The sequence below is a fragment of the Hevea brasiliensis genome, chromosome 1 (genome assembly GCF_030052815.1).
Source record: "Hevea brasiliensis isolate MT/VB/25A 57/8 chromosome 1, ASM3005281v1, whole genome shotgun sequence".
In the NCBI taxonomy this organism is placed as follows: Eukaryota; Viridiplantae; Streptophyta; class Magnoliopsida; order Malpighiales; family Euphorbiaceae; genus Hevea; species Hevea brasiliensis.
Window position 1 is genome coordinate 28383651 of NC_079493.1, and position 72089 is coordinate 28455739.

Consider the following 72089-nt stretch of genomic DNA (forward strand, 5'->3'; position numbering starts at 1 on the left):
CAGGAAAGAACCCGAGACATCGAGTCAAGGCCTAGAGGCGACTCGCACAAGGTTTGTACACAACATAGAATTTCTATAAATTTTCTTCTGTAAATTGTTTTGAATGAATTGAGATATTAAATTGTGACTCAATTATATTGAAATGTTTATTATGCTTTTGACTTAAATTGTTGAAAGTTTACTTGTATGTGTTTGAAATAGCAATAAATGTTTAGTAAATTGCTAAGATAGTTTTGAAACCACAGTGTCATGGCCATATATTTGAATGCCTCACTAGCATAACTAGTGGGGGAAATTAGTTTTGAATTTTGATTCTCTCTCTGGTTGAAGTGTTGAGGTGTGTGCCAATAGAGAAAGAAATTGAATGGGTACCTATATATTTGAGCTAGCTAGCCTTATGATTTCTCATAAGCCTTTGGCTATTGAGATGAGTATTGTTTCAAATGGCATGATATAACTATGTGTTTTTATGAAAATGATTTGAGACTTCCTAAATGAAATTGTTTGGACTAAAAGTTTATAAATCATATTTTACATATGTCTTTCATTGTTAGTAATGTGTTTGAATAAATGTGATTTTAATTATACATAAATATTATTTTAGTATGTTGTGCACTACTTAGTCATAGTACTCAGCAATGGCTGTTATTGCTGTCGCAGATATAAAGACAAGAGGAGCTGCTGAGGATATTAGAGCTACACCTGTGAAGTTTTATCGGGTATATTTTATACCCTATTTATAATATTTATTTTGATGTATGTAAATGTATATACATGTAATAACTGGTCATGAGCAGTTGTATAGAGTTTGTAATAATATTATTTTGGATTTGCTAATGTAAAGTTTGATTGATGAATGTAAATTATTTTTACTTTAATGAAAAATGAATAGAATTATTGAGTATTATTTTGATGACAATTGAATTGAGAAATGATATTGAATTGTGTTGAGGTAGTAGTGAGTTTGATGAAAAAAATTTATTGGAAGTGTTTTTACAGGTTTTTAAAGAACTGTTTTCTTAAAATACAGATGGCACTCTGCCGAAATTTTTTCAAAATTTGGGTAAAAATAAAAATCAACAAAAATTTTAACTAGTTTTCAAACTCTAATTAAATGTTTTTATTACCTATTAGAAAATTCTCATCACTTCCTAAAAGTAAGAAAATTATTTTAAAAACCCTTGTAGGATACTTAATGAGTTATCGGTAGGTGAAGTTTGGTCATTCATTAGGTATTCTACGGGATCATGTTATGCCTTATAGAGGAGTAAGGTGTGACAGTGTGAAGTGGAAGTAAAGTTGCTATACCTATGCAATAATATTTTTACAGTTTATCCATATTGGGCAAGTAGTAAATTTGATAATAATAACACAATTCAAGTTGCAAGTAGTTTGGTCAAGAATTTCCTAAAAAGAATAGCAAAATATTAATTTATACAATTTGTGATAGATAAGAAAATTGATGTTATAGGGAGGATTTGGGTTCTACAGATATTTTGACAGCATTTCCTCTATAATAGTGTTGCGTCAAAATTTTTTAAATACTGCAAAGGGTCAAAATAAGACACAAATCAGAAATCAAGATGCTGCTCAAGGTTTGCAAGTTTTTGGGTTATACAGTTCAATAATTCAACATGTGATCAAGGTTTTCTCAATATTTGGAGGTCCAGAAAAATTCATAAAAGTTCAATTTATAAGTATCATCCATCAATTATATAGTGCAAGCAATAATCATGTAGCAAAGTATCAGTTTTATCGAAGGTGTGTTACTCGAAAATATTCTGATACTCAAAATTCGTTAGTTTATCCAAAGGTATGCTACCTAAAATTTTTCTAATACTCAAATTTCATTTTTGCCATCAAATTTATTACTCAAAAAATTTCAGTATCCTAATTTGTCAATTTTTATCATTTTTTCGTTACCTGAAAAATTCTGATACCCACATTCATTAGTTGCATCAAGCTTATTCATTATTCGAAAAGTTCTGATACATAAAAAAATTCATCCAATCTCATCAAATTCATTAACAATTCATCAGTCATAAATTTTTTGGTGATCAAAATCATACAATTTTGCATCAATCTCATCAAATCAAGCAATTTCTTGTTACTCAAAAATTTTTGATACATCGAAATTATCAAAATTGCAAAGAAAACATACATTTTCTCCATGTTTTCTCTTTTTTCTTTTTTATCCTTCTTACTTTCTCTTGCTTTTCCTTCGTTTCTTTTCTTTTCTTTTTCTTTTCCTTCCCTTTCTTCCTTGCACCGCCCCACTCTTCCTCCCTTGCTTGCGTTGCGTTGCCTTGGGTCTTCCCTTGGCTGGCGATCTTTCCTTCTTCCTCTCTTGGTCAGTGGCAATAGATGTCCCTCCTCCTTGTTTGCCAGTTTTTGAGTGTTAAATGGCATGGGTTTGTTAAGTTTGAGAGGTTTTTATGGGAATTTGGAAGAAAAAGTGTGAGTGGTATGTAATTGGGAAAGGAAATTGAGAGAAAAATTGTGTGATTAGGGAAGAAATTAAGAGAATTGGGAGGTAGAGAGAGAGATGGCGTGAGATTGGGAGTGAGAGAGAAAGGTCGACGATAGAGAGAGAGAGAGAGAGAGAGAGAGTGTGTGTATGAGGGACTTGATCTTTTGTTAATTTGTGTTATCTGTGAAGTTTGGGTGTTTATGTAAGCTAATGCGCTTGTGTTTGGGTGAGCTTAAATGGTGATTTTAAACCCATTAGTGAGAGTGATGTGAGTTTGTGTCGAGTCCAATTGAAATTATTTGGGTCCAATATGTGTGGGTAACATGATTGAGAGAATGGGCTTAACATTGTTAAAGCGTTAATGGGTTTATAAGAGTTGTGAACCAAGCCCATCTTGAGAAAGCTAAAGTCCATTATGTTTGGATAAGCAAGTTGTGAGACTGAGTTATCATCCATGGGTAAGAGAGTTGATGGGACCATTGTAATTGGGTGAGAGAAAATAATTGTGAATGGGCCTTTGAAAATTAAAATACTATATTATTTTAGTTTTTAAGCTCTATTTGGGTTGTGAGAAAATTGATCCATGGGTTGTGAAATAACGAGAGAGAGAGAGAGAGAGAGAGAGAGAGAGAGAGAGAGAGAGAGAGTGGTGTATACAAAGGAAAAAAAAAAAGAAAAAGAAATAAAGAGCTGAGAGAAAAATGTGAGCTTAGTCATAGGAAAAATTTTATTACATAAATTTTGACTGGCACATCACTAGTTAAATTTTATTTAATCGAATTAAAATATTCTCTTATTTAATTTATTGGATAAAATTTTAGCTTTATCAATATTGCTAATTTTTATTTAATGGGTTAAATTTTTGAAGAATTTCTCCATGGAAGCAAGACAACAAGAGCAATACAGGAGCTACAGAATTCCAAGTCCAGTTCAAGATAGCCAAGTGATCGCCGATGTGACATTCAACTTCTTCTTTACATGTGTACAACCTAACTCCTCAAGCTATACATATGGGGAATTTGTTTACACTACAATTTAATTTTAATATTTTTGGGCCCTAGTTAATTAATGGGTCTGAAATATTAAATTAAATTTGTCAATTTAATGTGATTAAGCCCATAGTTCAAGTTGGCAGAAGACCAACCGTCAATGGATATTAATTATGTGAAACCAGACTAATTAAATAATTACCCATACAAGTAGATATTATTTATTTAGTGTCTAAAAATATCTACTGAAGATAAGCATGGAGTAGAGTAGTAAGCAAGTGGATAAGTGGTATAATGGGTGATTATGAGAGTTACTTGGTGGTTATAGAAGTTATACAAGTGGAGGTACTGGTGAGAGAAAGGTGCTAGTAGTGGAGAAAGTGACAATCACCTTGCTTGGTCACCAAGCAGAATTTTCCTATAAATAGACATGCTGGGCAGAAGCTAAACATACAGCCAATCAATCAACACGTAATAAACACAATGTCTTAGCTCAAATTATCTCTAGTTCAGCAATCTTTACTTTTTCAAGCAATCTTTTATTTTTTGAACCAAGCAATCAGCCTTTTATTTTCAGTTCAAGTGATTGATTTACATTTTCTCTGCACGTATTTCAATTTCTTTAAGTGATCTTTTCAATTTTCAATATAAATTGCAGCTTTCCTGTTTATATTTCCTTTTAAGCAATCAACCCATTTCATTTTCAATGTCTAATCTACCTTTGTAGCAATGATTTAATTTTTTGCTAAGTGATCATTCTTTTTATGTACAAATTTATTTTTTCAAGCAATCAATTTACTTTTTCTGTAAAGTAATCAATTTATATTTTCAATGCATAGATTTACTTTTCCTGCAAAGTGATCAATTTACTTTTTAAATGCATAGATTTAAAAATGCACAGATTTAACTTTTAATCAAGCACTCAATTTACTTTTTTAACGCAATTTTTACATTTTCTGTAATGATCAATTTACTTTTCAAGTACAATTTTACTTTTCAATGCACAAGCTCTCATTCAAGTTTTCTCAAGCGATCAAATCCTTTTCCAATTTCATAAAAACTGAATGAGTAGAAATGCTAACCAAACGTATCCAGTGGAGTTAGAGAACCCAATAGAATATTAGATCCTTTTTTTATCATCAATCGTTCAGTTCAGAAAGTCAAATCAGCGCACATTTATTTTACATTAAAATCATATGTGACATGTTTTTGACACGTGTAAATTAAATAAAATCAATTTTATGAATATATGTGTGTGTGTTAGAGTAGCAAAGGCTCAAATTTGAATTTGCGAATGATGCGCTTTCAGTCACGAAACTAAATTAGATAAGGCTATATAATTTTAAGTAAAAGAAATATCTATAATTAAGAGGTAAGTATGATTAAAAGATGATAATCATATAATTAAGAATTATAAACTAATTTAATATAATTATAATTAAAATTATTAAAAAATAAATTATATAAACACTTAACAAATTGGGTTATATTAATAAGTGATTAGCTTAGCCAAAATGGTTGCATTTTCAGTTAAATTTTATCTATAAAATTAGGAGTTCAAACGTTGGAGTCTCCTTGAATGTGGATTAGTTCCATTCACATAAGTGGGCAAAGACATTGTACAGTGCAAACTAAACCAAAAAAAAAGAATTATCTTACTTACATATAAATAGATATAATTTTATTAAATTATTAATATATTTAAATTTATATAATTAATTTATCAATTATTTCATATGATTTCGATTTAATTTTTAATAAAATATTGAAATTAAATTAAATTAAATTAATAAATATAAATTCCATTTTACATGATTTAATTTTTTATATATAAATAAATAATATTACATTTATGGGATTTCAAAAAAATTTGTTTAGAAAACTAATATTGTTCTAAAAAAAATAATATTACATTATGTACGAAATTTAGATAATTTTAGGGTAATCAATCACTGAGTCATCTCTTTTATTCCTTTTAAGTTATTATTCTCTTTTTCTCCGCCAGATTTCAGAAACTGATTCCATTTCTAAATCTGACAAGGTGGGATTTTTTACTTGAAGTTAGGGTTTTTACCTTAGGGCTTTTGTTTGCCTGAAAGGGCTTTTTCTTTGATTTTGCCATTTGAACTGATTGGTTAGTGATGATTAGATTTGTTGCAATTGGAATTTTATGGTTTTATTTTCTTCGATGGAAAACTAATTTTGAAGTGAATTCTTACTGTTACAGTGAACGATCCCTTGCTTTTAGTTTTATGTGGTATAGTAATTGTTTATTCTCTTTAATTTAGCTGAAATTGATCTTTGAAATTTGTCATACAGATGGAAAATTCGCTATCTGCACTTACATACAAAGGTTCTATATCTGAAGCCATTCTCGAATCCAAGAAGCAAAAGAAGCTTTTTGTTGTCTACATTTCTGGTAATTTCCCTTTCATTTAAGTTCATTTATTTATTTTTTTTGGGGGTTAATAGCTATTTTCATTTTTTTGATTGTTTGTCTTTGTTTTCCTGTTTTGGTTTTTCAGGTTCGGATGAAAACTCAGTTGAATTGGAAAAATCCACATGGACTGATTCAAAAGTACAGATATATATTTTCTGTTTTTCTAATCTGAAGTCAATTTTTCTGAATGCCCATGTATATGTGTGCCCTTAATGGCTGGTTATTATTTTGTGTGCTGCAATCAGGTGGGAGAGTCACTGTCAAAGTACTGCATTTTCTTGCATATCCCAGAAGCAAGCACTGACGCCTCAAATTTTTCTGCAATATGTATCCTCTGTTGAATTGTTCGTACTTTTTCAAATCCTAGTCATTCTTACTTTGATCATAATATGTTATATGGTGAGCTAAGATTGTGCTTTGCCCGGTTGTCTTGATACTACATTGTGTTGTACTTCTTTGTGCTATTCCTAATATTGTGTGAAGTATGCTCAAGTTAAATGAGTAATTTGACTTAGTAATTATGGACAAGACATCACTAATAGAAGAGAGGATATAGGCTAGGGCAACAGAGGTATGAGATTTGAGAAAACTCTTTAAAATGCCTTTTAAAGCACCAAGTTCAAATTCATTTTATCTTTGTTACCATTTTCAGAGGTAATTAGGGTGTAAATGAACCTAGCCAAGCCAAGTTTTAAGAGCTCAGGATTGGTTCGTCAAAATTTTTTCGAACTCGAGCCGAACTCATGTTGAGGTCAAGCCAAATATCAATAAACTCAAATTTAGTTTGTTTAGAAAATGAGCCGAGCTAAGTTGAGCTTTTATCGAATCAAGTTTCGACCAGCTTGCAAGTAGCTCAACTTATTTACAGCCCTAATGAGTTATAGGTTTAGGATTATGAAGTTCAAAGTACGTAATTTAGATTAGATGACATTAAATTTAAATTACAAATAACTATATTTTATAAATATATTGATTATATTATAGTTTTAAACTATATGTTATTTTTAGGACATTCATAAATAAAATAATAAATATTTATAATATAATAAAATACAATAATTAATATAAATGTTTTTATAAACTAGCCTGTTCAGAAGCTTTAATAAGCCGAATACTGCGAAGCTCAAACTCGCTTCGTTTATTAAACAAGCTTAAAAATCGAGTTCGAACTCGGCTCGTTTTTTAAACAAGCTGAATCGAGCCAGCCTTGAGCAGCTTGGTTCGTTTATAGCTCTAGAGATAATGGCTTCTTTGCATGCCATATTTCTTTTCCACTAGTAGGTTTGGCATGGCACTTCATGAATGCATTTGTTAGGCATGTCAATTTGCACTTGTGCTGTCATTCTTCTATTTTACTGGTCTAGACCATAGTTTTTTCAATCTTTTGAAAGCGAGAAGGTATCCTTTCATCAACTTGTTACAGATCCACAAAAATCTGCCCCTTCTATAACAGCTATTGGGTACAATGGAATTCAACTCTGGAAAAGTGGTATTATATCTATATTATAACCTATTGTTTTTGGTGAACATAGGATTTGGTACATGATAATGTCCCAGAAATTTAATTATTTTATTTTATTTTATTTTGTCATCCTTCAGAAGGAATTGTTGGTGCTGAAGCTTTGGCTTCCAGTTTAGAGAAGGCATGGTTGAGTCTTCATATCCAGGTATGCCAGTATTGGTTGTCTCTTTATTCATATGCACCTTCTGTGAACACCCTGTAATGCTTAAGGGGCCAAACCTCATTTGGATATTGTAGAAATGTCCAAATGTTAGGCAAAAGCTCTTTCACCTAAATCACTATTCCTGAGGTTTCAGGAAATTGCAAAGACATCCTGTGACTTTGCCACAGTGCGTTGCACTCACCATTAATGTAGTTTTTGTATATGATTGATCTTCATCTTCCCTTAGTTAAGTTTCCTTGCTTTGCATTTTTTCACCTTGTTGGATTTAATAAAATCCCAATCTGAAAATTATTGAAATGCACTGCCATTTGAGTGCTTTCACGGGCATGATTAAATGATTAAATCCATAGTGCATGTGTTCAGTAAAATATCACCAATACCATGTTAATATCCTTGGCTTCTTTCAATGTGTACAACAATACTGATCAGCATCATTATTATTGCACCTGGCAACTAGTTCATAGCAAATCCTGAAATTCTGCCACACTAAGTTGTAAAATTGTGGCTAACAACTACACCTCTGCCACCATCACCATCTCCAAACCAGTTAATAGAAATGGCTTTTCAGTAACATCTACTGTGTTTGAGGGAGGTGCTTATTAGTTATCTCTGTACAAGTCTTCATGGGAAGCTAGTGCAATCTAGCCTCTAGGCCTCTATATGCTGACATACAAATGCAAAGCATTCTATACCATAGTTATTTAAAGATTTGATGCTCTGATATCTCACATTCATTTTTCAATATGGTGGTTTTTCATTGAAATATCTGATTACTAATTGCAGGAAACAACTGCAACTGTTCTGACAGCAGCACTTACTTCAAAGAAACCAGAACCATCTGCTGGATTTTCTGATATTAGCTCATCTGAGCAAGGGAGTTCTTCAGGTACAATTGTTCCACCACCTTTAGTGGACAAACATGAACAATCCTCAGATGGTGGACCGTCGGCTACTTCTGAGACAATAGAAGAAAACAACAGTCATGAACATATTGTTGAGGTCAATTTAAGCTGTTGATCATCTCCTTGTATGTGCTTTAATGTTTTTGTAACTGTAATTTGAAATTTATGCTTGGCTGGTTTGTCAATTATATGAACAGGGAAAAAGTACTAAATATGAGGACAAAGCATCTTCAAAATCAACTAATGCTGACAAGTCACTGGGTGTTGGGGCTGAGCAATCAACTTCTCTTAGTGCAGAAACCAAGGGATTATCCAGTCCTCTGAGGCTAGACCCTGACAGTCCTGTAGCTGATGGCTTGTCTTCTAGCAATGAAGATGAGCATACTGACCAAGAAAAGATTATTAATCAGTATTCAGTTGTTCCTGGTGGAGATTCTCAATTAGTCACTACTGAAACAATTGAAGCTACACAAAGAAGTGGTGAATGTGTTGATGATAGGAAGACTAATACATTAGATAATGATAAGAGTGTCAATGCATTGAGTGAGGTTCATTTAAATATCCGGTTGCCCAGTGGTATAAGCTTACAAGACAAATTTTCTGTGAAAAGCACTTTAGGAATGATCAAAGACTATGTGGACAGAAACCAAGCAAGTGAAATTGGTTCATATGATCTTGCTATTCCTTATCCTCGCAAGGTGTTCAGCAATCAAGGTATGAATATTATTTATCCAATCAGTTTACATGTTCTGTAAATGCTTTACCTCGCCAAGTGTCTGTTACGTATTATAGGAGAAAGTATAAGAATAAAGTGTAGATATGTGTTCTAGAAGGTTAGTAGTTGGCGGGAGTTGTAGTTGAGTTTGTTAGAAAGCTAACTGAATCTATTAGTTAGCTGGATAAGTCAGCTGAAGCAGTTACTAGGCAGACAGCTGTATAAATACTTCAGCTGTATCTCTTGTATTGCATTCCAAAATTTACAAGAAATACAATATCTCTCTCTACTCTTCTTCTATTCTATTTCTCTCTCTATCTACATTCTTCTCTTTTCTTCTCTGTTAGGGTTTCCTTAACCATAACAGTTTCCTCCTGACTGTTGTTAGTGTTGAACGTGTGCGCATCTGTTTCAGGCTGAGTTCGCTACACATGTTGCTACAATTGTTTGAATATGTGTGGGTCTGTGGTGGGTTACAAGGCTTCAAATACAGAACTTTAAATATGTGCAAGTCCCATTTGCATTAAAGAAATGTAACCTGGTGTAAATTCCTTTTGCTAGATTTTCCAACAAGTGACTTCTAGTGCGGCTATCACTTAAGAATAGGGGTGTGCGATCGGTCGGTTCTGTTCCAAACCGAACTGAACCAAAATAACCGAATAACCAAACTAGAAAATTATACAAACTGAACCGAACCAAAGTATGGAGAAAACTGAATTAAACCAAACCAAAAATTTTTAGTTCGGTTCGGTTCGGTTTATCGGTTCCTACTCCATCTCTCTCGGCCAAAGCAGCAGTGCTAGGGAATGCACAAACCCAAGTCAATCCCAATCAATACCCAGCAAATAATTCAATCCCTTGCAATAAACAAGCACAACAATAAAAATAATTCAACCATTAACAAAAATGATTCAACAAAATTAATACCCAATTCTATTCAAAAATAAAAAATGCAAATCCCCAATTTAATCAATGCAATCAAACATAAAACATGAAATTGAACAAAACCCAAGTATTCAACCATCTAATTCAAACTCATAACAAGAAATCCGATAAAATAGAGTAGGCCTCCTTATCTTCAAGATCAGATCAGAGGAGAAGGAGAGAAGCAGAAGGCTGTTGATGACTCAGAGGAGAAGCCACTGTCTTCGTCTCCATGACATGGGTCTCGGTGGATCTGCACATGTGACTTCTATGGTTTCTCTTATTATAGCTCATTTAGACTCATCTCGTAGAATGAGAACGAGACTGAGAGAGTCTTCATGAAGGAGATGATGCTGAGGGAAGATGAAACAGAAAGGGTCTTCATGAAGGAAATGAAAACAGAGAAAATGAGATGATGGGTCATTGGTGGTCGAAGCGATGAAACCGAGGGCAGCAAAGCAAAGCGAAGGAGATGGGAAAGTAAGGGTCTGCGAGCAAGAGGAGAGGGAGGGAGCTGATGGTTTCTCAGTTTATGTGACTCAGATTCTGAGAATGATATAAGAGAAGAAAATGAAAGGTCTCTTTGGATATGTTTATTTATACCACCATAAAAATGACAACACTTTGGTATAGGGTCAAAATTCAGTTGGTTTGGTTTTTTAATGATTTTTTGGTTAAAAAACTGAACCGAACTGAAAACCGAACTATCATAAAATCTTAAATCAATACCGAACCGATTAAATAAAAAACCGAACTGAAAAAAGGAATTAAATCAGTTCGGTTTTTCGGTTAAAACCGTTATGTGCTCACCCTTACTTAAGAAGTTGAATGGGGAGTGGCCTACTTTAGTATAGTTGTTGATGCTTTTGTGGACAAACTGGCTGTGCATCTACATCATGTTTTTGTACTGAATAAAGCATGAAATTAGGTTTGCTCAAGAAGCAATGTCCATTATTCTAGAGGATGAACTGTTAACTCTTAGATTTATCTTATATGTACTATGTATAATAAAGATGATAAATAATTAAATATATGTTGGGCTTATCAGCTTATGACAATCACTTTTGATCCTTAACTGAATACTTTTTGATTGCTATTTTGTTAGCCTACAGAGGTATGAATCTGTAATGGATTGAATGATTTTAACCTTTTATGTATGCCACATTTCTTTCTTTGGCAAAAATGTTCAGTGATCCACTTAGAGAAACTGGGAAAGTTGTGGATGTTGAATTTTGCTCAAGTGCTTTTATGTTTGCTAATAGATCAAAGTATGACTACTTTTCCCTCATGACTCTGGTGGCATTAGTCCCGTCTTTGTTTTTCAGTTTTATTTCTTTTCTATAGTTCTATATCGCATGTCACAGCATAAGTCCTGTAACCTCTGGCTTTCTGTTTTCATCACTTCATTTGATGTTGATGCTGTTTTCCTTTTGTAGTTTGAATTCACAATCTAGATGTTTTCAAATTCGTTTCATTGAGAAAAGAAAGTTTCAAATTGAAGAGTTACCTTCTTAAACTTTTGATCTTTATTTTCTTTTCACTTATATGCATATTTTTGATGGAAAGGGGTTAACATCAAGTGCTTGCCATTCATAAATTTTCCTTTAATCATACACAGATTTAAGCAAATCATTGTCAGAGTTGGGTCTGTTTGATAGACAAGCATTGATAGTAGTCCCTCATCAGAGAGCCACAAATTACCACAGAGGAGGGTCCTCTTCTGACCAAACTGCTGCTACAACTTACAGTGATTCATCAATTACGAATAATGGGGGATATTTTGTTTACTTAAAAAGGATGTTATCATATATCAATCCACTTTCCTATCTTGGTGGTAGTACAAGTCCATCAAGTTCTGGACAACCTCAAACTGGCGTGTGGGAGTATAGTAAGTGATGATATCTTATTCAGAAGACAATATTTTTATTTCTAATATCTGAGATGAATAGATTTCTTTTACGGCAATTATAGCCACAATCAAGTATATTCTTATTGCCACTTTTTAGTGAACACACACACACACAATCAAATTAAAATTTGCATATATTCTTATGGATAATGTTGTTGATGTGCTTTATCTAATGATCTGGCAATTAAACTGTGTTCACAAACATTTTTTGTTTCTGTATCTGTTTCCTTGTATTAAAATGTTCCCTCTGATTTTCTTCTAAAACATTTTCATATAGCTTTTACAGACAGAGAAAAATGGGAGGTCCATGGGATTAGTGGGATTTTTTTTTGAAAGAAAAAAAAGTGTGTGGCGCAACAACCCCCCCCCCCCCTCCTCTTCTCTCGCTAAACTCATTAATTAGCTTCACAAAAATGGAGCCTTTTTCATTTGTTTTGTTTTGCTCGTGTTTTTTCTCAACTCTTGAAGATAATTTTTGTTGTTCAAACATGCACCCATTGAAGGATGATACCCAACTATCTGTATGCCTGAGAACCCATGTACGCCATAAATTCAATGTGTGTTTGACTTTGATATGTTAGGATTAAGTGAAGAATGGAAGTAAAAGGTTTCTATTGAATCAAATGGGTACTCCTGGAAAATTGAAGTCAGGCAAATTGCTCAAAATTAGGGAAAGTCTCTTCAATTAAATTCACATATAGATATCCCTTTTCTTTATTGTTACATATGTTTAAAGTTGTGTTCAAGAAATCCATGGTATGGAAAGCTATGTCAGGAAATTGCTATTGTAGGACATTCTTCTAACCCCATCATGTTTTTGATATTATAGGTCCAAATCCAGCACTGCAGAACAACCTAACAAGATCAGAGAGGCCCTACTCCAGCTACTCGCCTAATCAAAGCACTTCTTCAACTGGTAGAAATGATAACAGAAGCAGGCAACCGACAACATCCCATTTTGGAAGCAACATTCACACATTGAAACATGATGAAGATGATAGCCAGTTCGGTGATAGAAATCCTTTCTGGAATGGAAATTCAACTCAGTATGGTGGCAATAGTGATGGTAAATAAGTATTCTGAGAGAGTTTCATCGACTGATCCACTGTTTTTGAGATGCGCTTTATCTCTTGTAGTTTCTTTTTCCAGAAGTTACCGACTTTAAAGTTGCAATTAATCCAACTACAATACAATAGTACATATGACCGCCTAAGACCTGATGACTTGGTAAATAAGGAAAACAAACAATAAATCATTTATGGTAAATACAAGTCCCTGAAGTTTCTTTGTGGTTGTAAATTTCTACCTTTAGCCTTTCGAATTGGAACTAGAAAGTGTGGTCGAGTATATTCTTGACTGTAAAGCATACTTTTAAAGCCGTTTCTTGTTCTTTTTTCTTTTTCCCTTTTTCAATTTATATTTATCCTCTTAAAAATTTTAACTACATTTTTATGTTTATTAGTATACATAATAAAAATATTTATTATAAAAGACTTGTAAAATATTGAATAAATATTGTAAAATATTGAATAAATATTCGACATGTGTAAAAAGTGTCGGATACGTTTATTGGACATTTTTCTTTGCCCGTTGGATATATATGTCATTGTATCAAATTAAAATGAATATATATTGATAGATATAAGTAAAATTAAAATACACAATTATATAATAAGTATAAATATATTAAATAAAGACATTAAATCTATTATTTTTTAATTTGAATAAATATAGTTTCATAAGTCATTTATATCATATTATCAATACAAAATACTATTACTAAGTACTAACTCACGTCAAATTTGAACACATGAAATAAATTTAATTAGTAAGTTAAAAAATAAAAATTTCAATTTTAAAACAACTTTTTTAAATTATATCCATTAAATATTACCTATAATAACTAAGATAAGTTTTTAATTTAAACTTAAGAGTTGTATGAAGAAATGAGGAAATTTTGAGTAAAAATTTTATATATATATATAATTAAAATTACTTTTCGTATAGAAAATGGTATTATTTTTCATAAAATAATTAATTATGAAAAATTTATTAATTTATATTAAAAAATTATATATAATATTTTTTAAAAAATTAATAGATAAATTATTTGTAAAAAATTTGAAAAATACTAAAATAATTAAAATAGTACTAATATTATATATACTTACACACTTTACAGAAAAAAAATATCAGTTGTATTATTTTTAAATCATTGTTTTTGTAAAATTTTAATTTTTTTATAAAGTGATAATTTTAATTAAGTTATAAATTTTAAATATGATATGTTAGATTACTATGCCTTATTTGATTTTATTTTAATTAATAAATTTTTGTAATATTACTAAAAAATTCAATGCGTTTTTTATAGGAAGCAATTTTTTTAAGTTAGTAATTTTTTATAAATAATTATTTTACAGAAAATATTATCATTTTACAAAAATATTGAGTTGAGTTATAAAATTGTATTATATTTTTAGAAATATTTTAAATTTTTTATAAATTTATAATTTTAATTTAAATTATAGATTATAAATGTGATATGTTAAACGATTTTATCTTATTAATTATTATCTTTAATTTATATTTTATTTTATAGTATTACTAAAAAAATTACATGTGTTTTTTTCTTTGTGAAGTAATTTTTTTTCTTCTAAGATAAAAAATTGTTCATAATTAATTACTTTATAGAAAAGAATGTTTTATAAAAATATTGTGAGGTGAATTACACACTATTTTAAATTTTAATTGAAATAATGTAAAATGCTAGAAGAGTCTATCTTATTTGATGTTATTTATAATTAATATCTTTTAATATTATTTAAAAAATAATGTGTTTTTTTAGTGAAAATTTTTCATTTTTTTCATTAAATTAATTATTTTTTCAGACTAATTGGATAAAAAACACTAAATATTTTGGTCAATTTACAAATTTATCATAATGTTTCAATTTTAATTTTGGTTTCCTAACGTTTGACATTAAGTATGATTTTATTCAATCTTTAAAATCAACCACTGCACGTTGCAATTTTGTACACTTGAAATCCAATGTAGCATTTTTTTAATAATTTTTAAATATTTTTATTTGCCATATTATACTCTAATCTTAACCATAAGGTTTAGAGAATAAATCTTTAATTCAGATATTTGGGAGCAAAACACATTCTTACTTATTTTCTCATTGCTGGCGGCTTGAAAAATTCACTCAGTGACATTATTTCTCTCTAATTCTTCTTTCTAATCGCATTGTGGATGGCATCGAACCAAAGTTCATCATCGACCACAAGTAGTGGCGGTGGAGTATTCTGTTCTGTTCACCATCTGCATGCCTACATCCTCACTTGGTATGTTCTGTTCACTTTTTACTGCTAGAAAAGTGATAAATTCAGCAAATTGATAACAAAATAACCTGCACAATAGCATTAATATAAAGAGTTATACAAATTTAAGGAAAGATAACTCTGAACAACTGCATAACATTTCAATAACAAACTAACATGTCCATCTTCTTGTTCATAACAAAATGAGGTATTTCAAGCTACAACCAGCATTACAAATCAATATGTCCAGTTTCTATATTTTAGGACAATTTATATGTTTTGTTTTTCAATTTAATTTCCTCATATTATATTAGTTGATTGTATTATAATTTTATTTTTACAATTTATATATATTATAAATTACTTTATATTAATTTGAACTTGAACTGAAGGCCTTGCAAATTTTTAGATTATTCTAATCCTTAATAGTTTACTTTTATGTTATTAACAAGTTAATAATGATGGCAACCAAGGTTTTTAAACCGGCTTGCTTGGAATCGAACCAGAGTTTAATCGATATACTATTAAATAAACAATAATTATATATTGTAAAATTAATAATCTCTTACAAAACAATGATAAAATATTTATGACGATTATTAGTTTAATATATTTTGTAAATAACAAGTAAAATAAAATTAATAATATTTTAAATTATGATTTTAAAAAGAATTTAAATTCTATTAAAATTCAAAATTAAAATAATAATATTTCGTAATAAAACTATTTAAAATAAAATTTTCGTAATAATAACTATATTTATGTAAAAAAATATAAATCTTAATATAATAAAATTTTGTGACATAATAAATAAAGAAATTTTACTTTTATGATATAAAAATTGTAAAACATAAAAGTAATTTAAGAAATTCAAAATTAATATATTAATAAAAAATTGTTAACATAATTAATTATTCATATCATAGTTTGACAAATTAGAAAAATTTTAATCTTTTATTTCAATTAATTAACATATGTGAATATTTATCCCTTATTTTTTCAATATAATTTAATTTATTTTATTTTATATATTAATAAATGTAATTGATTTGTTTTATCTATAATCTATATCTATATAATATATAAATGTGTGAAGGGAGAAAACACTAACTTTGACCAAATTAGCCTTCATTATTTATAGTATTTGTAATTATTATTTTTAATATTTACTTTAATTTTAAAGTTTATATAAATTTATAATTTTTGAGACAAAATTTAATTGTCTATATAATTTTAGAGTTTATATAAATATAAAATTCTTAGTTGTACTTGTGTTTAAAGTCTATTTAATTAAATTTTTATTATAATATAATTTTCAATAAAATTTTATAAAAATAACTTAATATTATTTATAAAAATAGGAAAGTATTTTATTTATACAAATAACATTTTTAATGAATCTTAATAAATTTGTATCTCTATCTTATAATTATTAATTTCAAATTATTTAATATAATTATATTTAAATTTTATGTAAAAGAACAAGAAAAGAAATTAATTTTTGTCAGCAAACAATTATCTTATTAATGTTTTTGAAATTTTCATTAATTCAATTTATTATAAGTTCATTAAAAAACATTTTATATAAAATAAATTTATATTTTTCTTAATTATAGATATGGTTCTAAAATTCTTAATTATTACATTAATATATATATATATATATATATATATATATATAAAAGAAAAAATATTTAAATAGATAAATATATATTATTTCAAAAATTAATAATTAACATAATATATTAAGTTTGAATTTAATTATAAAATTAATATAATTAATAAAATAATTATAATTTATATATAATTTTTTATTTTAAAATAATACGTTATTAAAAGTTTAAAAATTTTAATATTTGTATATATAAAAAGATAATATTTTTAAAATTTTTAATACTATAATATTATTCTAATTTAGTAAATAGTGAATACATATAAAAAAATTAGAAATCGAATATATAATTGTAATTTCAATTTAATAAATTTATATTTAAATATAAATATAAATTGATAATTTAACTCAAAAAAATCATAATTTTCATATGAATACAAGTATTATATCATTTAATAGAATTTTTATTTATTTAGATTTAATAATTTTTTTTATAGTTTCTCTTAGAAAAATAATTATAAAAAATTTAATTTAAAAATATATTATAAATTAATTTGACAAAATATTTTACCGTAAATCGAATAATTTTCTATACATTTTTTACTATAATAATTTTAATTAAAAATAATAATATATTAACGTCAATATTTTTTTATTTTAATAGCATTGATTTTTTTATTTTTCACACAAAAAGAATATTTTAGTTATTAATTTATTATTTATAAATAGTTTATTAGTATTAATATATTTTTTAATCTTATTTTTAAAGTTGTTTTATATATCATAAAAAAATATAAAATTATGTAAAATATTATGTATCAAACAAAAATTAATAATATTGATACTTATTAATATTGATATGCACAATTAATTTTGTCATACAAAATTAAATAATTAAATTGAAAATAACTAGAAATAAAAAAAAATCAACATTATATGAAATTATACTAAATTGAATTTATTTTACTATTACAGGTATAAACTCTTAAATAGTATTAGAAAAAGTTTAAAATTTTCACATTAAATTTATATATTTATAAAATATATAAATATATATTTATAAATTTATATATTTAGAATTAAATTTATATATTTATAAAACACTTACAATTATAAAATTTTATTAAAATAATAAAATTTTCATTATAAATTTTACCTCTAAAATTTCTTATTTTCATTGATATATTTTTATTTTTATTAGCTTAATCTGAAAATGATAAGTGCATATACACATAAATATCATAAAAAATAAAAAATTATTATATTATTATAATAATAATTAATATATTATAAATTAATATTATATTATATTATATAAAAAATTTATAAAAAATATTAAATTACAAATATATATATAACAAGTATAAAAAATGTGTAATACACGTTTAGAAAAAAAATTAATATATATAAATGTATGAATGAGGAGCAAACTTTTGAATGGATTATAATATCCTTAATTTTTATTATAAATATTAAATAATATTAATAATATAAGTTAAAAATAGAAATGAAAATTTTAATTTTATTCTAAAAATAATTCTACTTGTATTAGAAATCTTATTATAATCCTATTGTAATTTACGTTTTAGGTTTATTAGGATTTGTTTTTTTTTTCCTAATATTATTTATGTGTTTGCATTATCTAAAATTGTTTTGTTGTATTTAAATTATAATTTATTCTTATGTTTAGTAATTTTAATATTATCTTATTATTAAAAAATATTAATAATATTTTCTATTTAAAATTTAAAAATGAAATATTTATTTTATTGAGAGAATAATCTTAAAATCATAGTACTTCAAAAAATTGTATAAAATCTTATATATATATATATATTAATTTAAATAATTAAATTTAATATTTAATTTATATATATGATAATTACTTATCATAAATTATTTGATGTGTCAAAATAAAGAAAGTGAAAATGAAAAAAAAAAAAAGGTTTTCACTATTGAATGTATTTGAGTACAGAAAAGTGTTTATGCATACAAATTACAAGCAGTATGTGAATAAAAGAATTAATCAAGTACACCCAATAAAATTTAATTACAAAGATAAGGAAATAAAGATATCATATCCTAAAATATGCATTTACAAGTATTTTAAATGACAAATATTTATAATAAATCTAATTATTTATAATTTATTAAAGATGAAAATGTTTATTTTTTAAATTAATCATTATAAAATCATTACTTAAATTATAAAACATTAGTATGGATATCGTATAAATAAAATTATTATTATTATTAAAAAAAGAAAATATATATCTGGTCAATATTATATCTTTGAAAATTTTAGATGACAATTTAATTTTAAAATTTCTCTCACAATTTTATTTATACAAAATAAATTTTATTTCAATAACAATTATCATTAAATAAAATAATAAAGTTTAATATAATAAAAAAATAAATATCAGCATAACACTATTTTCTTATTTTCAAAAATCATTTTTATTTATAAAAAATTTAAAAATAACTTTATTGAAATGATTAATAAAATATTAATAATTAAATTCAATTATGACAAATTTAAGTCTAATAGATAAATTTAATATTAATTTTACAATATTAAATAAAATAATATAATTAAAAATTTTTGATAAAATTAAAAATATCTAAACATAAAATTTATGATAACTCATAGCATATAAAAATTTTATTTTATTTTTTCTTAAGAATGTAATAATTATGCAGTTTTTACATTCATATATTGGATTATCTTTCATTTTCGTTTTTATCATAATGTTTCTATAATTCACCTGTTTAAAAAAAATATTTATTTTTTTTTTAACAATTCACAATATCATTACGTGTACATATAACACTATTTGAATGTGGTGTCAAATACTCATATTAATCAAATACCATTTAGATAACTCATAAAATAAATAATATCTCACGTAAATTATACAAATTATTTATAATATAACTTATACATTATAAATGTTATCTAAATTAAATATCGTAAAAAATAAAAATATATACAATAAAAGTTGTATACTCAATAATATGGTAATATTTACCTATAATAATGATAATCGATGATTTTAAACTCTTAAACATTTTATTTTTAACATTAATTAGATAAAATGTATATGATGCATGATATATGAATTAATTAAAAATTATACGATAATATGTATGTATTTACAAAAAATTTTATATTTTAATTACATTATTTTTATAATAAATCTAATTTTCTATCTTATTTATTTAGAAAACAATAAATTTATATTTATTATTTACTTATAAATTTCTTTTTTTTTAAAATTTTTTTATGAAATTTTATTTATTTATATAATCTTATCCCGGCTTTACAAAAATAATTTCAGATTTTTTTATCCACATAAAAGATTTGAAATATAAATTTAATAATAATTATTAATGTTAATAGTATATTTTGGATATGTATAATTTTGTTTTAAAATTATGAGATATTAAGAATTATTATACTCTTTTCTAAAACAAAATGTGAATAAATTGTATTATGAATATACTAGGGTCAATTTTTTTTTAAAATTATATCATATTATAAAGGATAATCATCGGATGACATGTATCACACAAATTAAAACTTATACTAACTATTTTTAATTTTTTAATAATTATTTTTAAAATTATATTGAAAATTAAATATAACAAAACTAATTATATTTTAAAAATTGTGAATTTATAAAAAATATTACTTATTAAAAATATTACATACACGTGCAACGCACGTGCTATAAAAAGATTAGCATAAATAAAAAGGAGAGGAATATATGGATCAGCAGTGTGCAGTGCAATTGATCATCCCTCGTTGAAGCTTGTGGCAGCTCTGGGTTTGAATCCCATAAGTTCTCTTTCCATTTTTTTTTTTTTAAGTGAGGATGTCGGTTGATTTATCTGTTTAAATCTGATCGGGTCAATTTATTCACCGAATACCTGGCTAGATTAAGGGTTTAAAGCTTAAACCAGATAGATTATTGATCTGATTTCCAATTAACTCGATCTGACCAATTGGATCAATTTGGTTTTGGCAACACTGATGATAACCGTATCAAAGTTTGAGTCGTTTGAAGATATTTGAGTAGTTTGATGTCAAGCCAATCAATTTTAATTTAGCTGTTATATATAACTGATAAGTAATAACGATAACTGTTTTTGTTAGTTAATAATTAATAACTGATGATAGCTGATTAATATTAAATATTAGTAAAATTATATATATATATATATATATATATATATATATATATATATATATATATATTAATTTATTATATCATATCATTTATTTTATTATTCAAACAAATATATAACTTTTTATTTTAACACTAAAATACTTCATAGTACTCTTACGCTTGAGTAACTGTTCTCTCTATCGCAATACTGCAAAAAGAATCTCATCAGATCTGGCTTCGAGGGAGTAGCCGGCCTCATGGTGATGATATTTTCTCTCTCAACAATGATCTGATTCATGGTGGTTGAGTTTATGCTTTAAAGTTCATCAAACGACACAATGATATGTGGTTGAGAGATGTTTTACTGGTTGTCATTAGGGTTAATATTTTCTCTATCTTTGTAGGGAGCATTTATTTTGTTTTTTGGGATAAGTGTGCATTTCGTAGAATAATTGTTTTGTAGATATTGACATTCTTCTATAGGAGGGTAGTGCAGCTTATTCCTCTAATAGAATTAGTGGTTCAATTCTGTTATATTCATTATATGCAACCAGTTCCTGAATAATCAGGTCAAAAATTGAAGATCCAAAAAATCGTCTAGCCGCTTCAAAGATTTATCTTGTCACGCTTACTTTTCAATTTATTTTGATAGGATTTCATACAAGATTAATGTTTTATGTTTGATATTTGTATTGATTTGAATTTAATGAATGAAATTCTGATTATTTTTTCCTTTTAAGAAAATTAACTGAATCCCATCTTCTTTGGAGAGACAGAAAAAGGATATCAACTTATGAAATCCTAGTACTTTCTTCTCTCTAAAAGTAAGATTTTAATCTTAAAAAGGCACTTTAGTTAAAGGATTTTTTTTGAGTTTGTACCATCAATGTCAAGGGATAGAAAATTTGAGCAGTAAAACGTAATTTTTAAATACTAAAAGGGATATTTTATATTTATTTTCATTGATATAATTATAGGGGTGTGATAGCTCAAGACAGTGATATTTTCTCATATCACACCTCATTGTGTTTCAAATGCTTTTTAGGAGAGAGTGACTAATTGACTACCATGAAGCGACAGGTGTAACTAGTCACTGGCATAGTGAGTCCTTGTCCCACCACTCCTAGGTTTTCCCTTGCCTACAAGTGATGTAAAGACACTCATCCAATTTTATCGATTATGATTTATGAATAAAAGAAGTCACCCCTTAATGACATATTTGTGCCTTATTATTTATTATGTTTGAGATGCATATTCATATAAAATACTTGTGATGTTTTTCCAATTGGCTTGCGAAGCCCAATGCTAATATGCTCATATTGTTGAACAGATTATTGTGAGACTAACTTGTCTTGAAAAAGTTAAGTCAAATGCCACATAGTCCCAAGGGTGTTCTTACACTAGGCCTGTGACAGTTGCTCTTTACTAATGTAATATATATATGTATATATGTTAAGACTGTGTAGTCTTTAATGATTGTAGACAAGATTATATAACAGTAATCTTAATAGAAAAGATATATTCAATTTCAAGTATATCACTGGCTTTAGATCTTTTCTATAACAGTCATTAAATATTTTTATTGATTGCTGTAATTTTCCATTATTCTATCTATAACAGCCAACTTACAATATACATTACAAGGTAAAAAAGCTAGGATGGATTTTACAATACAAATATGTAGGCATTTAGGAATATTCTTAATGGTAAGTTCATTTGATCAATCCCAATTTGCAATTTGCAATTAGTCCTTGTGCATCTCATATGCAATAATACATTCAAGTTTAGACAAAGATGAAAATTACCTTGGCCATACAATCATGGCAATCGTTGCACTTGACAGGAACTTGGCACATACAGTGGTTCTATATATTAGATGATGAATTGTCGGCAAATGTAGACCCATAAGCTTAACCGCTTAGATTTCTTGCTGTAGTAATGGTTAAATATCTGTCAAACAAAAAAAATGCAAGGTATCTGATAAAAATACATAATCTACAATTGAAAGTGATTGAAAGAACTCAAAATACGTAACAAGTTAGCTTAGAATAGAGAGGAAATAAGAAATTTCGTTGCAAGAAAAATACCTACATCAAGCATAGCAGATAGCAACCACTAAAGTAACGACAATGGAAATTGCATGACCATACAAACTCGCAAAGCACTGTTGAATATACTAACCTTGGAGGACATAATTCTCATTTGCAGTTATTCTACTGAGCGATATAAAGATCTTGTTTAGCTATGAAGTAACGTCCAATGACATTTCCTGGTTCCATGATAAACTGTTCCTGAAATGTGCCCATGCGCTTACTGGGAATGTCAATTGAAAGATCTTTAACATTTGGCAATCCCTCTACTTGCAAACCATCCCCACATATGAGGAACTGATTTCCAATTATAAAGGAACCGGATACGCGGATTGCAACTCCATCTTGACCATGAGCACGGCACTGCAGTTTTTCCACAATGTGAACAAGTCTTTCAGGGGGCCAATCACCAGCTAATGTGCTCCGGATGTTTGACAAGGTTGCAAAGATATCTCTAGGACCAACAGACTGTTTCCCAGAGAAACTAGAAAGGAGCAAAAGTTTATCTTAGCCTATATAAAAGGCAAGAAAACACAACTGAGTGGAAGTTTCAAATATTAAATGTAATATAAGACCACAGCTCTGTTTGTTTTGCAGAAAATATATTTTAGAATTTTTTTTCCTTTTTTGCTACCAAGAAAAGTTGTTCAACTAAAAATATTTTTGTTGTTTAGATGAAAACTAAACATTCTTCAAGGAAAATGACTCCCACTTTGAATGGAAGTAATTTTATTTTTGATGTCTACAAACTCTCAAAAACGGATAAGAAATCACAAAAAAATTCACTTAGTTATGCATCTATTAGTCCACTGACCATTCTCAGCAATAACCTTTGGTCGTTGACTACTGCCAGTTGGCAACAAGTGCCATAATTTAGCCTGTATACTCCTCTATGCAAGTCCTTAATATTCAGATGTTCTCATAATCTTCTTTGTTAAAGGAAATTAATTTTTTTTCCATTGCATTCCAAATGTCAGAAATCAGTTTCTTTCTTGATTTTGTGTTATAACAAATAAAAAACATTAAATACAAACTAAAAGATAATTAGCTATCTCAGAAAGTGTTTTCTACAAAAATATGGTTCCCTTAGGATTCATGTCCTTTCTAAAGTTTCATGAAAAAGACAAGAATATACAGTTTCATAGTTTAGTACCTAAAAGTTGAGCCTTCATTATATAATGTCTTTGTGTGCTGCCAAAGCTCATCCGGGCCATCAAAAAGTAAGTAATAGTGTATCGTCAGCATCTGGTCATACAAAGAGATAAGCAATAAAACCCATTAAGCAGTAGCCTGAATGACAACTGTTGTTTCAAGCATCATATATGCTTTCAATATGACCATTATGGATTATATTTAATGACTACTAGAGAAAATACTATAATACTAACAACAAGATGATAAGAAAAAAAATCTTGTGGATCCATCTAAGATCAAATAAAAATGGCCACATATTTGGTCAATATGCATATGCAGCGTGAGTGATTAGCGCTGTTTTAAACACCGTTAACGTTTTTAACTTCAGATGTATGGATTGAATTTATCTTTTACTAGATAAAATAAACTCCATGCAGAACTCATAAATAGAACATAAAGATCTGCGGATTCAAACTAAGATGAAATCTGTAATGTGATGTGCATGTGTGCTGGTGTGCATGTGTGTGTGAATTGAGTTCACAAACACATTCAAATAGTACCATACTTACATCTGCCAAATCCTTCATTTTTTGTGTTGGATCAAAAACGCTTTGGACATATGATGCCAGGTCTACACTAGTGTGAGCATACTTCATGATAAATGGGTGTGAAAGAAGCTGCAGTGAGAAAATACCAAATCAATAACAACAAATTTTAAAAAACATGCCCTTATTCAATTCATTTCCTCAAGATTCAAATAAATTTTGATTAAGAAAATGTGTACACTAAAAAAACAAGAACTGTGGTTTTTGATCAATTTGAATATTTGAAGCAGGAAAATATAGTTTATATTATAACAGATTCTAACAATCATGACAAAATCTCACAATTTTATGAAATAATGCAAAGGATCTATATGTACGAGGAGAATTCAAATCCTACAAAGCTCATCAATCATTTGTTTACCTGCTCTGCTGTTGGCCTAGCATCAGGATCCTTCTGGAGGCAAGTATCAATAAATGAGCAGAACTCTGGAGAAAATTTGTGTTTGGACGGTGATGGCGATGGATCTTCCAAGATCTTACATGAAGAACTAATAAGTTAGTTGCATGATAACAAAATGATGCATTGATCAGAAAAGTTTCAATGCAACATACCTTTCACATGTGCGTGCGCACACACACACACACACACACACACATAAACAAACATGCACAAACACATAAATAAATCAAATGGCATCAACATGTCACTTCACCTGCAACATAAGGTTGACAGGTCCCTCATTAGCTGTGTATGGGAACTCCCCTGTGCCACACTCAAAGAGAGCAAGACCAAGGCTCCAAATATCAGCTGGATAAGAATAGCTGTCATTTCGAATTCGCTCAGGTGACATGTATGTGACAGTCCCAACAAAAGTAGCGCACTGGAAAGTTTTATATTCACAAATAAAAATTAGCAACAACTACATCCATTCATAATAATTATCTATGTCTCTGACCAACAAGAAAGTGATAAACACCAATTCAAATTAGCAAAGAATGAGAAACAGTTGAAAGAACATAAATAAAGCACAGATTAAGTAGCATCTATCACTAACCATCGCCATTGAATTCTCTAGGCCAGCACTTATGCCAAAATCTGTTATTTTTGGCTCCCCCTTGAGATTCACAAGCAGATTTGCTGGTTTTATATCTCTGTGAACCAAATGTCTAACCCCATGCAAGTAGCTTAGACCCTTGAAGGAGAAAAGAAAAGATTTAAAACAAAAGAAAAAAAAGCCATGAACACTTCTGAAAAAGATGAAATATTTAGCAATGAAAGTAACGCTGCTGTAACAAGAAACTAACTAAAACAGCACATAATTTCCTTACATGAAGAAGCTTTTGAAACATATGTGAAAGCACTGGTTCTGGTATCCTTTTACGCACTCGTAACATGTCTGCTAATGAACCTCCATCCATGTATTCTAAAGCTATGCTTATTTGCCCAGAGTCAGGAGTATAAAATGCTCCATGGAATTCCACAAGACCCTCATAACAAGGTGCCTCGCACAGTGTCCGTATCTCAGTAAGAAGCTGTTGTCTTTTCTCCTAATAAGCAAAAAATGACCAAGAATATAATTTAGTGAGAAAATAAATGGTTCACCATGGTACCTCTACAATGAAACTCTCATCTTTGATAAAATTTTGTTGGCGCTGCATACTATTCAAGTACAGGTAACAGGCGTAAAGACTATATTTCTGAACTGTCACTATTGAAGGTGGATAATAATGCATACAGGCTAGAATGCCGCCATGATGATGATATCCATTATGCTGCTCTTTATAGATAACAAGGAATGCATGACATAAGCACTTATATTATATATAAACATAGTGGTACACTTATAGAGTTTTAATTTTGATAAACTAAATGAACAATCATTTCTCATAGTTACCCATATGACAACTGCATTCCTCTTCAATGCTTCATAAAAATAACAGGGAAATATATAAGCAAACTATCCTAGCATACTTGAAAATTTTCAATAGGCAAAGAAATGCAAGGTAGAAGAAATGGAATATGAAATGTATCTACCTCCCTCACAGGCAAAAACTATAGCACAGGGATAACTATGAAAGTGGCTCTTTAGGTGAGATTCTGTGAATTAATGCTGGAACCAAAATACACCATGGACATGGAGGCATGTACAATTCAAAGAAGAAGTGTACTCCTCACATTGAGACATTAACAGAAAATAAGAACAAGAAGTAATGATGAGAGATGCTGACCTTTTCAAAAATATTAATTTTCTTCAGGGCAAGAATTCTATGTGTAGGAATATGAATAGCTCTCTGAACAACACTGCTGGCACCACTACCAATAGCTCCAAAAATTCTCATCTCTTGGGAGGCACATCGATATGTTTTCTCACTGTGCTCTGTTTCATCTACCGGTGAAGAAGTGCACTTTTGCAATCCCAGCTCATTTATGTTGTACACTCCATATGATCTGCTTAATAAGTTAACAGTTCCACCATCTGACAGCTTTACAAACACAATAATACATTAGTAAAACACATTCCACTTATTTGCCTAATTCTCTTTATAAGGTAAACTTACCATATAAGAATCACTAGGGTCTAAGGTTGACCCGACAGAGAAGCCCTTGTCAGCATCAAATAAGGGTGCAAGCTTCTTCCTTAATTCCTCCAACCCAGCCATGATAAATTACCAACTTACCACATCAATTGCAGAAACATTGAATCCTTCTCTTTTGTCCCATCTGCACACAATGAAACTCGTTCATTACTCTTGAACTAGAAACAAACAAGCATCTTAACAAATTGAAGACACGAAGTTCAGCATGGACTTCAATTCCTCAAGTTCATCCACTTATTCACTCTATCTTAAACTTCTAAAACAAATTACTCTTGATGATTTGACATTGTGAAGTTAAAAAGTCATAACAGTGCAAGCAAACTTCCTAACAAGATTGTCTGAAACGCCCTCATGGAATTTGAAACAAAACATCTTTTGATTCCATTACCATAAAATTGCATCATGCATCACAAGTATCACTCCCACAGTTTGACCAAAGATAACATCACCCACTAACTTAATGTGTAACACTTCTCAAGATCGACAGCAAGTCCACAGGAGAATTCATACAACTGATCTCATCTAAACTAGCATTAAGATTTTGTCAAGCAAGACTATATGTTCAATGTAAGGCTATTAAAGAAGAATTTTAACAAAATTTCTATTTTAGTTTAGACTAAGTTGGACATTTAACTTTAAGAAACAGAAAAGATTTCCCAAAAAAATCCAATCTGAAACTTCAATAAACAACCATTTTTGTAATTTAAACTTTTAAGACCATAAATTCAACAATTTATGATTAAATAATATCCTAATTTAGATTATAATTCAAGCCCAGAAAAATTTGCAGATTAAACATGCCAAAACAGCTACGATTCAAAGCAACAAAAACCCAGATATGAGTCAAATAACAGAAAACAAAAAAAAGAAATATAAGATAGATTTGGGAATAAACTATAATAATTGCAAAAGAAAAACTTGCATTGAAGGAAAGGGAAGTTTCTTACAGTTCTGTTAATGTCGAATCAAACTGTAACTGACTGTACTTATGTTACGTTCGTTACTTGAGATACCAATCTTCTTTTATGGGTGGTTTCGGATGTTATGATTAGGAACAAAACGCGTTTGGTTCCTACTTTTTGAGATCCACAAGGCACTGGCCCCTAAGATGCATCGACACATTGGAGATTGAACAATTAACTCTCGCATGGATGCATATGATCGAGTAGTCAAAATCAAACTTGGATTATTTTTCTACGGATAAGTTCAATTAGTGCGATATGATTTTCGACTGATAATTTTAATTTTTTTTTATTTTCAATTATCGGTTTGATCGATTTTATTGAAATTTTTATTAATTATAATTTTAATAATATATTATTTTTAATTATTAATTTTATGATTTTATAATAATATTTAATTAATATTTATTTTTTTATAAATAAAAATATTATAAATAATAATAAATTTAATTCAGTTGAATTTAATTTTTAAATAATATTTTAAAATTAATTTTTTATCATTGAATTAATTGAAATAATTAAAATTTCATTAATCAATATATTAATTATAATTTAATAATAATATATTATTTATAATAAATCATATTTATTATTTTTTATAAATAAAAAATTACTATAAATATATTTATTATATATTTTTTTACTTATCCAATAACTAATCAAATAATTTCAATTTTAATTAATTGAAAGTTGGATTCAACTTGATTAACCAAATCCTCATCCACAGATCAAGGGCTAATGTTTTTATATTTTTCTTTTCAAAAGTTCATTTAAAACCCTTAACTTATATGTTTTAAGTGACGTATATTATATATCCACTATATTTTTATTATTTTTTTTAAATGGAATTTCATTACTAACGGTCACAATTTAGTGCATCAAAAAGGGAGGGAGGAAGACCAAGAAGCCATTCCCCTGATTCTGCCATATTTATTATTAATTTTTAAAATTTATATTTTTATACAATACTAATTTTAATTTTAAAATATATATTATATGTTATTTATATTCGTCGTGATCAATTTTATATTATTACAAACAATATTTGTATTTAATTTTTTTAACTTTTTATTTTCATATAATATTCTTCTCTTATATTATTTTTTTTTTAAAAAAATATTTATATTATTTATTAAGTTAGGGTAGAATTATATTAAGAAATTACTTCTGTTTAATTTCTTCTTAATTTTGATAGAATGATTTTTTTTCTAATATTAATAATTTTTTATTTTTAAATATTTTTATAATTTTTATTAAATTAAAAAAAGAGTGAATTATTTTTAAAAAATTTAATATATATTTAAATAATTATTTTAAATATATATAATAATTTTTTATTTTTATATTTTGTTATATAAAAAAATTAACTTATCATATTAAATATTACTTATTTTCTAAACAATTTTAAATTTTAATTTTTAAAATCTCATCTCATAAAAAATATTAATAGTTATCTAATTTTTTTGTATTAAATTATTTAAAAATTTTTAAATTATTAAATTTTTGTTCATTATAATATCTCTAAAAATTAAATGTTTTTAATTAAGTTTAAGCATTTGTTTTTAAAAACATTTCTTATTATATTTAAAATTTAAGAATTTTAATAATAATATTTTAAAATTACTACGTCATATATTTATTTTTTTTTCCTACTTTATTTATTCTTTTAATGATGTATGTCAAAAATAATAAAAAATACATTAATCAATTTATTTATTTATTAACACTTGAAATGATGAAATTATAATTAATTAAGAACTTTATCATTGACTTTTTATAATATTATTGTAAAATATAAAATATAAAAAAATGTAGATTAAATACTATTATTAAAATAAAAAATAAATAATCTTCACAACAAAATAACTAGATAAAATCTTTATTAAGACAAGCATAGATTGAAGAAAAATTGTAAACCTACCTTATGGATTCAATTATATATGGGTTCTAACCCATATTCATATAAAAATAATTTAAGAATTCCCTCGTATTTGTTTCACTGGTCTTTCATGTATAATCACATCAATATTATGAATCATATAAATTAACCATAATTTAAATGTGTATTTTATTTACAGAATAATTATTATTCCATGAATGAATCAAGTAATAGTCTTCTAAGAATGTTAAGGACAAAAACTAATGTACTATCACTGAGTGTATATATTTTACACTTTCATTTTGTGTTTTTTTTCTTCTCACACTAATGAAGACAAAAACTTAACTATTTATAAGTTATGGTATCTTTTAGCCAATAATTGCATTACTACATATATATAATTATTAAGAAGAGTTGCATATCTTCATGTAGTGGTTAATGCATATGACTTTTAGATTTTATCACCTTTGACAATGTACATGACTTATATTTTAAATTTAATGGATCTGAATTAACTATATGAGTGACTAGGACCATATTTTCAACATAGACTATATATATCCTCTCATAAGCAAATGCAATTACTACCAATTTGGCTTTGGGGGATTAACCAACTACACATCAAGAAGGCCATCAACACAAGTGTAGTTGTAATCAGGATATGACTCGGTGGCAGGATATGACTCGGAGGCCTCCAAGTCGTCTGCTGTGAGTTCAAAGCCTATCTAATCACCTTTGAGTTATTTTCATTTGTGGAAGTTGTATATTGTGGCAGAATTCTACTGGTTTTCATGACAACTAAAGCTTTCATACTCTTCCAATAACATGATAAAATTTGTTGAATTCTCAAAACTCTATGCTTTGCAAATTATTTGCTGAAGTGCAAATTGCTGAAACTCTTTGTTCAAAGCTGTGTTTTGAAGAATAACTTGTTGGCAGAATGTCATGTCACTGAAATTTCAGTTTAGCTAATGATTGCAGAAATTGAATATAACCACTCACCTATCATCTTCATTTCTTTCTTTCTTTGGTAGGCTAATGAGAATTTTATTTTAAAAGTCATGACCGACGCAACATTTAAACTTAGGGAGTCAATAATAAATGTAAGGTGTATTGTATTTAAATTTAGGTCAAGTAATGAACGTAATAATTAAACTTAATTATTTTAAAATGTACTTCATTCACAATTTTAATTCCTTTAAAAATTAAAATCTTAAAGGGACAGTCGCTTCATTCACAATGGTCCGTCATTGTTTATAGGGGTGACAAGGAGGAACAAGACTGCTGATGTTGCTGACGAAGAGGCTGAGCAAAGCAAACATTTTGGTGAAAGGGCTGGTCCTGGAAGCTCAATGACAGGGGATGGCAGCAAGCAAGACCCTGCTATCACTTGCATTCAAGAAAAAGCAAGAAAATGAAAACAAGAATGTGGGAAACGGTGCACAAAGGAAGCAATCACTGTTCAGCATCTTTGATTAGAAATTGGAAGGGCGCAATAATAACGGCTGCCGCTCCCAAAAAGCGCGGATGCAGCTGCCATGGGATCTACACTTACAATTTCGTTTGACAAGAGCATTATCTCCAGCATCAAGCCAAAAGAGAAGCCTCACCAGTTTGCTTAGAGTTAGCGTCAAACAATACAGTTCAGACATGGCTGAACTTCTAACATTTTCAAATGAGTTGCTTAGAAGCCTTCATTTTCATTTCAGAATTTGAGCCAATTACAACCTTTCAAGTGGGATAATTTTTAATTCTTAAAATAGAAAAGCCAAAAAACCTTTTGATATATATTTCAAAATGTAAAGAAGGTTTTTCTCATCTGTAATTTATTGGATTTCTTAAAGGCCTACATCGATGACAAACCCAGCCTAAAAATTTATTTAAAAACTGCAAAATCCTTCCTCAATATTAGTTACAACAGCAGAACTAAAATGACTTGGAGTCCCTAAGTCCATCAGCATGACTTCTAAATTTCTTTCGGCGAGACCTTGGAAACAATAGCTGTTGAATCTGCTTTTCAGCAGCTGCCTCACAGGTAGCCTGCAATCAGGTGCATGAAAACCATCAACCAAGTACAATGAATTTTGGTGCCAAATAATTTTGTTAAACAATAACTTCAAGAATTTGCACAGCAACAGTTTCATATAGTGCCTCTCATTAAAACAACTCAATTATATCAATAACCTTACACCAGGGACAGAAGATTGTCCTTATTGTCTTTTAATCCTACAAAAGCAGGCAACTTTCTCTAAAATGGATGGAGTCATAAAACTATGGGAGCAGACTTTCATTTGGTAAAAATGTTTTATACACAAGATGTGGAGTACAATCAGTTAGAAAGATAGAAAGGAAATTGAATGATAGCCCAACAAAATATGGATCTTGATAAATGGGCAAAGCACCACTGAAGAAACATGAAGATGTTGTAGGACGGTTACCCAAGGACAATACAGCATTGTGATAATCTAAGCCAGGTGAGGCTGATTTAGATATTTCCAAAGCTTGGAAATAGAACAAAGCAGGTGTAAAGAAAAACACCAAGCAGGGAAATTTCTCCCCACAAGGAAGTGAAGAAGTTCGGTGGCAAAAACTGCACTTTATTCAGTCTCTGAATAAAAAGGCACCCGAAGTGCATGAGGCTCTCTACTTTGTGAGGGTTAGGTAGGGGAGGGTTGTCTATCACATGCAGCCCTCTGGTTTTTACATAGTGCATAGGGGAATCAAATTTAGTGTCAAGCAACTTTGCAGGTTTCAATGAAGATAGGGACAAAAGGACAAGCTGTTTAATTTTACCACAGTACTTTAATGCACACATACAGGGCACATGCAGTAAATTTCAACTATTCAGTAATAGGATTTGCAAACTAAAACAAACAACGGCAGATCTAAACCACCTGATGAGCAAGATGAAGACTGAACAAATTTAGAAAGGAGGAAAGGGGAGAAAAATATTAATTGATGTTACATTTTGTACATAAAAAACTCAGATAAATACCAAAAGCATAGGCATGGTCAGCCCACCTTTGCACGACAGAAAAACAATTTTTGTAATTTTTGGACCAAAAATTTAAAGAAGAATATCCACTGCACAAAAGCAGGGACCACTTTGAAATAAAATCAGTCCTAAGTAAAAGCATGTATCCACCTATTATTGTAATTGTATCATCTGTGTATCAAGCTTCTGCAACATTTGCAGGAAGTAGATAATCCAGATGCTTACAATTATATATTTGATATGCACATCAGAAAATCTATTAGCCGACATTGCCTGAATTAGGGACATTTCTTTTTCCTTTTAGTTTAGTATTTTAACTGCACCATAGATTACTTACCCGGACTTTGAAGGGAAAACGATGAGTTCGTACTTCCACACCACAGAAAATTCTGACATCTATGCCAAGGCTATCAACCCCAATCAATTTAGCTCCCTACATAAATTCAAAAAGCAGCTCAAAAAATAGCATGAAAAATTGCATGTGGTAAACTAATAAAGTAAATATCAGCATGCTTGTGAGTGGGCATGCACATGCAGAAATTTCTCATACATGACAGTGAAGTGTCTAAACATAGATACATCGATACTGCAAATAAGCCTACAAAACAAATAGAAAATCAGTTTATTTTCACAACACTTGGCTTGCTGGACGGATATGTTCTCTTACATGACCCATAGCTCTCAACAACCCAGCAACAAACAAGAATACTCCAAGCTAGTTACAACCATAATTGTTTGAAGCTTTTACAGTGTTTTTAGAGGCTCACTTTGTGGAGCTGTGAAGCACAATACCAACAGAGTTTTCAAGGAAGCATGCATTTGAATTGTATAATTTGGCCCTAAGCACATACAATATCATCAGAGTTATTTACAGAATGATTAATCCAAATAATAAAGATGTCACCAAGTTATTACTTTTAAGGAATCATGAATTAAAACAAAGGTTTGTTCCTAAATTTTAATGCATCTATGACAAGACAATCCTGACATGCTGGCAAAAGATTGTGGTCATCAAACAGTGAGCAACATCCCTGATCTAGACAAAGTTATTGTGGTATATATAAGAGCATACCACTTCAAATGTATTTAAATTGTCAATGATATCTCCCTCATCAATAAGACCGGCACCTGGGTGGATAGGGGTTAACCATCCAATTCTATCAGCAATCATCAAAAAGGAAAAAGAATAGAACCTTGACAGTCATTTGTGTTTAGCTTGTGTGTTCACATAGACCAACAACCATAAACATATATGAGAAGTGTTTTTATAGATTGTGCCAAAAAAAAAAAAAAAAAGAAAGACTGCATTGAACATCTAAACAAATTAAAGCTGAAAATAAGATTATAAAGGGTAGCATTTTGAAAGAATTATTACCTCAGCAGAAAGACCCTTTTTCTTGCAAAGAGCTTTAAGAGCAGCATTGCACCTGATTCCCTTCTCACTAAAATGTTCTAGAATTGCTGAAGTAGAGTGTGCAAGGATATCGGGCTCAGCATCTTGAAAATCTTCTAAACCAATTGCACACTGCCATATCCAAAGAAAGGCAAAAACAAGGTCACATTTTAATACAATAACAAAGAAAAAGGCTAACCAACCAGTTAGGTCATGAAGTGAAAAAAAATAACCACACGCCTCGTTTTATCTTATCTTTATCCCAACTTTACAACCCCTCACTTCCAACCCGAAAAGAAAGAACTCCATGTCAGTCATGGTGGGCAAAAAATATGACTTGGAATAGTATAATGTACATGCCTGAATGCCATATACAGAGAATAGCTCTATCCTCATGATCTCCAACCGATAAATAGTTGATCTTGTGCTGCTTCCATTAATTTTGGAGCTAAAGCTCAAAATTTCTGCATCTAAACAAGTGAAAAAGGATAAATAAGGTGGAATACTTCCAAAGGACGAGCAATTACGTTCTAAAATGAGAATTAAGCATAAAAGTAATGACTATTAAAAAAGTTCTCATTTAGTGCTGAATTTTTAAGTAAATATAGGACTGTCATTAATAATACAACTTGCCAATAGCAGGCACAATTCTCATCCTTTATATTGCAAAAATTGAATTAGAAGTGTCACTAAAGAGGACTGGTTGGACATCACATCATGTTCTAAAGACTAAAAAAGATGGATGATCATGAATTTATATTGAAGACAGATGTCCACATCCTAGAGAAACCCCAAGAAAGTTATCAATTGGAAAATCCCAAGTAAATATAGTGAAATTCAGAGCTTAGGACTCACAGACAATAAATGCAACTATTTAATTAATAGAAGCATCTGCGAGAATTCATTAACTCCATCAGTCCCATTAGCATGATCTAGTTTAAGCTTGGTCCATTATAATGATTCAGTAATAAGCATAGCCACAAGATACCTTTCCAGTTGGAATTATATTCATCATTATCTTCAAAGTGAAATAACCTTCTTAAGTATGATTCTTCATCAGCAAAAGCAGGTCTGAGGCACCCAACAATGGAAACACCATTTGATGGATGGTCCATTTTTCTATCATATTCCATATCAACTGCCTGTGTGAAATAATTTAAAAAAAAAATTGTTAAAAGCAAGAAAAAAAAAAGAAATTTGCATTATCCTTCAATCGTATAAATAATAAAATAATATAATGAAAGAACATCCATAATTTTAGAGCAAACAGCATTTTGACACAACTTATGATGAGGTCTCATTCAATTTATCAAGAATGTTATCAACAAAGTAAATTTTACTTGCTAAAAACAGAGTAGCATTTGAATTGCCCCCTTGTTATATATTCTGTCAATATTTTCATTTCATATTGTATACTGAAAGTAAACATTCCAAATGTAGCACATTAACAATTATTCCCACAGTTTCAAATAACATAAAGGAATCAAGATGTTTGACATGATGTTCAACTGCCGATAACCACTATATCTCCAAGTAAATGCTGGCCAGCTTAATCAAGATACAATATGCAAAAATAATAAAAATAACACAAAACAGTTCTGCAAATGGATAAGACAGCACATTTTTTGATGTGCCTCATCATGGACCCAAAAACACCATTGAACAAGACATGCTATTTGGGGAGCCGATCACTTGGGATTTGGGAAGGATCAAATAAAGTTCAATATGGCATGTTTGGCAATTTGGAACTTGGAAAAAGGGAAAAAGATTGGGCCTTTATTGTCTTAAAATTCGTGAGTCCATATTATGCTATTATTTCTTCACTTTTGGCAGTTCATATGCAGTAAAGTTTAATGTTTTTTGTTGACTTTTATTTCCTATTTAGGTTAGGAGTCAACTTGGCATCTTTGACTAGCTTCCTACTTGATACCTAAGTTTTCTTCCTAATTAATTTTAGTTATTATTTAATAAGATTCTAAACTCAAAGAAAATGCCTGATAAATGGAGGAAGAGTATTTTAGTACCTATTTTTAAAAATAGGGGAGACATACAGAGTTGCTCAAACTATAGGGGAATTAAACTCATGAGCCATACTATGAAGTTGTGGGAGAGAGTTGTGGAGCATCGACTACATCATGATACTTCTATCTCTCTCAATCAATTTGATTTCATGCCCGGCCGTTCAACTATGGAAGCGATCTTTCTCATTAGAAGCTTGATGGAGAAATATAGAGATGTAAAGAAAGATCTACACATGGTTTTTATTGATTTAGAGAAGGCTTATGATAGTGTTCCAAGAGAGGTCTTATGGAATGTGTTAGAACAAAAGAGGGTATCTATTAGGTACATACAAGTATTGAAAGATATGTATGAAGGAGCAACTACTATTGTGCGCACAGTGGGAGGGGACACAAGAGATTTTCCGATCTCAATTGGATTATACCAAGGATCAGCCATAAGCCCTTACCTTTTTACATTAGTTTTAGATGAACTGTCGAAACATATACAAGAGAGTATTCCTTGGTGCATGATGTTTGCGGATGATATTGTTCTGATAGATGAGACACGAGAAGGAGTCAATAGAAAGCTAGAACTTTGGAGAAGTACTCTAGAGTCAAAGGGTTTTAAGTTAAGTAGAACGAAGACAGAATACATGCATTGCAAGTTCAGTGAAGGCCAAACTGGTGATAGGGAAGGAGTTAGTTTGAATGGAGTGATACTGCCTCAAAGTAATCACTTTAAATATCTAGGCTCAGTCCTTCAAGTAGATGGGGGATGTGAGGAGGATGTTAGTCATAGGATTAAAGCTGGATGGTTGAAGTGGAGACGTGCCACGGGAGTTTTATGTGATCGTAAGATTCCCAATAAATTGAAAGGAAAATTTTACCGCATGACCATACGACCGCAATGTTATATGGTAGTGAGTGTTGGGCACTGAAAGAGTCGTATGCATCTAAGATAAGAGTTGCAGAGATGAGAATGTTAAGGTGGATGAGTGGCCATACTAGACTAGATAAAGTCCGTAATGAGAGTATTAGAGAAAAGGTAGGAGTGGTGCCAATTGAAGATAAGTTGAGAGAAGGGAGATTGAGGTGGTTTGGTCATGTGAAGCGTAGACATACGAGGCTCCAGTTAGACAAGTAGAGCACATTAGGTTAGAGGATAGAAAGAAAAAAAGGGGTAGACCTAAATTGACTTGGAGGAGAGTAGTACAACATGACCTAGAAGCATTACACATTTCTGAGGATTTAACCCAAAATCGTTCAGAGTGGAGAAAGCGAATCCATATAGCCGACCCCAAATTTTTGGGATAAAGGCTTAGTTGAATTGAGTTGAGTTGAGTTAATTTTAGTTATTATTTCTTCTTTAGTATTTCTAGTCCTTTCTTACTTAGGATTTACATTACTTCTTATCTAGTTTCATAGTCCTTTTATACGTAGGATTAGTTAATATTCCCATTTAGTATTAATGTACAAATAGGATAAATCGGAGAGACTCCTCATTGTAATAGTTGAATTGGAGAATGTTAACCAAAGTGGCTTTAAGCTGTCAATTTTATTTCTTATCAAACGCTACTGTTTCTAGTGAAATTACCTTGACTTATCACCTTTAGGTGTGGCGTCTACCTTGGGTTTGGAAACTTCTTTGTGGCGTTTCTAACTTATCAAAGGACAACTGTAGACCCTTATTTTGTGATGAGTATGTGCATTGAGGCCGTGGGAAACCCGATGATGAAAAATTATATGATTGTAAGATGTAATTGGAGGCATGGGGCTGAATTATTAATTCCGTGGCAAGATCTTAAAATAATAATAATAATAATAATAATAATAATAATAATAATAATAATAATAAAGTTTTGGGAAAATTAATTTAATTAAATTTAAATAAAATTTTTTAAATTTAAATAAAATTTTATTTTGTTTAAATTTAATATGGGCAGTTCTTAAATGAATCTAATTAAGTTTAATTGGGCTCCATGGGCCTAGTTAGGAATTTTAAATGGGACCCATTTAATTATTTTCTGAAAATCAAAATAACAAAATATCTCTCTCCTCCTTGGCCCCACTCTTTTCCTCACTCCCTATTGGTGTCACCCCCTTTCCCTCTCTTGCTATTGGTTGAAACACCTCACCCATATTCCAGTCTCATCCAAATTCATCAATCCTAGTCATTTAAGTTATCTGAACTTTATCATACTAGGACTCCAAACCCTACCACACCTCTTCCTCACTCTCTATTGGTGCCTTCCATTTTTTCCTGTCTTCCTATTGGTTGAAATACCTCACCCATATCCCAGTCTTATTCGAATTCTGCAATCGTAGTTGTTTAAGTCATCTAAACTTTATCAACCTAAGACTCCAATCCCTATCACACCTTCTCTCAAAACCCTATAAATACCCTACTAGAGAAGGGAAGAAAGGGGAGATGGGAGGAAAGAGGAAGAGAAAATCCAGAGCTATAAGAAATTTTGAGATATTCAAGACTCTTTGAGTTCTTCCTTATTTTTTTTCTTTTCTTCAAGAAGATTTTCATACAAGATTTCTGGAAGGTCAGTTTTTATTATTTTCTTTTCAAGATCTATGCCACACAATATTTTAATTCTATGTTCTTTGTCTTCAATTTATTTTATATGTTCATATAGATCATGTAATCATGTTTAATTTGAGGGGATACACAACTCTGCACATGTTTAGTTTCTGTCTCTCGTATTTTTATTATTTTTCTTTATTTTCTGAATCTGTAAAAAATTTGTAAAAATTATATTCATATTCTACACGAAATTCCATTAATTTTAGGCTCAAGAATCACTAAAAAAGCTTTAATATTTTGTAAGTTATGGCTGTTTGAAGTTAGAGTTCCTGTAAAATCTGATTTGCAGAATATCCGATTTGTGGAGCCCATATCTCCCTTGTTCCTTAATATTTTTTTGTAAATCTAGTGTCTAAAATTAACTTCAGAATCTTATGAATCTTTTCCAATTGGTTTTACATTCATATCTGTTGTGGTTAATGAGTTATGAATTTTACAAAAAAGTAATACGATTCTATCACTTAGAAAAATTACGATTTATGTAGACCATTCGGCTAGGGTTTTGTTTGATTTATAAATTTTATGATTTTGTATGATATGTAGGCTGTCTTCTGTAATTTTTTTTATGATTTTTAGGCATGTATAACTATTTTTAAAAAATCGGATTTCTTGCTACCGTTAATCTGTCAGAATTTGGAAATTGTATATTTATGCATGTTCTTGTATTTTCTTGGGTTTTAATTGATATTTAACCTATTTTTCTGTGTTCTTTTAATTCAAGAAGTGTTATGAAGTGTTTGGATCATGTTAGAAGACTTAGACCATTAGGTAGTTGTAACTAATTAGGAATCTTAACCCTTTAGGAGACTAGAGTTAGAATCCAATGTAAATTGTTATTAATATTTTCTTTATTTCTTTTATTTTCTTTAGTTTTTTTATTTTTTATTACAAACAAAATTGGTAAGTAGCCCTAAGGTAAGTACCAAAGAGGACATTTGCATGGAGCTTATATGGAGCTAAACGGGAGTAAGCCAGGGATATCATTGCCAAACTAGAAGAGAAGACCCTTTTTTAAAGGTAGTTTGCCCCAATGGCAACTGCATTTACCAACAGGTAAGTAGCTCTAGACTTCTCGAATAACCATTGGCATGAAATTGTAGTAATAATAGAACTTTTATTGGGTAAATTAAAATTTTGTTTTCAATTTAACTGACTTTTGCATGTAATTAATTTAAATAAATACTTTATAAATTAAAATTAATCTTGTTTGTAAATTAAACTAACATTGGCATGTAAAATAAATTTAATTTAACACTTGGTAATTGTAAAATAAATTTGCATGATAGAAATCTTTATTAGGTTGTGATTGTTTGGGCCTTATGTGATATTAGAATAAATTACGCATGTACATAATTAACTTAGTTCAATTATCCTTAGGGTAACTTGGTGAACATTAATTAATTAGGTTAAATAGAAACGTAGGGTTATTTGAAATTGAATTTGTTTGTAAATTAAATTCTCAATAATAAATTAATTTTAGTCATCTGGTAAATATCATTTAAATAATTAGCAACCCCATAGATAGGAATTACTTGTGCATGAAAATTGTGTGTAAACAATAACCCTTTGTGAATTACTTGCGTGTGTAGGATTAGAATTGCATTTTTTAGGATAAAGTTTAATAAAGGAATAATAAACAAGACTTCTAGAAACATTAGTAGAGGACTGACACTCGAATTAACGAGGTTAGACCAGGCGTAAGGGGTGCCTAACACCTTCCCCTTACGTACCCACTATCCCGAACCTAGACATTGGGCTATGGTAATGACGGTTGTGGAAACTCTGTAAGGAGTAAGTTGCCATCCATGACCCTCAAAAGAAACACTGAATATGTCCCGGTTATTACCCGGGTGGCGACTCCTGTCTATTTATGCCTTTGTGGCATAAATCCTTAGTACCGTGGTAGTGTTATGGGAAGACGGTACTTACCAGTGGTTTGATTCTATTAGGATTGTATGAAGTGCATGTCTAGGAAATGCTGTCTAAGGAGGTGGTACTTAAGTGAGACCATTGTGACTCCACCATCTTTCCTGGGCATTACCTGGTGTATTTTATATAATTCTAATGGATGATATTTCGCCTCACGCCCCCTCACCCACAACAACCAAATTCAACCCCTACTTGTTTTCTTAGTGGCATATTAGACTTATCAAAGGATGCTTGCAAGTTCTATCTTCTTTCTTCGTTTCTATTGTTTGTTGTTTTGTTTCATAATCCATAAAACCCCAAAAGAGATTCAATGTGGTCGAATTGTCCCATAAGTTCTTGTTTATGTTGTTCCTTTGTTTCCTTTATTCTACTTGAAAAATTATACAACCCTAAAAAGAGTTTCTTTAGGCCAAATCTTGTTCTTTCATTAGAAGTTCTTGTTTTAACCTTAAATTAGCTTTTAAACTCATATCATAAACCCTAGTTTTCATCATAGCCGAAATTCCCTTAGTGTTTTCAAGCTACCAAACAACCTTCATAATTTTTTGTCTTTTAGGCACATCATTTTTGCTATAAAACAACCATTTAAAAACTTACACATCATATTTGGGTACAAAACTAGAATCCAGAACTGCCTTCTAAGGAATAGCATCCCAATAGTTATGAAAAGAAATAGAGTAACCAAAAGAAAAAGAAAAAGTCCTTTAAAAAAAGAAGGTCAAAGAGATATGTTTGAACAAGAATGCTTTTGTTTCCTGTGTCAACAGCATGCATGCATGTACAGAATGAAGAAAGATAGCTTCAGGTTATTCAGACCAGCCGGTGTCAACAAGTCCTCTCAATAAACTATGCATGCCTAACATAAAGCATCTTTCACATCTGAGCAGATTAAAATATCAAAAAATTTACTGGCAATTACATTAACCATCAGTAATGACCTTTCAGAACAATCTTCAATAACAGCAGTGCAAGACCAAAAATATATTTAATCAGGTCAGCCATTAGCAGCAGTCATCTTCACTTTTGATTAATATCCAGTAAACAGCTAAGAAAAATGAAAGATTCCCATCTAATCCAGTTATCTAAAATACCCAAAAGGAAACCAAGATTTAATCACCTTTGTCAAGCACTTGGCAAAATAAATAGGATGAACCCAACTGGAAGTATCTGGCATCCCCCAATCAACTGGAACATCAGACATTTCAGGCTCCATTACCTATTAGAAGGCCATGGAAATTGACATGTTAAATCATTGAAAGGAAGGTACAAAATATAGTCCAGAAATAGAGAGAAGTGATTACCAACCTCAAAGTAGTCATCATCAAACAGAATATCGTCAGTACTGCCAATATCGAAAACATCATACTCACTGGCCACCCTTTTATTCTCATACATTGGAATATCGATCCCAATCAAAACATTCTGAATGTAAGGCAGTGAAATTAGAAAAGTGATGCATTCATGTAACTTAGGCTATGGCAAAAGAGTGGAAAATTATAAACATCTGCAGACATAATGATGTTCATCAATGTAAAAGTAATAAAAAAAAAAATTGCAAAGGTTGCCAATTGCTGTGAAAATACGAAACAGCTAAGACTTTCACATTACCCTAGTATTTATGTAAATTGATATCTTTGAGTTTCCCAAAAAGAGAGTAATACACTGTCAAATTAGCAAGGTCCACATTGCTTCCCCGGCCTCTTCAGAAACCTTTTTATGCCTAAGGTATCAAGGTAGCAATGGTTATTTTCATTATGTCCATGTAATAATGTCTTCCTTAACGTTTCCCAGGGCATAATTTCAGATTCAGCAGACATCCTTTATCCTTACAATTTAAACTATATATTGGGTGTATTTAGACACAAAAACAAATGTCTCTATAAGGATCTGCTGTTTTAGAGGCTTGAAACAATTATGAAACACATGTTTCAAATGAAGTCTATTATAAACATTAAGATTATATCCTCAGCCATCTCTAGTAGAAGCACAGAAATTAATACTATATTCAGGTGAAATCCAGAGACAAGGAAATGTGCTTCAACAGCCTTTGAAAAGTACTGAATAAATGGTGAACAGCATACTGACAGTGTTTCAATAAATGGCCAATAATAAGATAAAATGAATTATTCACAGATTCCAGGATTGCATCAATTCTTTTCATGCAGTTCCATCTTGCAAAATTTTGTCCACAGTTAAGCCCTTAAATGAAAAAGGAGTTTGCATTCACCTCTTATCAAATCTTTGATACAAACATTATGAACAAGTTATATAAAGACTAAAATATAAAACTTTATTGTGGAAGATGACCCGTAAAAATTTGAAAACTAGAAACATTGGAAAACCATGCAAGACATAAAGGGTACTAGGAAGATATATTACCAACTAGTTTCTACAAATAAACTTTCACTTAAACTATTCTATGTTTCTAAAGGAGGTTAAGGAACCATCTGGTTAGCTGGGCTTCTAAAGGTTTGAGTTTTTGACTCCGAAGGTCTTCCAAAACCAGCAGTTTCTACAATTTGTACAGTCATGGTGCTAAATTTTATTACTTTCAGCCAGGGATAACATTTAAAAAACAAGTATGTCCTCACCACAGGATTACTAGCTCCAGGATCTTGCAAAATGTTTTTATCATCAAAAATTTGAAAAAATATATCTGAAAAGAAAAATAAAAATAAAACGATTAAGTCAAATCAAGTTAATATAATTAAACATTATCCTGTACACGCAATACAAGTAGAACAGACCTCCATAATCATCAATAACATATTGAAAATCTGCCCATGAAATTTGTTCATGTGGTTCACTGTGTATTGTCCCCGGAAATACCAGCAAAGCACTGCTGTTAGCCTAAGATAAAATGAAATGCATGAACACACATTATTACAAAGAGAAAGACTTATTAAGCCACGACTTAATAAATTCAACATTATAATTCTCACTGCCATGAAATTATCCAAGCAAGCACCTCAACAGTTGTCCTAGCTATTTCGGCAGAGGTGAGCTGAGTTTCCCGGATCCTTCTGTTGACTTTGATTTCTTCAAGTGGATGATAACTTTGGTCATTTGTATAGCTAGATGAATCCGGTACTGAATCAGAATAATCTGCAGCAACTGAAACTTTCCAAAGGCAATGATCATGCCCCACAGATGACCTATGGAATTGTGTTCCAAAATAAGGACTTCTACACCTGCAATTTAACATGAAAAAGAAGACATGTTTTTTCACTAACATGTGGTGGGAAAAGTAGTTTATTACACAGTGAGAAGGGATTAAAAAACCTTATTAACAGGCCAGCCTTCTAAATGGCAAATAACTGGGGAACACAACTATTTAAGTATATAGGTCCTAATGGAAATTTGTGAATAGCTCAAATCATTTACAAAAACCATCAGTTGGAAAAGGGAAACCCAAATTAATTTCATGCAATTTGAACATGATTTCCAACTTCCTATATTAGCAACAAATTTGTAAAACAAAATATGCCTTATGCTGGAACAATCAGAAGGTTTGTGACTGTCAATGGGAGATTTGATCCAAGTGCTTGTGACCCCATTCGACGTTGAGCAAGAAAACCCATCTGCATGGCACAATTGACAACTGGAACGACCTGCAATTAGGTTCAAGAAAAATGTTACAGGAAAAGACACTGCAATGAAGTACATAAAAAGTTTGAAAAGGTTAAGAAGCGGAGAAGAGATAGGGGCATCAACAGACCAAGCCAAGTACCCAACTTAATCAGGCAGCATAGATGCGGCAAATTCATACAAATGTTATAAAAAAGGTCATAATGACATTTTATGAAATAGAAATTGGCACTCACTAGTTCACATACAAATCTCTAACTCGCCTAGAACTATTCCCAATATATCACCAATAATTTTAGGAATTAGATTCTAAGAGAAAGAAAGAGCAACGTAGCAACACACAGAAAGGGGCCACAAAAGTGAAGTTAATATCAAAACCAAAATATTTTTTTTTCTTTTTTTAGCATAGCAGTTCAGCTTATAGAGATACTAACACATTCAAACAAACTACTCTACACGTGAGATTTTCGTCCATAACCGCAATCAAAAGCAATGCCTTTTTCAGCTCAGACTCACTAATTGACTTGAGGAACCCCATGTTGCTTCATTCCTTCAAAAAGAAATTTCATTCTACTACCAAATAATTCAAGTTCAAGTAGAGTCTCACACAAAAATCAGAAAGGGTTAAAAACAATAGTTCCATGATCAGCCACCAATTACTTTGCACTGAAATGGCTGCTTCAATTTTCACAATTTTAATAAAAATCCAAACAGAAATTTCAAAATCTAGCCTTTCTCAACAAGAAGTACTGAAATTAAGCAAAATATCAAAAGGGTATCCTCAATAACATCAAAAAACAAATGCGTTTTTGGCAAACATTCAAACAATCAGTTTGCATTCGTCATCAGAAATAAACTAAAAGTAGAAACAACAAAAAATGGAAGAAGAAAAGAAAAGGTGAGAGCTTTCAAAGAGGATTACCTAAGCAGAGTGAAGAAGCAGCTGCGATCACCATAAGAAAGACGATGCGTGCGATTAGAGAGAGAGAGAGAGAGAGAGAGAGAGAGTAACAGACTCAGATGCGGAGAATATGACAATTGAAGAGTGAGTTCGTTTGTGCGAGTTTTTAGTGTGATTGGCCCATCAAAATCTATGTCATGGCTACTCGTGCAGGGAATTGTTTACTGTGGGCCTTCTCATTCTGGGAACTACTTATTTATTTCTTTTCTTTCTTCTTCTTTTTTATAATTTTCTATTTTTACAACCATTTTCTTTCTTTTTCTTTTTTATAATTACCTATTTTCACAACAACAAATTTAATCATTTTGATTGAAAATTAGAAATTTATAAGATTCCAATTCATCTCTTTTCTGTCAATTCTCGTATTTAGAAATATAATCACTTCATTCAGAATAAATAACATGCAAGAAAAGAATTGAATTGAATTTTTATATAATTATACAATTTTTGATGTGATTTTTATTTCTTTTTTAAATAATTTTCTTTTTAAGTTAAAAAAATTTAATTCTTTCACTTACTTCCCATGTTTGGAAATTAGAACTTTACGTTGATTTTTTTTTTTTTATCAATTCTCCTATTAAAATAAAAGAATTTAATTTTTTAACTTAAAAAATATTTTAAAAAATAAAAATTAAATATGATTGTGTGATAATTTAATTAAACTATTTTTTTAAACTTGCATTGCAAGTTATTATACTCATTATAAAATTTATAATTTATTTTTTTATATAATTTTCTATTAATTTTCTATATTTTGTATAAAATTATCATAATATTATAAATATAATATTCAATTATTTAAATTAAAATATTAATTTTAATGTCATTTTAATTAATTATATAAATAAACATATTTAACAATTTAAAAATTATTTTTTATTGGATTATATTTTTATGAAAGTTATATGTTATATTATTAACATATAATATTATCTTAATTAGAAACTTAAATGTAACATAATAAAAAAATGTAATAATAAAAAAAATATAAATATGTGAAAATATTTAAAAATTAAAATAAATTAATAATAAATGCAAATTAACTCATTGAATTTAATTCATTTAAACTCTATTATTTACTTTTTTTTTTAAGTTTGATTTGCATATCTTATTTTAATTTTTTATAATTTAAAATAATCTTAACTTGTATAATGAAATTGCATATCTAATGTGTAAAGAAAATTACTTACAAAATTAGAAAATAGAATAATTTTTGAAATAAATTTTTATTAGTTTAGTGTATTATTATTATTATTATTATTATTATTATTATTATTATTATTATTATTATTATAAAATTTTCATTTTTATTATATTGATATCTTAAAATTTAATATTACCGTATTGTTTAATACAAAAAATTTTAAAACCTATTTAATATATTAATTATTTATCAAATTTGATAAGTATTTTTATTTTTTAAATTATAAATTATATGATATATGTTATAAATACATTATTGATTAAAATATAAATATAAACTTAATCATGCATGTTTTAATTAAAATTATATATATATATAGACACGCCCAGATCGAAGGGATAACAATCAATAAGAGAATTAAGTATTGAAGTTAGAGATAGACCAAAAGATAATTAGATAAATGAAAGATAATCAAAGCATAAAATAATCAAAGCAAAACGTAAATCATTGGGCGGTAAAACCAGCCACAGAATAATCAAAACATAAAAATAATCAAAGATGAAATGTTGGGTAGTAAAACCAAACATAGAATAGTCAAAATCTTAAGCAAAAATATATTTTGATTGAAACTTTCAAGATACTTACATATGGTAGATAGAATTTAAAGTTGAAGAGTTGAGCAAAACAATGTAAAGAGGAAGGGTATCAGTTTGAGAGAAGGAAAGAGAGGTCCTAAGGCCAGTATTCGATGCTTATTGGAAGAGCAAAATTCTCCTTTTATAGATGAAGGAGAATGCTTTACAATTATTGGATTTTACTGTGAAGCACGTGAAAAGGCTTTTACTATAGTCATGTAATGCTCTTTTATTGTAGTCATGTGATGCTCAGAAAGTTATTGCCACTTTCGGTGCATGCTTGAAAGGTATCTTAAAATTCAAAAGTTGCAGCTGACATCATTGATGCTTTAGTGCAATGAGAATCTCAAAACAGTCGCCTTCATTATCATTACCAAGACTGACTGCTTCTAAAGTTGTGCTAGCTTTGTTGAAGGATGGAGAGGAATATGTCCTGCTTGACAGAAGTTGTTTCATAATGATGAAGTACTCTTCTTCTATTTTAGCTTGGGCAAGAAGAGAACTTGCATGTGACTTCTGTGCGAGGAAAGTTGAGCTAGATGTAATTTGCTTTTGATGGTCCTTAGACTACTTTAGAAACCATTCTTCTATAGCTGCAGGAGGCTTTTTGATTTTTTTGGAACTTTAACCACCATCTGACTTCGAATTTTCAGATCAAAACAAGGCCTTAAAGGAGTTAATCAATCTTATATCTGTAATCCCAAGCAAGAACCCAAAGGACAAAGAATTTTAAAGCGAAAAGAGTAAGGGGGTTGGAATAGGTCTTCTTCCACTGAAGGGTTATATTTGGCTTTAAAAGTTGTATACCTCTGATATATATTAGAAGGTAAAATTTCTGGTATGGTTCCCATCCAATTCCACCATTGAGCAAACCATTTTGGAAAATGGAACTTGAAGATAGTGTTAAAGAAGAAGAGTCATGTGTGAGTCTGGTTGGGATTTTGGATTAGGAAAGCATTAATCCAAGCTTAATAATAATCCCAATAAGTGAAAGTTTGGTTGGAAGATAGGCTTTTTATTAGTAGTATGCCTTAGAGCATATCATTTAGTATGTTTCTTGTACATGTTTTAATTAATAAAAGGCATTTTCACTTTTCCGTTTACATAATATATTTATGTGTAATAGAAAAGGTCCATTGATATTTTGTTAGAAATTCTATTCTTAAGTTGTTAAGAATATGAGTGACAGTATTTCTAGCACAAAGTATCATAAATAGGTTCACAATCGAGGATACTTCACAATAAGGACATGACTTATCCAGAAAGATTGTAATCATGTTTGTTCCCAAGTTATTTATATGAGATATAAATAAGATAGAATGGTGAGTCTCATGCCATATAACAAACATGATAGGCACTTATACATGATAAGTAGGCCGAACCAGTGACATTTATGACAAGTACATGGAGTTTACTCTTGTCAATGTATTGTCATAAATCATATCAGTGCATATAATCTTTAGACCTGAGATAGCATAGTTATCTTGTATATAGGTGGTTTGAGTTTGATACTGCTTTTTATACTTATACTGTGTATGGGTATATGGGCATGTGTTGGCTCCTACTAGTTATATATGGAGGTAGGTGTTGATCAAGATGGAATCTATTCCTCTAAGTAAATAGAGATAAAATTCTATGTTCATTTAATTGTTCTTAATGTTTCAAGTTCCTGGCCAGGACAGATAGATTTAATCAGAAAAGGGTTTCTGATGAGAAAATCTTTTTAATCAAGAACTGGAATTAAAAGAGAACATAATATTCATAGCAAATGGGGCTTGACATAAACCGTGACTCCAGCTCGAATTGGGATTTTGTAACAGAGAGATTTTAGTGCATGGTAACATATGATTATAGGTTTATTTAAGGTAAACCTTATTACTGATTGGGTGGCCATGGCATGCTATGCTAGGTGTTAACCATGGTCTATGAGGTGTATAAAATGATTTAGAGAAATCATTTATGGTAAGAAAGAGTTCTGATGATATTAAGAGTTGATATCATGTCTCATTGCCAATTAGTGATGAGCCTAGTAAGTCACACACATACACAAATAATCACAAAATTAAATATGATTTAATTAATTAATTAAAGAGTTTAATTGATTATTTAAATAGGTTTGGTTTGCAATTAGATTACAAAGTCTCTAGCATGGCTTGAAACCAAATCTAGGTTATTGGATGTATAGTATAAGTTAAATTTATATTTAAAGTGTTTAAATATGAATTTAATTAATGAGAAATTAATTAATAAAGATTAATTAATTAATTTATATTTGATATAAATTGATTAGAAGAAGAGAAATAATTATTTTGGGTTGAGAACTCAAAATTAAGACACAGAGGTATTTTGGTCATTTCAGAGGGTGACATGTGGCACCATGAGATGGTGACATATGGCACTACACATAAGCTTGCCAAATGTCTTTTAATCATGTAAGATGATCAAAGTCAAGATTAAATATAGGTTTGACACTTGGCACAATGTGATTGGGTCAATTAAACCTAGAACCAATCAGAGGGTGATATGTGGCAAGGGTTTTAAATGGTGACCTAGCTATATAAGTGTAAGGATGAAAGAACAAAAACACAAGCTGCCATTCATCTCTTTGTGCCGCCACCCTTGGCTACTCTCCCTTTTCTTCTTCTTCATCTCTCATCAATTCAAAGAGATTAGCAAACAATCTGTTGAATTAAAAATACTAGAAATTGTTTCTAGTATCCTGTTTACATCTGTAATCTCTTGAAAGGCAAAACTTGATTTTCTAATTCATAGAAAAAGCTTTAGAAGCTGTTCAAGGGCTGCCATAGGTGATCTTGGTATGGACAAGCTAGAGGGACAACATCTGGTGTCCTACGACGCATCCCAAAGGTGTCAAACACACTGCAGTGCATCAAAAGGTTAGTGCACTTGTTCTTGATCTAATCTAGAGTTCTAATGAATTAATCTGTTAATTCTAAAATCTTAAATGGCAAATGTAGATCCAAAAACATATTAAAAGAGTTTTAATATGTTGTTTATCATTGAAATCAAATAGGTAAAAATGAATCTTGCATGATGCATGTGACCCTAGGTGAAAAATTTTTGAATTCAATGATATAAACTTATGTTTTTCATGCTTCCGCTCCTTCAATTGGTATCAGAGCCACTATATTTGCCATTTAGATTATTGATTATATGATTTAATTGTGTGGTTTGATCATGAGATGATAGATCCATTGCTGGTTGCAAAGGAAAAGTGACGGCTTGGTGATGAACACCATTGGTGCGCACACTTTGTGGTCACCAATGGTGTGCACAAGGTTTGGGTTTTTAATTTACAACTGTTGTATGATATAAAAGCTCATCCTGTGTCTAATTAAATTGTTTAATTAGAGTTTTAATCACACAATTAAATTTTGATTCAGATCTGAATTTTAAAAATTGTTTGAATGTGATTCAAATCTAAATTTTTAAAGTTGTTTGAATGTGATTCAAATATGAATTTTTAAAGTTGTTTGAATATTCAAATCTGAATTTTAAAAGTTGTTTGAATATGATTCAAATCTGAATTTTTTAAATTTGTTTGAATATTATTCAAATCTGAATTTTTAAATTTATTTGAATGTGATTCAAATCTGAATTTTTAAATTTGTTTGAATGAAATTCAAATCTGAATTTTTAAATTTGTTTGAATCATATTCAAATCTGGATTTTTAAGTTAAATATGAGATATTCAATTTAATTTAAGTATATATTTTTTATTTAATTGTTAAATAGTGATATGCATGATGGATGATCATGGACTGTAAAAGACCAATGTGATTGGATTTATTTCTTTTATGTTTCTTTGGATTGTAAATTAATTAATTTATTTTAATTTATTTTTGGGCATGTATTATTAAGGTTGCAATAATTTTGGGCTGTAATTTTATTTATTTAGTTCTTGTAAATTCTCCTTGGTATGCTAAGGATTACTATGTAATTGGATTATAAGAAGAACAAGGAGGTCAAGAGCATTCGTGGGACCAGTGGGACGAATTCAAGATCAAGTGTTGATTATGTACTCCTTCAGCAACTCTTGTAAAATGAATGAATGAAATGCACCTAGGAATGCCCTGATTCAATTCTTGGTGGCTCAGAATTGAATCCCTTAGAAAGTCCATGATCATACCATATTTACTGTTTATCTATGGATACATGAGATGTATGGGAATGTATGCAAGTATATGATATATGCATGCTAAATAGATAATGTGCAAAGTGAGACCATAATAGTAATTAGAATGATCACAAAATCTTCCAAACAAATGATTAAGTTTGATATGCTATAATTAAAGTAATTATAACATGAGCCCTCCATTGGGGCAATTATTTTAAGAAATTTTAAATAGTTGCATATGATGCAATTAATTTAAGAGATTTTCTTAAGAATAATTGTTAAGCATGAGATGTTGTAAATATGTAAATGGTTTGGTGGCCAATAATGGATGTGTCTGAGGACATTAAAATTATTTGCATGTTTACTAGCTCAATGGGATCAACTTAACTAATGCAAGATAAGTCAATAATGGATGTGCCTGAGATTTTGAGCATTAAGGGCTAGGTAAAGGATTGAACCTCACATGAGATGTGATGGGCAAGGAGTTGCTCACTTATAGTTTATTGTAATTCCAATAATGGATGTGCCTGAGGATGATCAATAGGATTATAAGAATTCAATCACCTACTAGAAATCCATCCAACTAGGATTTCCGTTTTCTACTTTGGAAGTGTAGGATTCGCTAAGTTAGTGGGAGGACCAATTTGATTAAAAGACCATAATCATTTTGGTTAAATACATGATACATTTACTAATTAATCTAGTTATTTTATGCAGTTAATTTTCTGATAATAATGAGCACAAAACAACCACCACCATCCAATATCCTTGCAAGCATACTTGATCGCAATAGGTTGACAGGACCTAGTCTATCTGATTGGCTAAGAAATTTGAAACTTGTCCTGAACCTTGAACATATAGGATATGTTCTAGATTTAAATGTTCCTAGTCCCTTACCTTCAGAGGCCACTCAAGAGGAAAATGAAACTTTGGACAAGTGGAAGGAGCATGATATGAGAGCTAAGTGTTACATGCTTACTTCCATGAGTAATGAGTTATAGAAGTAGCATGAGAACATGCAGAGTGCGAGTGAGATCCTCCTTCACCTACAAGAGTTGTATGGTGAGCACAGCAGGAATGCTAGGTATGAGATATCTAGACAGCTATTCCGCATGAGAATGTCTAAGGGATAGAATGTTGGGGATCATGTCCACAAGATGATTCGGCTGATTGAGCACCTGGAACATCTTGACTTTAACATGGATTTCCAATTGCAGATGGATTTGATTCTTCAGTCCCTTGTTGAGTCATTTGGAAATTTTGTGACAAATTTCCATATGACTAAGCAGGAATGCACCTTGGCTGGTTTACTCAACATGCTGGTGATTGCCCAAAAGAATATGCCGAGCAATAAAGGAAAAGAGGTAGCTTTGATTGCATCTTCTTCTGCTGGAAAGTCCAACAAGAAGAAAGGCAATAAGAAAAAGAAACCTCAGATTCCTGGTCTTTCCAAGAAAATAGCTAAATAGAAAGGGAAGACTAAAGCTGATGGAGGTAAAGGAAAGTGTTTCCACTGCCAGAAGGATGGGCACTGGAAAAGGAGCTGCCCAGAGTATCTTGCTTCTCTAAAGGACAAGAAGGATACACCTTCGGAAGGTATGTCTGTATCTTGTTATTTAGATTCTGATGATACTCATAGTTCATCTACAGCTTGGGTTTTAGATACTGGTTCCAGTTCTCACATTTCTTATGATATGCAGGAACTAGCAAATAGTAGCAGCTTGCGTTCTCGAGATGTTAGAGTCCAGATTGGCAATGACTCTACTGTTGAAGCTTTAGCCATAGGATCTAAATCTTTTTACATGTTTGGACATGTTATGTGTTTGGATAATATTTTATATGTACCTGGTGCTTTTAAGAACATCATTTCTATATCTAGTTTGACTAGAAATGGCTATGAATTTCAGTTCACAGATGATGTTTGCAATATTTATTTTGGAAATAAATATCTTGGTTCGGGTTATATGAATGATGGTCTTTATTATTTAGATAATAATGACAAACACAAAATGAATGGAAGTGATCTAAATGAATGCAATGCCAATGTGAAAATCAACTCAAGTTCAAAATATATTTGGTCTATTTAAAGAAATGGCTAGAGGTGATTTTCATTACTTTATTACCTTTACTGATGATAAATCAAGGTTTGGGTTTTTGTATTTGATGAAATACAAACATGAATCCTTTGAAAAGTTCAAAGAATTTAAATCTGAAGTAGAAAATCAAACAGGAAAGAGTATTAAAGCTCTTCGATTAGATCGTGGAGGTGAATACTTGAATACTGAATTTGATGAATACTTGAGAGAGCATGGCATTGTTTCCCAGCTGACTCCTCCAGGAACACCACAGCTGAATGGTGTATCTGAAAGGAGAAATCGTACCCTATTGGATATGGTACGTAGCATGATGAGCTATACTGATATGCCAATCTCCTTTTGGGGATTTGCATTAGAATCAGCTTTGCATATTCTGAATAGGATTCCATCAAATCAGTATCTTCCATACCTTATGAGATATGGCATGGAAGAAAACTAAGTCTTAAGCATGTTAAGATTTAGGGTTGTCCAACTTATATCAAAAAGCTAAACACTGATAAATTGAAAACCAGATCAAAAAAGGATCGATTAGTTGGATATCCAAAAGATAGTTTTGGATATTATTTTTATTTGCCTACATCACAAAAGGTTGTGGTAAGTAGAGATGCCACATTTCTTAAACAACAGTTTATTCAAGAAGGAGGCAAAGGAAGACAAATAGAGTTAGAATTGGAGAATTCTGACTAACCACCAGATCAGATGGATATAGATCCATCTAGTCAACCTACACCTATTGATGAAGCATCTACAGCTGTTCCTCGTAGAACAACCAGGGTATCTCACCCACCAGTGAGATATGGTTTCCTTCATGAAGAAGAACAAGAGTTGTCTACTCATGAAGAAGTTGATCATGGAGATGATCCACTTACCTATGAAGAAGCTATATCAAATATAGACTGTTCAAAATGGATTATTGCTATGAAATTTGAAATTAATTCCATGTATAAGAATCAAGTTTGGGATCTTGTTGACCCACTTGAAGGTATTGTACCTATAGGGAACAAATGGATTTTCAAGAAGAAAATTAGTTCTGATGGAAAGGTAGAGACCTATAAGGCAAGGCTAGTAGTGAAAGGGTTTCGCCAAAGGCAAGGAATCGACTATGAGGAGGCTTTCTAGCTTGTTGCCATGCTTAAATCAATTAGGATTCTATTAGCAATAGCTGCATACTATGATTATGAGATTTGGCAGATGGATGTCAAAACAGCTTTTCTCAATGGATACATTGAAGAAAACATTTTCATGGAACAACCTAGGGGTTTTGAATCCCAAGATGGTTCCAAAATATGCAAGCTAAAATGATCTTTTTACTTCGAGGAGTAGGAACATCCGTTTTGATGAAGCCATTAAGTCATTTGGTTTTATAAAAAATGAGGGTGAGCCATGTGTATATAAGAAGGTTTTTTTCTTGTCTTATATGTGGATGATATTCTGTTGATGGCTAATGACATAGGTATGTTGACAACTGTAAAGGCATGGTTGTCAAATACATTTTCCATGAAAGACTTAGGAGAGGCAACCTATATTCTTGGGATTCGCATCTATAAAGATAGAGCGAAAAGAATAATTGGTTTATCCCAAAGTCTATACTTGGAAAAGGTGTTAAAGAGGTTTAACATGCTTGATTCCAAGAGAGGATTGTTACCAGTGAGACATGGTATCCACCTTTCTAAAGAGATGTCTCCAAAGACACCTGGAGAAAGAGATAAAATGGTCAGGATTCCATATGCTTCGGCTATTGGAAGTTTGATGTATGTAATGTTGTGTACTAGGCCGGATATCGCATATGCTGTTAGTTTGACTAGCAAGTATCAATCCAATCCAGGTTTGGAACATTCGATAACTGTCAAGAATATCCTTAAGTACTTGAGAAGAACTAAGAATTTATTCTTGATATATGGAGGTGGTGACTTGCAATTGGATGGTTATACTGATTCTGATTTCCAATCAGATATCGATGATAGAAAGTCTACCTCTGGGTATGTGTTCATTTGTAATGGAGGTGCAGTTAGTTGGAAGAGTTCCAAACAGAGTACGACTACAGATTCCACTACCAAGGCTGAGTATATTACTACATCAGATGCTACAAAGGAAGCTATTTGGATAAAGAAGTTTATGACAGAACTTCCAGTAGTTCCTTCCATTGAGTCAGCAGTTCCACTTCACTGTGACAATAATAGAGCAGTCATACAGGCTAAGGAACCCCAGTCTCATCAGAAATCCAAACACATAGATAGTCGCTACCATATTATCAGAGAAATAGTTGGGCGAGGCGATGTAGCCATGTAGAAAATAGCATCAGCTAAAAATCCAGCTGATCCATTCACTAAGCCTATGTCACAAACTTAGCTAGACCGTCATCTTGAGAAGATGGGTCTAAGATATTGTAATGAATGGCTCTAGTTCTAGTGGCAGATTGTTAGTAGTATGCTCTAGAGCATATCATTTAGTATGTATCTTGTACATGTTTTAATTAATAAAAGGCATTTTCATTTTTCCATTTACATAATATATTTATGTGTAATAGAAAAGGTCCATTGATATTTTGTTAAAAATTCTATTCTTAAATTGTTAAGAATATGGGTGACAGTATTTCTAGCATAAAGTATCATAAATAGGTTCACAATCGAGGATACTTCATAATAAGGACATGACTTATCCAGAAAGATTGTAATCATGTTTATTCCCAAGTTATTTATATGAAATGTAAATGAGATGTAAATAAGATAGAATGGTGAGTCTCATGCCATATAACAAACATGATAGGCACTTATACATGATAAGTAGGCCGAACCAGTGACATTTATGATAAGCACATGGAGTTTACTCTTGTCAATGTATTGTCATAAATTATATTAGTGCATATAATCTTTAGACCTGAGATAGCACAGTTATCTTGTATATAGGTGGTTTGAGTTTGATACTGCTTTCATACTTGTACTGTGTATGGGTATATGGGCATGTGTTGGCTCCTACTAGTTATATATGGAGGTAGGTGTTGATCAAGAAGGAATATGTTCCTCTAAGTAAATAGGGATAAAATTCTATGTTCATTTAATTGTTCTTGATGTTTCAAGTTCCTAGCCAGGATAGATAGATTTAATCAGAAAAGGGTTTCTGATGAGAAAATCTTTTTAATCAAGAACTGAAATTAAAAGAGAACATAATATTCATAGCAAATGGGGTTTGACGTAAACCATGACTCCAGCTCGAATTGGAATTTTGTAATAGAGAGATTCTAGTGCATGGTAACATATGATTATAGGTTTATTTAAGGTAAACCTTATTACTGATTGGGTGGCCATGGCATGCTATGCTAGGTGTTAACCATGGTCTATGAGGTGCATAAAATGATTTAGAGAAATCATTTATGGTAAGAAAGAGTTCTGATGATATTAAGAGTTGTTATCATATCTCATTGCCAATTAGTGATGAGCCTAGTAAGTCACACACTTACACAAGTAATTTTTCTAATATGGTTTCCAATTTATCAGTGTTCAGCTTTTTAATATAAGCTGGATAACTCCAAATCTTAACATGCTTAAGACTTAGTTTTCTTCCATGCCATATCTCATAAGGTGTGGAAGAAACTGATTTTGATGGAATCCTTTTCAGAATATGCAAAGCTAATTCTAATGCAAATCCCGAAAAGGTGATTGGCATATCAGTATAGCTCATCATACTGCGTACAATATCTAATAGGGTACGATTTCTCCTTTCAGATACACCATTTAGTTATGGCATTCCTAGAGGAGTTAGTTGGGAGACAATGCTGTCACACCCTACCCCTCGGTAAGGCATAACATGATCCCGTAGTATACCTAATGAATTACCAAACTTCGCCTACTGATAACCCATTAAATACACTACAAGGGATTTTCAACCTTTTCTTACTTCTTTTTACAGTGGTGAGCACTATTACAGGTGTTAAAAAGTTTCTTTTACTGAAGTGAAAAAGCTAACACATTTGAAGAATTAATAATTTCTATAAAAATTTTGGCAGAGTGCCATCTGTATTTTGAATAAAACAGTTCTTCAAAAACCTCTAAAAAGCACTTCAAATATATTTCTCAATCTCAAACTCCAACATCCAAATCAACACAATAAGTTTCTCAACATTTGTCTACTCAATCCACAATAATTTTCCAGTGTTTTCAAAAGCTGAGATAAAAAGAAATATTTACAAACCAAAATAATTTACAAATTTAGTTTACAACTTTAATGTACAATTTTAATTTACAACTGCTCAAAACCAAGAACACTATATACATACAGTGAACATACATTACAATACAAAATGCAAAATATGGTATACTCAATATACCCGATGAACTCTCAATATAGCATTAGCAGCCTAGTCTGCTGCCCTGTCAGTCTGTCTACCTGCGACAGCAATGAAAAGCTATCGCTGAGTAAAATTTACTTAGTGGTGCACAATAACAATTTGAAATGCGATATATAAATCTTTTATTGACAATTCACAAATCAAATAATTCACAATTCCATTTCACAATTTACAAAGTTCATATAACACAAATTTGATCAAACAATTAAATAACACAGTTTTGCCAATCAATAACACCATTTGATCAAATAACTGAATAATACAGTTTTGCCAATCAATAACACCATTTAGGCCATGACATAATTTTTTCGCACATGCCGTGTTGTACACCACGACAAGACACACTCACCCCAATAATCAAAATCAATAAGGGAGGAAGCTAGCTAAATAATGAGTGTTCATCCACACTCACCTCAGACTGGCAAGTCAAAGAGGGAGGAACATAATCACACTCACTTCAGACTGATAAGTCAAAGAGGGAGGAATATAATAACAGTGTCATGCCAAGTGTGAATCAAAACAATTCCAAATCACAATATTTCATACAATTCCCAAATTACATTTTATCTCAAAATTTCCATTTGCAAAGTAGGCAACACAATAATTTCCAAATAAGATTCTCAAAGCCAAAACAATAAAAAATTATTCATAACTCATTTTTCCAAATAAATTTTCTAGTAAAAGCAATGAATATAAAAAGTATTGTGCACATACACAATTTAAAATTATAATTTTCAAATAAATTTTTAAGTAGAAAATAAGAAATCAAAATTATTGTGCACAAACACAATTTAAAACAATAACATATAAATAATCATAATTTATTTTAATTGAAAAATTCAAAAGAAATAACTATTGTGCACAAACCTCTGATATATGTCTCTTGGCCCTGACTCAGTGTTCCTTATGCTTCTCAATATCCTTTTCAACTAAAACACACAATTTAAAGTGTTTCAGTACTCAATGAATTTGTTTCTAACAATAAAATCCAATATTTAAATTTTCTTGGTACTGTTCCCTTCAATTCATTTCATTAGTCAACCTATAATGTTGACCCTTGATGCACTCTAAGTGAGTCAATTCTAATGTTACCAATATGTCACATTTTATAGCCTTTTAGTGTTGGTACATGTTACCAAATTCATTTTCAAGTATATTGCATTTTATTGCAATTTGTCGGATTTCGGTATACTAATTTGACCTAGCCGGATGACCTAGTTCCCTTGGTTTTCGGGTTTTGGTCCAAACTACAAACTTGTAGGTCTATGTCTTATTGCACGTGGGGCAAAATTTCAGATCATTCTAAGTTGTGTAGACCAAGTTATGGTCAATCTACCAATGCTGGACAGAATGTGCCAAAATGGTAACTTTAGGTCATTTTTAGGTCACTTTTGGTTCGGCCAGTTTTGGTACCCGAACTTGTGTAAGCTATTTGACTTGCTTATGATCATTTCTGGGTGTTGGTGTCTTCATAAGAATTGTAGATATATGTCTAAACTATTCATGGTAAAAATTTCAGGTCAATTGGACCTATTTTGAGTGAGTTATGGCCAAAACACCAACTGCTGCCCAAATGGTCAATTTTCAGGCTTTCAAAGCACTAATCCGGATTTGGTCATTTTTCAAGTTACCTTCTAGGCAGAATTTTGGTAAGCTTCCTTCATGAAAGTTGGCACATTTTGTGCCTAGTTTCACCTCCAATTGGTCTCATACCAATTGGAGCCACACACTTAAGGTTCTAAGCCAAAACATACACTGCCCTATTGTACATTGTTCACCCTTTACCAATTACACATCCTATGCTTACCAAGTCACTCTTCCATGCCAATTCTGGTTTGTACCATAACATTAACACATTTAGCAACTCATTTTTTGTCATTTTGGTAGCTTATAACCATTCTCAATATGCACACTATAACCTAGAATTTTCCAAGTCCAATTACAACAATTAAACACATGAATGCACCTCATTTACATGTCCAAATTCAAACCACTATACACATATCCAAATTCAACCAATTATTCATATACACATGCTGCCATCAATTACAACATAATTCAACAATATTTCATGAACTCAAACACTTCAATCTTCTTCATGAGGCTGCCACAAATTTACACATACCCATCAATTGCCATTTTCACTTTTTAAGCTTTCAAATCATACCTTACACATGAAATTCAAGTACAATACAATCAACCATTTAAATCATCATTCAAACTACTATTTACATGCAAGAATAAACTGTTCTTATTGAGGTTCCATGGCTACCAAAATTTACATCTCCCTTAAAACATCAAACTTCAAAAATTCTTCCACAAATCAACTACCCATAACATCCATTCAAGGTTTAATGAAACAAGAATAAAAAATACATACTTACTACTTTTCAAATTCTTCAAAACCTCACCAAAACTTAAATTTCTTATTGCCTATCTACTGCCCAAGTTGTGTAGAACAACTTTAGTGAAGGATAATGAAAGAAAATTGGCTTAGATCATGGTGAGAGAGAGAACTTGGCCATGGACGGCCATGGATGAATTTGAGAGAAGAAAAGGATTCGGCTGGTTCTTATCTTTGAGGTTGAAGATGATGTTCAGCTGTCCATTTAGCTTATATAGTGGTCCTGAATCTGCCTTAGTGGAGCACTTACATGATTTTAATGTTTAATTATTCTAACTTTCTAAATTTTCATTTTTATACCCCAAACTTCCATCATTTATATTATGTACTTCAATTTTAATTTTCATGACATTTTCCAAGTGTAATATCATTTATTTTTAATGGACATTTAGGTCAAAAGACAACTTGGGGTGTTAAATGACCACAATGCCCCTGTTCGGGTTGCATTCCCGATTTTTCGATAACACCGAGTTTTGTCGTTTTCTCATTTTCTCGTTTTTCTTTGTACTAATTAATTAATTTTTCTTTGATATTTCTAATGATATTTATGCTTCAATAAGTCTTTAATTATTTCTTAAAAATATTTTCCAGGGTTCCTCGCGGTCCAGGGCTAGTCAACGGTCCACGCCGTAACTTCCCGGTGCGGTTACCCATCGCTATGGTTCTCGGCTCGTTTAACTTGGTTACATTTCATTGCTATTATTTTTCCTTTATTTTTCTTGTCTTTTCTTTTCTTGTATTTCATTATTCTATGTCTCCTTACTAATATTTAAATATAGTTCTAGGCATTCCAGCTGTCCGGACAAACACTGGTCACCGGAGCAGTAGAACGCACTACCGAACATAGGGGTGTTATAAATGCCATGCTCTTTCAAGTATTCATCAAATTCAGTACTTAAGTATTCACCTCCACGATCTGATCGAAGAGTTTTAATACCTTTTCCTATTTGATTTTCTACTTCACATTTAAATTCTTTGAACTTTTCAAAGGATTTATGTTTTTATTTCATCAAATATAAATACCCAAACCTTGATTTATCATCAGTAAAGGTAATAACATAATAAAAACTGCCTCTAGCCATTTCCTTAAATGGACCACATACATCACTATGTATCAATTCTAAAATATTTTCAGCTCTTAACCCTTGTTCAATAAAAGGTGATCTAGTCATTTTGCCTTCAAGGCGGGATTCATAAGTTAGAGTAGGTTCAGAACCTAATGAGGATAAAATCCCCATTTTCTCCAGCTTTGCAATCCTATCTTCTGCAACATGACCTAACCTTAAGTGCCAAATATATTTTGAACTTGAGTTGATTTTCATCATGGCATTACATTCATTTAGATTGCTTGCGTTAGATTTGTATTTAACATTATTATCCAAATAATAAAGTCCATCATGCATATAATCCGAGCCAACATATTTATTTCCAAAATAAATATTGCAAACATCATTTGTGAACTGAAATTTATAGCCAAACTAGATATAGAAATGATGTTTTTAAAAGCGTTAGGTACATGCAAAACATTATTTAAATACAAAAAAATGTCCATACACGTATAAAGATTTAGATCCTATGGCTAAAGCTTCAACAGTTGAGCCATTGCCAACCCGGAGTCTAATATCTCGTGACTGCAAGCTGCTACTACTTGCTAGTTCCTGCATATCAAAAGTAATGTGAGAACTAGCACCATTATCTAAAACCCAAGTGTAGATGAACTATGAGTATCATCAGAATCTAAATAACAAGACACAGACATACCTTCTGAAGCTCTATCTTTCTTGTCCTTCAGAGAAGCAAGATACTTTGGGCAGTTCCTTTTCCAGTGCCCATCCTTCTGGCAGTGGAAACACTTTCCCTTGCCTTTGTCAGCTTCGGTCTTGCCCTTCTATTTGGCTTTCTTCTTGGAAGGTCCGGGAATTTGAGGTTTCTTATTCTTATTGCCCTTCTTCTTTTTGGACTTTCCAGCAGAAGAAGAAGATACAATCAAAGCCACCTCTTTTCCTTTATTGCCCGGCATATTCTTTTAGGCAATAACCAGCATGTTAAGCAACCCAGCCAAAGTACCTTCTTGCTTTGTCATATGGAAATTTGTTACAAAATTCCCAAATGACTCAAGCAGGGACTGAAGGATCAAATCCATCTACAGTTGGAAATCCATGTAAAAATAAAGATGTTCCAGCTGCTCAATAAGCCGAATCATCTTGTAGACATGATCTCCTACATTCTGTCTCTCAGACATCCTCATGCGGAATAGCTGTCTAGATATCTCATACCTAGCATTCCTGCTGTGCTCACCATATAACTCTTGTAAGTGAAGGAGGATCTCACTTGCATTTTGCATATTTTCATGCTACTTCTGTAACTCATTACTCATAGAAGCAAGCATGTAACATTTGGCTCCATATCATGCTCCTTCCACTTGTCTAAAGTATCTAGTTCCTCTTGAGTGGCCTCTGGAGGTAGGAGACCAGGAACCTTTGAGTCTAAAATATATCCAATATGTTCTAGGTTCAAGACAAGTTTTAAATTTCTTAGCCAATCAAAAAGATTAGGTCTCGTCAACCTATTGTGATCAAGTATGCGTGATAAGTGCATAATTTATTAATTTTACTCCCATCACATTTAGTGTTTTTAGTGTGTTTTTATGTTTAATTCAGTTGGTTAAAATATATTTATCATCTAGGCATATTTTTAGATAGTTGTGGAATAATTGTGTTAAATGGAGAAATTTTTAGTATTTTACCTTTGCTGTAATTTTCAGATGTTTCTAAAGTTGTGGGTCTCCAAATTGAGTGTTGTTTAATCCATTGAAAAGCTAAGATAGACCACTTTAAATGATAAAGAGGGACTAAAGCCCAAATCAGTCTCCAAGGTTGACAAAATGAGCTATGGATCTATTGCAAAAGCCCATACTCAATGGGTCACAACCAGTTTCAGTATTTATTTTGTATCTGGACTTTCAGACTTCTAAATGAAGCAAGGCCAAGCCCAATTGAACCTCAAGAGCCACCTTTACAACTTCTATGAAGGGCTGGATGAGAGATGAGGCCATTTTAATTGTCAAAAAATGGCAATGAAGTCATCACAATGGGCTGGACCGTCTGACTGAACTAGTCCTGGTTTTTGGGCCATAACTTGGGCTGTAGACCTCGAATTTGGGTCCATGAGTACCCGTTGGAAAGCTAAGAAATAGGGCTACAACTTTCCTGAAGAGGGCAGAGGCAGATTCGGAAAGAAAGTTGCTGAAAATCTGCTTTGATTCCAGAAATGTGAATGCAGGCTGAAAATCTGCATCTTGAATTTCAAAACCTTTTCTAGTTTGGTTTGGTTCCTATCTTTGGGATTAGGTTTTTTTAGTATAAATATGTCTTTGGGCAGCAGCTAAGAGCATCCCAATTCAGACCTTCATTCTCCATAGACACCATTCAGCAGCCTCTCCATTCGTCTTTTAGAATTCTTCTTTAGATTTCTTTATTTTATTTTTCTGTAAGCCATGAACATGAGTGGCTAAGTTTTTAATTCAGTTCAAGGGATTCAAGTTCTTATGTGTGATTTGTGAGACCAGGTTCTTAATTTAATTTATGTCTTTTTGAATATCTATTGTTTTCTGATTTAATTGTTTTTGATCTGTTGAATGATTTGCTAAAAAGGCCTATTAGTTGATTGTTTGATTTGATCAATTGCTAGTTCATCTTCATAATCTATAATTGTTGTGTAAGATTGAACATGAGTAGCAATTAGGTTTTATTGATTATGATCCAAGTTTTCGATAATAACCTAAGGAAATAATAGGATGGATTAAATGATTTATGCTTCATAAATTGTTGTTCAGCTTAACTACTTCTTTTTCTTAAAGCAGTTATTAATTTGAAGAGGATTGCTTAATACCAACACAGTTAATAATTAGATTTAATAAGAGTGCTGGGGTCGAATTGATGAGTATAGGGAAGTTAGGGGTTTACCTCGCTGTTTAGTAAATCTACGTTAAGTATTCAATAAGAGATAATTGTATTTCTTTTGTCTATGATCAAATCAATGCATTGGAATGCGAATTACCTTGGACTGAAGTTTGTTTAAATTGAGATTTTCATATTTAATTCTTGAATTTCTGATTTCTTCTGATTTTGTGTTACAAACCCCCTCCCCCCCCTCGGCGCCAATCTTTGTTTCTTTCGTTTTCCATTACACACAAGTGCACAAAAATTAATAATTCAGTCTCTAGGGTTCGACCTGAATTTACCACTTGCTGCTGAAAATATTTCATTACTGGTAATTTCAGTTAATTTAATTTCTGGTGGATTTGACACCCATCAAGAATTTTGGCGTCATTGTTGGAGATTGAAGTTTATTTGATTTCGTGTTTTTGGTGTTAGATATTCTGTTATTAATTTTGTTTGTTAGTTGTTGCTATTTTCAGGTTTTTGGAAAAGAAAAAAAAATAAAATGAAATAATTACGGTGTTAGTGTTCATTGTTACTGTTAATTAAGGATTTTGGTTGAATTTGGAGGGCGGCCCATACCTATTTTGAAGGAAGCGACACTCTGATCAAGACTAATAAATCGATAGGATTCTTTAGCCCCACCCTCTTGAGGCCAAATTCCATTGTTTTCTAGGGTATTGAGGCATTTTTTTGTTTTTACTTTGATTTCTCTTTGTTTATGACAAGAATTTCTGGTGAGTTGATCTTTGATCCAGAAGTAGAAAAAACAGCTAAACGGTTGAGAAAATGGGCTAAGCAAGCTAGGCAGATTCCGAGTACATCTAAAGGAGTCCTATCTTCAAAGGAGCTAAGTTCGGATTCGGATTCAGAGTCAAGTTCCAAAAATGAGACCATGGCTACTGCTAGGACTTTGAAAGAGTTGGCTGCTCCTGATCTAAACCAATAGCTTTTGTGTATCCAATACCCTGCTTTAAATGTTGCTTTTGAGTTGAAATCTGGACTAATCTATTTGTTGCCTAAATTTCATGGTCTTACAGGTGAGGATCCACATAAGCATCTAAAGGAATTTCATGTTGTGTGTTCCAGCATGAAACCTCAAGGAGTTTCAGAGGATCAAATCAAGCATCAAGCTTTCCCTTTCTCACTGGAGGGCACAGCTAAGGATTAGTTGTATTACCTTCCTTCTGGATCTGTTAACTCATAGAATGGGATGAAGTAGATATTTCTAGAGAAGTATTTTCCTGCTTCCCGTGCTGCCAACATAAGAAATGAAATTTATGGCATCAGGCAATACAATGGAGAGAGCTTGTATGAGTATTGGGAGAGATTTAAGAAGCTGTGTGCAAGCTGTCCCCATCATCAAATAAGTGAGTAGCTATTGATTCAGTGTTTCCATGAGGGACTTCTACCAATGGACCGCAGTATGATAGATGCTGCTAGTAGAGGAGCTTTGGTTGACAAGACACCAAAAGAGGCAAGGTGGCTGATTGCTAACGTGGCAGCAAACTCTTAGCAATTTGGAATGAGAATGGATCACGCACCTAAGAAGGTTAATGAGGTAAGTACATCTAACCTTGAGAAATAAATTTCTGATTTAACTTCTTTGGTGAGGCAGTTGGCTGCAGGGAAAATGCAAATTGTTAAGGTATGTGGGATTTATTCGGGTTCGGGTTATGCTACTGACATGTGTCCTACATTACAAGAGGATCAATCCATGCAACATGTTAATGCAGTAGGAAATTATGGACAGCCACAACACAGGTATGATCCCTTTTCTAATACTTATAATCCAGGATGGCGAGATCATCCCAATCTGAGTTATGGGAATCAACCGGTGCAAAACCGATACCATCAGCAGAGATAAGTGAATTAACCACCTCCGCCTCCCTTAAATCAAGGTATGTCACTTGATGAAATTGTTAAGGCTTTGGCTAACAATACCCAACAGTTTCAACAGGAGACTAGAAATAGCATTCAAAATATAGAGAGGCAGATTGGTCAATTAGCTTCATCTGTGAGCAAACTGGAAGCTCAAGGTTTTGGAAAGCTTCCATCACAAACAGTCATGAACCCCAGAGAAAATGCAAGTCTGATATTGTTGCGGAGTGGGAAAGAAGTTGATAATCAGACTCCACATGAGCCAGTAAAAAAGAAGAAGCAAGGAAAAAAAGAGTCTGAAGTTCCTGAAATTGAGGTAAATACTGAACCTAAACTGAATAAGGTTAATAATTCTGTTCTTCCTCCATTCCCCTGTAGGTTGGCTAAGACGAAGAAAGAAGAACAAGAGAAAGAAATTTTGAAGACTTTCAGGAAGGTAGAGGTGAGTATATCTTTACTTGATGCGATCAAACAAGTTCCCAGGTATGCCAAATTCCTTAAAGAATTATGCACTACAAAGCGCAAGTTGAGGAATAATGAGAAGATCAGTGTGGGGGAAAATGTGTCGGCATTAATTCAGCGAAAATTACCCCCTAAGTGTAATGATCCAGGTTCGTTTTCTATTCCCTGCAGAATAGGTGATTCTAAATTTGAAAGTGCAATGGCAGATTTAGAAGCATCTATTAATGTAATATGTCAAATTCAGTTTTTCAAACTTTAAATTTGGGTCCTTTGAAAGAAACCAGTGTCATTATTCAGTTAGCTGATCGTTCTAATGCTTACCCATTGGGAGTAGTTGAGGATGTGTTGGTGCAGGTTGGAGGATTGATTTTTCCTACAGATTTTTACATTCTGGATATGGAGGATGATAGTGCTCTCTCATCAAATTTAGCTTTGATTTTGTTTGGAAGACCTTTCCTAAAAACTTCCAAGACAAAAATTGATATGGATGATGGTACCTTAACTATGGAGTTTGATGGAGAGACTGTCAAATTTAATATCTTTGATTCCATGAAGTATCCTGCTGATAATCATTCTATTTTTTCTATTGATGTTGTTGATACATTTGTGCAGGATGTTTTTGAGTTAAGCATGGAGGATGAGTTAGAAAGAAAATCACATTTGCATGAATTAGAGGAAATTCGCCTTAAGGCTTATGAGAATTCTAAGATCTATAAAGAAAAGACCAAGGCATTCCATGACAAACTAATTCTAAGGAAGCAGTTTGTGGTTGGACAAAAAGTTTTATTGTATAATTTCAGATTGAAGCTGATGCCTGGTAAGTTGCGTTCTCCTTGGATTGGACCCTTTGTTGTTACTAATGTATTTCCTTATGGTGCAGTTGAAATTCAAAGTTTAGGAACTAACAAAGTGTTCAAGGTCAACGGTCATGAACTCAAGCCATTTGGGTTTTAGGAGAATTCAGTGGATTAAGGAGCTTTGTCATGTCAAGCTAACGACGTTAAACAAAGGAGCTTCTTGAGAGGCAGGTTCATGGGTGGCTTGTTAGCCACAATCAGATTTGTTTTCTTTCCCTTATTTTATTTTATTTTCTAGCATTTTTTTTTCTTTTCTTTTGCATTTGGGCTTTACATTGGGGACAATGTAAGTTTTAAGTGTGGGGGAGGAGAAATTTGTTGCTGCAATCTTTTTAATTGTTAAAAAAAAATAACAATAATAATAAAATAAAATTTGTTCTCATAAGCTTGATTCATGATTCTATATTAACTCTCGGAGAGAAGTGCTTTGTCCTTGAAATGACTTTTCTATTTTAGATTGAATTTTTGAGATTTTAGGCAAGGTAATAGTAACTTTAATGATGGATTTTCCCTCTTCTCCATACCATAGAGAAATTTTTTCCTGCATAAATCATTTAGGCTTGATTTAATGGTGAAATTATTAGTTATATGTGCTTTAAACTAGTGTCATGCATATTTCAGAACTTTATTTAATCTATCAGGGCACTTTATAATATGTAGATGCATAAATTGGGGGAAATAAAAGGTTGAACTTGAAAATTGCTCCTCTATTTTAGTTAAGCAAACTAACCAGGGGTCTTCATGAACCCCATGTCGATTCTCAGGCCAAAAGCTAGTTAGGATATGAGCAAGGTACTTTTCTGAAGGTGATGATTGAAATAAAAAAAAAAGTGATAACTGTGACAAGAGAGAAATACTAATTTCAAATAAAAAAAAAAGGATATTTCTATCTCCCCTAAGATTTGCAAAGAGCTATAATTATTGTGCCTTGATAAATTAGCCTTGTGTTTTGGTGTGTATTGACTAAAAAATTTTATGGAACTTTAATTGTGTGAGCTTAATTGATTTCAAGCCTTTTGTTTTGTGTTGGAAAATTATTGATATATTGGTATGGTGTTGATGAAATTTATTGTAATGGTTATTACCTTACTTGCCTCTTCTTTTAAGCTCTTAATCTTTTATTAGAGAATGTTGTGATAGGTTGAAGTTAAGGAACTTCTAAGTGAAGTTGATTGAGAATTTAAGTCATGCTTGAGGACAAGCATGGAATAAGTGTGGGGGAATTTAATAAGCGCATAATTTATTAATTTTACTCCCATCACATTAGTGTTTTTAGTGTGTTTTTATGTTTAATTCAGTTGGTTAAAATATATTTATCATCTAGGCATATTTTTAGATAGTTGTGGAATAATTGTGTTAAATGGAGAAATTTTTAGTATTTTACCTTTGCTGTATTTTTCAGATGTTTCTAAAGTTGTGGGTCTCCAAATTGAATGTTGTTTAATCCATTGAAAAGCTAAGATAGACCACTTCAAATGATAAAGAGGGACTAAAGCCCAAATCAGTCTCTAAGGTTGACAAAATGAGCTATGGATCTATTGCAAAAGCCCAGACTCGATGGGTCACGACCAGTTTCAGTATTTATTTTGTATCTGGACTTTTAGACGTCCAAATGAAGCAAGAACAAGCCCAATTGAACCTCAAGAGCCACCTCTACAACTTCTATGAAGGGCTGGATGAGAGATGAGGCCATTTTAATTGTCAAAAAACGGCAATGAAGTCGTCATAATGGGCTGGACCGTCTGACTGAACCAGTCCCAATTTTTGGGCCATAACTTGGACTGTAGACCTCAGATTTGGGTCCATGAGTACCCGTTGGAAAGCTAAGAAATAGGGCTACAACTTTCTTGAAGAGGGCAGAGGCAGATTTGGAAAGGTAATTGCTAAAAATTTGCCTTGATTCCAAAAACGTGAATGCAGGCTGAAAATCTACATCTTGAATTTCAAAACCTTTCCTAGTTTGGTTTGGTTCCTATCTTTGGGATTAGGTTTTTTTAGTATAAATATGTCTTTGGGCAGCAGCTAAGAGCATCCCAATTCACATCTTCATTCTCCATAGACACCATTCAACAGCCTCTCCATTCGTCTTTTAGAATTCTTCTTTAGATTTCTTTATTTTATTTTTCTGTAAGCCATGAACATGAGTGGCTAAGTTTTAATTCAGTTCAAGGGATTCAAGTTCTTATGTGTGATTTGTGAGACCAGGTTCTTAATTTATTATGTCTTTTTGAATACCTATTGTTTTCTGATTTAATTATTTTTGATCTATTGAATGATTTGCTAAAAAGGCCTATTAGTTGATTGTTTGATTTGATCAATTGCTAGTTTATCTTCATAATCCGTAATTGTTGTGTAAGATTGAATATGAGTAGCAATTAGGTTTTATTGATTATGATCCAAGTTTTCGATAATAACCTAAGAAAACAATAGGATGGATTAAATGATTTATGTTTCATAAATTGTTGTTCAGCTTAACTACTTCATTTTCTTAAAGCAGTTATTAATTTGATGAGGATTGCTTAATGCCAACTCAGTTAATAATTAGAGTCAATAAGAGTGCTGGGCTCGAATTGGTGAGTATAGGGGAAGTCAGGGGTTTACCTCGCTATTTAGTAAATCTACGTTAAGTATTCAATAAGAGATAATTGTATTTCTTTTGTCTATGATCAAATCAATGCATTGGAATGCGAATTACCTTGGACTGAAGTTTGTTTAAATTGAGATTTTCATATTTAGTTCTTCAATTTCTGATTTCTTCTGATTTTGTGTTACAATCCTCCCCTCCCCCCCCAAATCTTTGTTTCTTTCATTTTCCATTACACACAAGTGTACGAAAATTAATAATTCAGTCTCTAGGGTTCAACTTGGATTTACCATTTGCTGCAGAAAAATATTTCATTACTGGTAATTTCAGTTAATTTAATTTCTGGTGGATTCGACACCCATCAATGCTTGCAAGGATATTGGATGGTGGTGGTTGTTGTGTGTTCATTATTATCAAAAAAATTAACTATAAAAAATAACTCGATTAATTAGTAAATATATCAAGTAATTAACCAAAATGATTATGGTCTTTTAATCAAATTGGTCCTCCCACTAACTTAGCGAACCCTACACTTCCAAAGTAGGAAATGGAAATCCTAGTTGGATGGATTTCTAGTGGGTGATTCAATTTTTATAGTCTTATTGATCATCCTTAGGCACATCCATTATTGGAATTATAATAAACTATAAGTGAGCAACTCCTTGCCCATCACATCTCATGTGAGGTTCAATCATTTATTTAGCCCCTAATGCTCAAAATCTCAGGCACATCCATTATTGATTTATCTTGCATTAGTTAAGTTGATCCCATTGAGCCAGTAAATATGCAAATAATTTTAATGTCCTCAGGCACATCCATTATTGGCCACCAACTATTTACATATTTACAACATCTCATGCTTAACAATTATTCTTAAGAAAATCTCTTAAATAAATGCATCACATGCAAGTATTTAAAATTTCTTAAAATAATTACCTCAATGGAGGGCCATGATATAATTACTTTAATTATACCATTTTCAACTTAATCATTTGTTTGGAAGATTTAGTGGTTGACTTAATTACTATTATGGTCTAACTTTACACATTATCTAATTGGCATGCATATATCATATACTTGCATACATTCACATACATCTCATGCATACATGGATAAACAAATAATATGGTGTGATCATGGACTTTATAAGGGATTCAATTCTGAGCCACTAAGAATTGAATCAGGGCATTTCTAGGTGTATTTCATTCATTCATTTTACAAGAGTTGCTGAAGGAGTATATAATCAACACTTGATCTTGATTTTCTCCCACTGGTCCCACCAATGCTCTTGACTTCCTTGATCTTCTTGCAATCCAATTACATTGTAATTCTTAGCATACCAAAGTGAATTTACAAGAATATGGACTTTAAAGTCCTCAAATAAATGAAATTACAACCCAAATTATTACAACATTTATAATACATGCCACTAAAATAAAATTAATTATGTTGAAACCCAAAGAAAAATAAAAGAAATAAATCCAATCACATTGGCCTTTAATTGTCCATGATCATCCATCATGCATATTAAAATTTAATAATTAAATAAAATTTACATACTAAAATTAAATTGAATATCACATATTCAACCAAAAATTCAGATTTGAATCTCATTCAAATAAATTTAAATTTAGAAACCCTTTCCAAATTTAATACCTTGAAAACATTTTTCAAAAATTAATTGTGTAATTAAAATTCCTAATTAAACAATTTAATTAGGTATAGGCCTAATTATGGGCCTTAAAATATACAACAATTGCACAAAGGGCCCATAAACCATGCACATACATTAAACAC

The 72089-nt window shown here is 31.0% G+C and overlaps 3 protein-coding genes and 1 non-coding gene across 8 annotated transcripts; 1 reads left to right on the top strand and 3 right to left on the bottom strand.

The window, feature by feature from the left end:
- Positions 1–5349: 5349 nt before the first annotated feature.
- LOC110650425 (plant UBX domain-containing protein 11) lies at positions 5350–13319 on the top strand. 3 transcript variants are annotated; one of them, XM_058145251.1, is made up of 10 exons: positions 5350–5500; positions 5779–5878; positions 5985–6037; positions 6145–6226; positions 7323–7388; positions 7499–7566; positions 8368–8583; positions 8684–9200; positions 11744–12013; positions 12864–13319. In XM_058145251.1, exons 2-10 carry the CDS (start codon positions 5779–5781, stop codon positions 13106–13108), a joined length of 1617 nt encoding a protein of 538 aa, XP_058001234.1. In that variant the 5' UTR covers positions 5350–5500; the 3' UTR covers positions 13109–13319. The 3 variants fall into 3 exon arrangements, with proteins under 3 accessions (XP_058001234.1, XP_021661071.2, XP_058001239.1); XM_021805379.2 differs by lacking the exon at positions 5350–5500 and adding an exon at positions 5550–5666; XM_058145256.1 differs by lacking the exon at positions 5350–5500 and adding an exon at positions 5560–5593 and having other exon boundaries at positions 5777–5878.
- A 9372-nt stretch (positions 13320–22691) lies between these two features.
- Positions 22692–28741, bottom strand: LOC110637994 (mitogen-activated protein kinase kinase 3). The gene is made up of 11 exons (XM_021788384.2): positions 28453–28741; positions 27467–27629; positions 27137–27391; positions 26237–26455; positions 25963–26100; positions 25621–25788; positions 25329–25442; positions 24932–25039; positions 24382–24473; positions 23320–23712; positions 22692–23088 (listed from the first exon to the last, which is right to left on the bottom strand). Exons 2-10 carry the CDS (start codon positions 27566–27568, stop codon positions 23352–23354), a joined length of 1557 nt encoding a protein of 518 aa, XP_021644076.2. The 5' UTR covers positions 27569–27629; positions 28453–28741; the 3' UTR covers positions 22692–23088; positions 23320–23351.
- A 3365-nt stretch (positions 28742–32106) lies between these two features.
- LOC110637971 (uncharacterized protein At3g49140) lies at positions 32107–45965 on the bottom strand. 3 transcript variants are annotated; one of them, XM_021788364.2, is made up of 12 exons: positions 45767–45960; positions 44744–44867; positions 44225–44447; positions 44004–44106; positions 43848–43912; positions 42562–42678; positions 42374–42472; positions 35723–35876; positions 35095–35204; positions 34717–34866; positions 33679–33774; positions 32107–32386 (listed from the first exon to the last, which is right to left on the bottom strand). In XM_021788364.2, the coding sequence occupies exons 1-12, from the start codon at positions 45798–45800 to the stop codon at positions 32273–32275; spliced, it is 1389 nt and encodes a 462-aa protein (XP_021644056.2). In that variant the 5' UTR covers positions 45801–45960; the 3' UTR covers positions 32107–32272. The 3 variants fall into 3 exon arrangements, with proteins under 3 accessions (XP_021644056.2, XP_021644069.2, XP_021644063.2); XM_021788377.2 differs by lacking the exons at positions 43848–43912; positions 44004–44106 and having other exon boundaries at positions 45767–45965; XM_021788371.2 differs by lacking the exons at positions 44744–44867; positions 45767–45960 and having other exon boundaries at positions 44225–44721.
- A 19804-nt stretch (positions 45966–65769) lies between these two features.
- Positions 65770–65876, bottom strand: LOC131169636 (small nucleolar RNA R71). The gene has a single exon (XR_009140523.1). It is a non-coding gene; the product is annotated as a small nucleolar RNA R71 (small nucleolar RNA).
- Positions 65877–72089: the final 6213 nt, after the last annotated feature.

Excerpts from the sequence above, each read along its gene's own strand:
- LOC110637971 (XM_021788364.2), bottom strand. The coding sequence starts at position 45,800 with ATGGTGATCGCAGCTGCTTCTTCACTCTGCTTAG. Across the intron at positions 44,107-44,224 it reads TAGCTAGGACAACTGTTGAG|GCTAACAGCAGTGCTTTGCT; the intron begins GTGCTTGCTTGG and ends ATTTTATCTTAG. Across the intron at positions 33,775-34,716 it reads AAAAGGGTCTTTCTGCTGAG|GGAGCTAAATTGATTGGGGT; the intron begins GTAATAATTCTT and ends GAATTTATGTAG.
- LOC110637994 (XM_021788384.2), bottom strand. The coding sequence starts at position 27,568 with ATGGCTGGGTTGGAGGAATTAAGGAAGAAGCTTGCACCCTTATTTGAT. Across the intron at positions 26,101-26,236 it reads TGTTTCAAAAGCTTCTTCAT|GGTCTAAGCTACTTGCATGG; the intron begins GTAAGGAAATTA and ends TTCTCCTTCAAG. Across the intron at positions 23,713-24,381 it reads AATGAAGGCTCAACTTTTAG|TTTCTCTGGGAAACAGTCTG; the intron begins GTACTAAACTAT and ends GCTCCTTTCTAG.
- LOC110650425 (XM_021805379.2), top strand. The coding sequence starts at position 5,601 with ATGATTAGATTTGTTGCAATTGGAATTTTATGGTTTTATTTTCTTCGA. Across the intron at positions 7,389-7,498 it reads AATTCAACTCTGGAAAAGTG|AAGGAATTGTTGGTGCTGAA; the intron begins GTATTATATCTA and ends GTCATCCTTCAG. Across the intron at positions 12,014-12,863 it reads AACTGGCGTGTGGGAGTATA|GTCCAAATCCAGCACTGCAG; the intron begins GTAAGTGATGAT and ends TTGATATTATAG.